The sequence below is a fragment of the Pogona vitticeps genome, chromosome 1 (genome assembly GCF_051106095.1).
Source record: "Pogona vitticeps strain Pit_001003342236 chromosome 1, PviZW2.1, whole genome shotgun sequence".
Taxonomy (NCBI): Eukaryota; Metazoa; Chordata; class Lepidosauria; order Squamata; family Agamidae; genus Pogona; species Pogona vitticeps.
This window is the reverse complement of record NC_135783.1, coordinates 311506086-311578174: the sequence shown is the minus strand read 5'-3', so window position 1 is coordinate 311578174 and position 72089 is coordinate 311506086. Positions and strand designations below refer to the sequence as shown.

At 42.2% G+C, this 72089-nt stretch overlaps 1 protein-coding gene and 3 long non-coding RNA genes across 4 annotated transcripts; 1 reads left to right on the top strand and 3 right to left on the bottom strand.

The window, feature by feature from the left end:
• Positions 1–26569: 26569 nt before the first annotated feature.
• On the bottom strand, positions 26570–32138 carry LOC140703207 (uncharacterized). Its single transcript, XR_012082588.2, has 2 exons — positions 32029–32138; positions 26570–26727 (listed from the first exon to the last, which is right to left on the bottom strand). It is a non-coding gene; the product is annotated as an uncharacterized LOC140703207 (long non-coding RNA).
• A 2920-nt stretch (positions 32139–35058) lies between these two features.
• Positions 35059–49133, bottom strand: LOC110076379 (uncharacterized). Its single transcript, XR_002300089.3, has 3 exons — positions 48926–49133; positions 48330–48554; positions 35059–35214 (listed from the first exon to the last, which is right to left on the bottom strand). It is a non-coding gene; the product is annotated as an uncharacterized LOC110076379 (long non-coding RNA).
• Positions 49134–53438: 4305 nt separating this feature from the next.
• FOXG1 (forkhead box G1) lies at positions 53439–56262 on the bottom strand. The gene has a single exon (XM_020788448.3). The coding sequence runs from the start codon at positions 56143–56145 to the stop codon at positions 54667–54669; it is 1479 nt and encodes a 492-aa protein (XP_020644107.3). The 5' UTR covers positions 56146–56262; the 3' UTR covers positions 53439–54666.
• Positions 56263–57509: 1247 nt separating this feature from the next.
• Positions 57510–65734, top strand: LOC110076373 (uncharacterized). Its single transcript, XR_002300088.3, has 3 exons — positions 57510–63466; positions 63804–63986; positions 65033–65734. It is a non-coding gene; the product is annotated as an uncharacterized LOC110076373 (long non-coding RNA).
• The last annotated feature ends 6355 nt before the right edge of the window (positions 65735–72089 follow it).

The window sequence follows — 72089 nt, the reverse complement described above, 5'->3', positions numbered from 1 at the left end:
AAAAGTATTCAAAAACCTAAAAAGCCATTAAAAAGAATAAAAACAGTTCCAGTCCAGGAAATCATTAGTAAACAAAATAATCCAAGTTGGTTATAACAAGGCTATAGTCCTCAGTGATACTATAGAATAAAAATCCCTAAACAAAAGTAAAAATCCATTATATGTCCCATAGTCCTTAGAAAAGAAAAATCCAGTAAATATACCATAGTCCTTACTAAATTACAAGAGCATAGTCCATATGGAGTATTCCAAGAAAAGAAGTCCATAAAGAATATTCCATAGGTAACAGTCCATAGAAAATAGTCCATGCACAGTCCTTAGGTAAAATCCCGTAAGTCTAAAAGTAATCCAGCAAATCATAGAAACCAGTCCATGTAGGTAGGCCACCAAACTCTCTCTAAAGACATCAGGGTAAGTCCCAAATGGCTGAAGTGTAGGTCACGAATCACTGAAAGGTCGGTCTTGGAAAGACAATGTCCATAGGTAAAAAGTTCCTTTTTCAAGAGTAACTGGCAAGGGCCTAATGCACCTTCCCACGATGTCATCCAATCAGAGTTCGTTACTAGGCAAACAGTCCTGTTACATCACATGAATTCTTTCTCATACACAGCAGATGTTATTTGGGTTTACGGTGGTTTCTCAAAGAGTCACAACAATTTCCATCTATCTAATCACACAGAGTCCTTCTCAGGCCTTCAGAATAACATTCTCTCTGCTCGCCTAGAAAACAACTTGTCAGCATAGCACAGATACTATATACAAAGAAACAAAATGGAACCTCTCTGGCTTATTTCTTAATTACAAAATCCATATGCCTTAAAAGATTTTAACTCAAAAACCCATCTCATCACAGCACTCATTTCCCACGCTAGCAAGGTTATGCTCAAAATCCTACAAGGTAGGCTTCAACAGTATGTGGACCGAGAACTCCCAGAAGTGCAAGCTGGAACTCGAGACCAAATTGCTAACATGCACTGGATTATGGAGAAAGCCAGAGAGTTCCAGAAAAATATCTACTTCTGCTTCATTGACTATGCAAAAGCCTTTGACTGTGTGGACCACAGCAAACTATGGCAAGTACTCAAAGAAATGGGAGTGCCTGACCAGCTTATCTATCTCCTGAGAAACCTATATGTGGGACAGGAAGCAACAGTTAGAACTGGATATGGAACAACTGATTGGTTCAAAATTGGGAAAGGAGTACGACAAGGCTGTATATTGTCCCCTGGCTTATTTAACTTATATGCAGAATACATCATGGCAGGACTGGAGGAATCCCAAACTGGAATTAAGATTGTAGGAAGAAATATCAACGACCTCCGATATGCAGATAATACCACTCTAATGGCAGAAAGTGAGGAGGAATTAAAGAACCTCGTAATGAGGGTGAAAGAGGAGAGAGCAAAAAACGGTCTGAAACTCAACATCAAAAAAACTAAGATCATGGCTACTGGTCCCATCACCTCCTGGGAAATTGAAGGGGAAGATATGGAGGCAGTGACAGATTTTACTTTCTTGGGCTCTATGATCACTGCAGATGGAGACAGCAGCTACGAAATAAAAAGACGCCTGCTTCTTGGGAGGAAAGCGATGGCAAACCTTGACAGCATCTTAAAAAGCAGAGACATCGCCTTGCCAACAAATGTCCGAATAGTCAAAGCTATGGTTTTTCCTGTCATGAGGTATGGAAGTGAGAACTGGACCATAAATAAAGCTGACCGCCAAAGAATCGATGCCTTTGAATTGTGGCACTGGAGGAGGCTCTGAGAGTCCCCTGGACTGCAAGGAGAACAAACCTATCAATTCTAAAGGAAATCAACCCTGAGTGCTCACTGGAAGGACAGATCCTGAAGCTGAGGCTCCAGTACTTTGGGCATCTCATGAGAAGAGAAGACTCCTTGGAAAAGACCTTGATGTTGGGAAAGTGTGAAGGCAAGAGGAGAAGGGGACGACAGAGAGTGAGATGGTTGGACGGTGTCATAAAAGCGACCAACATGAATTTGACACAACTCCAGGAGGCAGTGGAAGATAGGAGGGCCTGGCGTGCTCTGGTCCATGGGGTCACGAAGAGTCGGACACGCCTAAATGACTAAACGACGACAATGCCCAACTGAACAGAAGGGGGACTTTAAAAGGTCAAGAAACACAAAAGATCAGCTGCTTGATGTTAAAATGATACTAAAGAATGCATAAAGATAAAAGACAAATCTTAATGTCATCTGGATATACTATAAAAAGGCATTTGACTCATTGCCACTCAGCTGAATTAACACATGGCTAAAAAATTTGGGATTAGTAAAAATATGGAGAAGGTCCGAAAGAAAAATATGGGGAAATGAAAATTGTCTTAATGACCTATGAAACTGGAGACATTAATATTAAAAGAGGAATATTTCAAGGGGATTCTTTGTTACCACTGCTCTTTATCATCTCACTAATCCCCATATCAATAATTTTAAATAAAACTGGATTGGGCTATCATATTTCAGAACGAGAAGTAAAAATCAATCATATATGGATGACCTAAAATTATATGCAAAAAGTAGTAATAGAAGAAATGTCTAGATCATTGGCATTGCAATTCCAGGGGATGCCAGAGTTGAAAATAAAAAATTAGAAAAACTAACAAAATGCAGAGACCTGGCAATCAAAACATCTTGCTTGTGGATGAAACACACTTTGGGGGTCCCCAAAGTCAGTAGGGCTTTGGGAACAATATCAAGAAATTTCACACAATATTATAAGCAGTTGCAGATCTCATAAATAACACCATCAGAGCTACAGATATATAAGAGATACTTAGGTTTGTGATCAAGACTTGTATCTGTTATATAATACCAGTCAATATTTTTATAATTTTGATTGACTGTGCTTGGTATTTTTGAATAATACTGAGAGACAGATAAAGACATTTTGATGTTATTCCTCAACCAGACATTAAAAGTACATCAAGTTGCAATAGTTAATACAGCAATATAAGCCAGTGTACACACTTTAGGCCATTTTCTAGGAACATGTCCAAATTTTTTGTACTGTAGATTATATCAGAGATATTATACTTTGAACATCCTGTGTGTTTAATCAATATTTAAAATTATTTACTTCCCATTTGAAAAAGATAGCCTTTGAGAGAGGGATAAACATGGACCATCCAGTGGCTTTATAATAATGGAAAATGGTGACACTGTGCCCAGCAAAGCTACTGACTATATGTTTCTGGGAGTTGCAATCCACAGGTGAACTTTCCTCATTTCTGCACTGTTACTATTTGTGTCATGGTAATCCCACCCATTTAAGGAGCAGTAAAGCAACTGCAATTCTCCAGTATCACTCTAACCCACTCCTCTTGTTAGGCTCACTACTATCACAGCTACTCAAATGATTAAAATTAAAAGATAATTTTTAAAAGAATATTAGTGTCAACAATCAGTTCCCCTAAGGGATGCTTGATTGGTCGGACAGAGAGTAATTAGAAGTCTGTGCTCCCTCATTAGGCTAAGTCGAGTCCTGGTAACTTCAGCCAAGGGCCACCCCAGCACTTCTGCTTCCAAGTCTGCCCTAAAAAGATACTTCAGCAACCTTAGAAAATTCCAAAAAAGAAAGACACATGAGCTTTATAGTCAGTAGACATATCTAGCTCAGTCTGGGTAGGACTCAGTAGCAAAATGTGGCCTTATAATTCCCCCTCAAGGTAATCTAAGACAGTTCTACTGTTCAAGAGACCAATTGATTTTTAGAATTATTATTTTATTAAGAAAAACATAGAAATTCACAAAATAAAGTCAGTTTGATGCATAAGCAAGCATGTTATCATTTTCAAGTAATGATACAAAATGATACAAAAATGCCTAGAGTGGCCTTTTAGGCCAGATGGGCGGCGTATAAATCAAATAAAGTAATAAAGTAATATAAATGAAGCGATAATTCCTTTTAAATACAAAAACACTAAAAATCCTAGAAAAATCTATAAAAAGCTCTATTAGGGTGGGCAAAAGGCTTAAAGCCCCCCTTTCTACCTAGTCCCCTACATCTCCATCAGTCTGTTACCTGCACTGCACAGCAGACAACAAGACCTAGCAAACTGTAGTCCAAAATAGTCCAAAAGAGAGAGAGAGAGAGAGAAATCAGGAAAAAGGCTTTTTGTCCATAGTAAGAGTTCCTTTTTCAAGCTTAGCTGGAAACTCCCTTCTTCTCCGTCTCTCATGCTGTCATCCAATCATGGCATGAAGTTAGCTAAACAGTCCCTCCTTATCTTCTCTCTTCTCTTCTCATGGGAAACAGGTGTTGTTTTCCCCACCACTACCACCACTACCACCACTATCACCATATTGTATTCTCACAACAACTCTATCAAGGCAGGTTAAACTAAGAGAACAACTGCTGCAAGACTGGGTCTTGACAGAGTAAAGAGTTGGCCCATTTTCTCCCAAGATCAACATTTAGGCATTACATCCCCTGCTCCATATACTGGCAATAATTTTAATGCAAATCAGTGTAAACAGCAGAATCCACTGGCACTATGAATGCAACCATTTAGCCATCTCCTTAGTTGTTATTGTTATTATTATTTATATTTCACTAGAAAATGGCTGAAAGCTGAAGTCTATGTGGACAATTTCAAACTCAACCCCAAGGCTGTGTTTTAAAGGAGGAAAAACACACTGCTTAATCTCCAGAGTATAAAAATCACCCTTATAGGCTTATACATATCACATCTCTGAACAATGAGGAAAAAAATGAGAACAAAATCCATTCCTCAGAGGAACTGCACAAGTTACAGATGTCGTAATCATTATTTTCTGCTTTACCTCTCTTTATGGCAGAGGAAATGTAATTTACTTGTCAGATTGAAATGTTTGATATAAATCTTTATCTTTCCTTTCAAACAAGTTTTTCTGAAACACTATATTATAAACAACTGGCATGTTTAATTAAACAACTATTTTATTCCCAGCGGAACAAAAGGGTATGATTATATTAATTTAGTACCAGGACCTGTGACCAAATCTGAAAGAAAACATGTTGAGCTTCACAAGGTATGATTAGGGTAATCCTGAAGTGGCAGCATGTGTTCAGAATTTCAACCACATATTGCTAACCTATCCCACATCTTGGAGACTGTCGCTGTTCATATGAATTTGGACTGGGGGGCAATATTAAGGCTGTCTAACTAGAATGTTCTGTTGTAATTATTACTTCTAACCTTTCATTGGCTTAGAAATTAAAACAATCGCTGATTGGAATGAAGGAAACTTTCTAAAGAAAACTGGGATAGTTTTAATAATGAACTCTGTTCAATAGGCATGAGCTCCTTGAAATTAATTTTCCTCATGTCTCACTTTTTCTGTACCCCATTTTGAAAGCACAGTGTGGTAAAGTTATGATGAATCCTACAATTATCTCTGTGTAATCAATAAGATCTCACAGTTTATAACTTTAACTATAATGTGTGCCACCTTTTCTCTTTGCTGTATATCTTTCCAGAAGTGAGTTTACTAGCTACTCCCTGTTTAACCCCAGGGCCAGCCGTATCATTAGCAGGAATAAGCTGACTGCCACAGGTAACAGATTTTGGTGGGCAAGAGTGTCAGCTTCCTCCTGATATCTCTGTTGTGGGACCTAGCTGTGTATGCCATAAAACTTGCATTAGGCCCATAGCCTCCTCTGCTGTGTTCTGTGTGGCGGAGAATTCTATGGCATTGCCAGTGCTTAGGTAACATGTAGCTGCCATTCCAGTTGACAGCTGCATGTACACTCAGGAGGAGACGCCATATTGACCTTCATGTGTAGCAGTAAGAAGACTTGTTTGTGCCAATAGTGGGCTCAGGGTGCATTACTCTTGCATGAAAATCAAACCATCAGCACAGAACCATACCAGTTTATAATCAATAGCTGAAGGCTGATGTTGGGTTTTTAAAACATCATTCAATGAAGTCTTTCAAAGGCCATCTGAATTTATTCCCCAACAAACTGTCACCAGCTAATCCTATGCATGTTTACTCAGAACTGTCTGAGTTCATAGGTTCATAGTCAGATTAGTCACAGTGACTTCCAATCTTGCACCAAAGGAACAAGAGCAAAAAGTTCACTGATAGGTCTGTGAAGAGATTGGTCGGTAAGGGCAGGAGCAGCACAAGATGGCCACAGCCTACTTGGATAGTCTTGTGATCCAGACTGAGACTGATAGAAAGAACACCAGGAAAAGCAGCAAAAGATGCACAGGATGCTGATATGGGCATGTCCCATGGGTCATAATTTATGTACGCGAAATACGGCTTGTTCACTAACTATCTCATACAGGCATATTTAGCTGCACATCTTTCAAAGTCAGGCACAACTAGGAAAAGTTACTTGTTGATTTATTGCCCTCAGTCCCTGTCAGCGAGCATGACCACAGTGTTCTAGCAGTAATAACTATTGAACAGTCACTTTGATTTGTACTGGAAGGATTTATTTTTGTCTTTGACTTGTACTGGGTGGATTTTTGCACATCCTTCTTCTCAGACTGTGATTTTAAAGGGTGCTGCAATTTTGAAGAAAATGTTTTTGTTTTTGTTGCAGGTCCCAGATGTTTCCATCTCATATTATACCTCCGGAGAACTGCCTATACTACTAGCTCCTTTGGCCAGCCTCACTCATTTTTAAACAATTAAATGTGCCTCTCTACTAGGTCTGGATTCCACAGGAAGAAACCATTTTGTCCACTGAAGAAGAAAACCTGATGGGTCAGTATTTCTTTAAGCACAACTTGTCTTCTGAGGAGCCTGTTTCAGTGCTTTGATTCTCCATATTTTTGTAAATACACATTTATGTGCTTATATACATGTAACCTATCTGATAAACCTTTGTTTCTTTTAGTAAATAGAAGAAAGAGGAGAGGTAAGGAGATATTGGGGGTTGGTCCATTAGAGCCAAAGGGTGCTGCCCATCTTCAATGTAGTCTAGTCATAGCCAGCTCACTGTTGCTTGCCCTCGACTCAACAATGGAGAGTCCAGCCCCACCTGAGTTCCACTCTGGCTAAATCCTCAGCCTCAAAATCTATGTGAAGTGTGTGAGGGGAAGGGGGGAAAAGGGAGCAGTAGAAGGTAACAAAAGATTGTCTTCTTCATTCCACCCCCATCAGCTCCTGTGCATTATTCCTCAACAGTTACAGCTGTCATTGGACTGAGAGACGCCTAGGGTGCTACCTGAAGACTGGTAACATTTCCCAGCCTTTCAGAGAAAGTCTGGCAGTATATACAGAGCTATGGTGAAGAGGGAAATTCATACACACACAATTGCGCTAAAATGTATATTTGAGATAAAATCTCTCTCTTTCTCTCTCTCTTTTCCTGCAATTTCACTGGAATCGCTGTTAATTTTTGTTGATCCATTGTTTTCTCCTATACAGTACAGTGGTGCCCCGCATAGCGAGGTTAATCCGTTCCGGATTAACCTTCGCTATGGGGAAACATCGCTAAACGGAACGGGGAAACCCATAGGAACGCATTAAACATTGTTTAATGTGTTCCAAATGGGCCCTAAACTCACTGTTCAGCGAAGTTCCTCAATAGCGTCAGCCATTTTCGCGCCCCCGGTAAGCGAGGGCAGGGTGCGAAAAAGCTGCACGTGGCCATTTTGGGGTGTCCGGCAGCCATTTTGGAACTGCCAAACAGCTGATCGTCCGACGTCGCAACGCGAAGATCGGTAAGCGAGTTTTGCCCATTGCGGCCGTCGGTATGCCTTCGCATTAGCGATCCCAAAAAAGGGATCACTATGCGAATTCATCGTTATACGGTGCGCTCGTTATGCGAGGCACTATTTGTTTTACCTTTGCATCTGGCTTTGAAAAACTGATTAAAATATGCATGTGTGCATTTGTGTGTGTATATTTAAAAGGAAACAAACCCATATATATACACACACATCTTTTTGTCTTTTCTTCATAATTGTACAGTTATTGTGAGCTGTACTACAAAACTGGCAATAAGTTATGTATGATTGCTGTAAGGTATACTACAAAACAGCAATTAATTATGCTTAATGTTTCTCCTTCGGTGTTCTACCCTGAATGTAACAAAGAATGAGATTTTTCATTAAGCTAAATCTCCACACACTTCCTTGTCCTGCTCTTTCCCCTTATAATTGGCTGTGTTGCTGGAAGTAGCACAGGAACTCTGATATTCACATAGAATTCCTTCATCCACCATGGCTGTCCAATAGGCAGCCATCCCTATGTGCCATTTCTCATACTCATGGAACTTTGCTCTCTGTTGAAAAGATGGAAACGATGCTCCTATTGGAGAACTGGTTCTTGCTTAACTGTACACTATCTAATCAAACATCTTCTCTGTTTTTTGTGTCACATTAAGCACATCAAACATTACAAATTTTGTTCCTGTCCTAATCCAATAATTAATGAGGAGCAAGAAGCTGTTAAAAGAAACATGCACTGAGGTTTAATTCTAATTAATCATATTTTGTTTACTTAGGTAAACAGATAAAATATTTTTGATCCAAATGTGACAAATTTAGAACTTTGCAGTGATATGAGATTATTGTTGTTGCTCTTGATGCATTCTCTTGAGCATTCTCTCGTGTTTTTGTTATAAAGCACAAGTTGAGAAAACATGTCAGATACTACGCACTAAATCCCCATTGAGAAACATTGTAAAGCATATTTTACAAGGGAAAGGTCTTTATGTCAAATTCCTCAAAATCTTAAATGATCTCCTTCTAGAAAGATATTTAACTTTAAATAGTCGCTATGACAAAATCAGGTGAATATAAATGCCTTGATTTAGTGAGAAAACAAATAAAGGAAACAAACCAATTTCTGATATATCTTTGCCTATAACATAGAGTCCCTGGTATTGATACTCCAGTCCTAAATGAGTTTACTTAGAAGTGAGTCCTAGTGATTTCTATGAAGCCAGCCTTTGTGTAAAGAAAGAACTACATGTGAAAAAGGATACCTAATGGCCCCACAGAGATTTGTCTTTTCAGACCAGGAATGGGTGGGAACCCTTGCAAAGGAAGCACTGAAAAAGCGCAAACAGGAAGGGATGCTGTTGGCTTCCCACTTCCTTTCTCTTGTCTTTATGTCAAATAACTTCTCATCTTGGAGGCTTAGATCAGTTTGTCCCATTTTGTTCCTCAGTTCATACTCCTTTGTCACACAAATGAATTCTTTTTTTAAAAAAATATTTTATTAAATGAACATCAAACATAGACAACATAAAACTAACAGCACAATAAAATACAATTACAGAATACACCAGTGCCACCTTCACCCTCAGGGCTAATATTAATAATATTTTCAAATTCCATTCAATCCATTTTCTCTCCAAAAATTCATTGTTTCTTCCCTCGGCGTACACCCCTTCCCTCTCCGAAATACATATTCCATAAATGCATCCCATGTTTTCTTAAAGTCATTAATTTTTGATAGACCTCTTCTTATTTTCAAATCATATGCTGTTTCGTTTCATTTAGCCGTGTCCAACTCTTCGTGACCCCATGGACCAGAGCACACCAGGCCCTCCTATCTTCCACTGCCTCCCGGAGTTGGGTCAGATTCATGTTGGTTGCTTCGGTGACACTGTCCAACCATCTCATCCTCTGTCGTCCCCTTCTCCTCTTGCCTTCACACTTTCCCAACATTAAGGTCTTTTCCAGGGAGTCCTCTCTTCTCATGAGATGGCCAAAGTATTGGAGCCTCAGCTTCAGGATCTGTCCTTCCAGTGAGCACTCAGGGTTAATTTCCTTTGGAATTGATAGGTTTGTTCTCCTTGCAGTCCAGGGGACTCTCAAGAGCCTCCTCCAGCACCACAATTCAAAGACATCAATTCGTCGGCAGTCAGCTTTCTTTATGGTCCAGCTCTCACTTCCATACATCACTACAGGAAAAACCATAGCTTTGACTATTTGGACATTTGTTGGCAAGGTGATATCTCTGCTTTTTAAGATGCTGTCAAGGTTTGTCATCATTTTCCTCCCAAGAAGCAGGCATATTTTAATTTCGTGGCTGCTGTCTCCATCTGCAGTGATTATGGAGCCCAAGAAGGTAAAATCTGTCACTGCCTCCATATCTTCCCCTTCTATTTGCCAGGACATGATGGGGCCAGTGGCCATGATCTTAGTTTTTTTGATGTTGAGTTTCAGACCGTTTTTTGCACTCTCCTCTTTCACCCTCATTACAAGGTTCTTTAGTTCCTCCTCACTTTCTGCCATCAGAGTGGTTTCATCTGCATATCGGAGGTTGTTGATATTTCTTCCAGCAATCTTAATTCCAGTTTGGGATTCCTCCAGTCCAGCCTTCCGCATGATGTATTCTGCATATAAATTAAATAAGACGGGGGACAATATACAGCCTTGTCGTACTCCTTTCCCAATTTTGAACCAATCAGTTGTTCCATATCCAGTTCTAACTGTTGCTTCCTGTCCCACATATAGGTGGGACAGTTTATCGTTAATTGCCATATCCCATAATTCCCTATACCATTCCTCTAAATTAATTTGGTTATAATTTTTTAATTTCTTGCAAATATTTACCTTGCTGCCATAACCATTATTACAATTAAATCCTTATTTTCTTTCAGCAATTGATCCTCCTTGACCATATTCAATAAGGCCATTAATGGGAACATTTGAATATTTAATCCAATTATTTCCCTTATTTCTTTAAAGATTTGCTGCCGTTCATTTTTACTTACTTCACATAACCAACACATATGTAAATACATCCCCTTCTCTTTTTTACACATCCAACATAACAATGATAAATTTTTATTTATTTTATTCATTTTTACTAGCATTAAATACCACCTCCATATTACCTTATAGCAATTTTCCTTTATTCTTACAGAAATATTTTTCATAAATCTTTTATCCCACATTTTATCCCACTCTTCTCCTATTGCTTTTTATCCAAATCATTTTGCCACTGTGCTTTTAATCCTTGTGTATCCTGTTCAGCCTGAATTAATAAGTTATGTATTTGACTTACAGTTCCCTTTCTTTCTGTCTTTTTCTCTAATTTCAGTCTTTTTTCAATAATCAAATTTTCTCATTTTTCTACTATTGCCTTCCTTACTTTTCCATTCCCTTTTCCACATTTCTATCTGGAGCATGTTAAGCCAAGAAATCTCCTCTCCTCCCAAAAATCTCTTTTATATTTCCTTTATCTTTCAAATTCTCCATCCAGTCTTTTATCCTATTTATACCTTTATCTTTTAATATGATCTTAAGTGGGTTTTTTTTTTGATTTTTCTGGAAAGTTTTTTAAATCCACAATCTGGGGTAAGGGAGAAATCAGTGGACTCAATACATCCCTAAACTTCTTCCAGCTTTCTAACATGTTTGTAAGGAAAGGGTCAGTGATCTTTTTAATCTCTTCTCCAATCTTTTCTTTAAACAATATACTTTCAATTTTTTCTTCTTTACCATGCATTTCTATTTCTGTCCAAATTAATTTTTTATTACTTTTAATAATATCTGGGATATGTCTGAGTTGATTTGCTATGTAATATAATTTTATATTGGGTAATCCATGACCTCCCTTTTTTTTTGTTACATGCCATAATTTTTTATTGATCCTCACTCATTTATATCCATTACAATAACACTTTATCATTGTCTGCCATTCTTTCAATTGCTTTTCTGTCATCTTTATAGGAAGCATTCAATATATATAGCTTAATTTAGGAATAATTTTCATTTTACATAATGCTACTCTAACAAAACAGGAAATCTTTAATTTCTGATAATCTTTTATACATCCAGTTATCTCTTTTTTCCGAATATCCAAATTTATTTTTATTATAAGTTCCAGGTAATTTTAATCCCTAAATATTTAATAACATTTCCCATTTTTCCTTCAAATATTGTTTTCATTCTTCTTTTCTCCTCATCTGACTGGTTTAACAATAAACAGTCTGACTTCCTCCAATTTACTTTTAATCCCGTTACATCCTCAAATTCCTCCAAATGTGATTGAAGCCTGTCTGTTGTTTCTATTGGATTTTTAAATAATAATAATGTATCATCAGCAACCAAATTTATCCTAATGTTTTCTTTATGTTCTATCCCTATAATCTGTTTGTCATCTCTAATTATTTGTACCAGTAATTTTATTAATAGTGTAAATAATACTGAAGATAAGGGACAACCTTGTCTCGTACCACGGCCTAGGTGTATCATCTCAGATCAGAATCATGTGTGTCAGTATCATGAAGATGTGTTTTCCAAGAATTCTGTATGTACAACCCACCTTTTGTGCGAAGACCCTGAGGAATTTTCTTAGAACAACAAATTTTAGCATTTTATCCCCACACTAAAATGTGTAGTAAGTTAAAGTCACTCAATGAACTTTGTGATCAAATAGAGATTTAAACTCAGTTTTCCATCCTATATTGTTCCAATGCTCTGACGGATACACCCAGCTTTCCATCTATGTCAAGTTGTGTCTGACCCTTTTTCTAAAATGTCTACTATATCATATCTCTGGTTTGAAATGTTTTATTTGTCTCAAAAGTATCCCACACTAAATATTTTGTACACTGTTCCCCCAAGAATAAGACCGAACCTGAAAATAAGCCCTAGTATGATTTTTCAGGATGCTCGTAATATAAGCCCTATCCAAAAAAAATAAGCCCTAGTTAAGTAAAAGCCTGCCTTCCACCATTGTGCAGCAACCAGAAGATGTGACTGTATTTGAATAAATGTAGATTGTTGTACATGAAAAAAATAAAACATTCCCTGAAAATAAACCTTACTGCGTTTTCTAGAGCAAAAATTAATATAAGACCCTGTCTTATTTTCGGGGAAACATGGTATTTATCCCAGATATTAGAAAACATGCATTTTATAGCACACAATCTCTTGATCATCTCATTTGCCTTTTTTTTACTTCTACTATATTCTTTTTGAGGAACAGTGGTTATGACTGCACTTAGTGTTCTACATATGGTTTGCACCACAAATTTTGTACTCAAACTGTGGCAGCTCTGCATGTTTATATAAAGTCATCATGGTACTGCAATTTTTATTCTCAGTTCTTTGCCTAAAATTCTCAACACAGAGTTTGGCTTTTTCACAGAAGCTATACATTGACTCAAAATGTTTGTGAAGCTATTCACATCCCCAAGAACGCTTTAATGGATAGTTCCTACCAATTCAGATCCCATCAATGTATATCTTAAATGAGGATTTAAAATAAAATATTTATATTTTTATCTATGATAGTGATAATGATTGCTAATATGTATTACTTCATTCTTCAGATTTGAGAGAATAACACCCAGTACATAGAAAGCTGAATGTGGTATGTCCTAATTATTAGAAAAATCTCAAATGGAACATGTTTAGATCTCTAGATGAAAACTCATGTCATGAAGAACAATTTATAACAGCAGCTTTTATATAAGTAGAGAAGAAAGCCAAACAGAAATCCATTAGATTGGATAAGTGAGATGTATTTGAATAAAGTTTTAAATTGAGTCCTGACGCTAACTAGGGGTACAAACAACAGATATAACAGATATAACAAACAACACATATAACAAAATATTCACTTTCTGAACATTTTTTCTTGCTCAGGATGGAATCTGGATGATTCCAGTGGCAGCATGCAACAGATCTACATGTGCAAAATGTAAATTGCAGAAAGACTTAAAAACTTTATTATTCCAGGCAAATCAGAACTACATTTTATGATAGTGAAAATGTGCTTTTCTGAATTATTCAATGATAGCAGTGCTTGGGAATGTTACTTTTTCAGGGCACCACTTCCAGAATCCTTAGTCATTTTAGTGGCCATACTGGCTGGAGGATTCTGGGATCTATAGTTAAAAATATAACTTCTCGAACTTCTGCAACAGACCTCATATCTTCAGGGTGTTCAAAGCTGCCATAGTGTTCTTGAGTGACTTAGAAGTAGTATGTTAACTAACAGTAGGGTTAATCATCAAAAGAATGACTGTCATGTTAATATGACAGTACATGCAGCGTAATATGTCTAAAGCATTTGCATGCTTTATGAAAAGGACCAAAATTTCAAAGTCAATGCTGTGTTTGCTTAGTGCTTAACTACTCACCTGACTGACCAGCCAGAGGCACAGCTGAATTCTTTGGTTCTTCATAGGTAGCCAAATCTGCAGCCCAGTTCAGCTGAAGTTCTTGGATTTAAGCCAGTGTAGTCCAGTTTAAACTACTAATTCAGTGTAGTCCAGTGCCTTAAACCCAGATACTTCTTAAATGAAATGGACTCTGGGCTGCTGTATTTCATTTGCTTTCCACAGGGACTTGATCCTTTGATGATTTCAGCAAAAAGCAGTGAGTGGAACAACTCCCAGATGTATTATACTCCTACATATATCTAGTCTTTCTTCTTTTCAAAAAGCGATATAATGTACAAAATAATCAAATAATACCAAGTAATTAACTGCTCAAAGTATAAGTATATCACCGTGTACCAAAATATTAAATGATAGAATACATTGAACTTAAATAAGGGCACTTTGGTGATCAAAATAACCTATAATTATCTGGCTTTCTAAAATGCTTGAGAAACTTGAAAAATGTGGTTGAATTTTTTTGCTTTTGATTGTATTGAGTGAATAGGCTAGGAATATGTATATCTCTAAGTGTGAAGGTATGAAGTTGTAGGGTTTTCTCTTTTCAATGTATATATTCATGATTATTGCAATTATTGCAATAATCAATATTAATATGAATAATAAAAATAATTAACATTATGTGCAGACTTAATTATTTCAGCTAAACATACAATACAATACAAATATTTCCTTGCACATGGACTTTATTTATTTGAAATATTTTAGTTACACTTAACTTATTGTACACACTTGACTTATTTAAGCACTTTTGTAATGGTATTTTTCTTGATTGACCAAACATTAAATAACTAATTCAATAGAGCTGCTCTAGCTGGAACTAGCAAGTGGATTGTGAACATAAAAATTAGATCAGAGTGAATTAAGAATGAGATGGACATCAAATATATATTTAGCATTCCAAAAAGGAACATATTGCATCTAATGGCTGGAATTCTATTGAGGTTCACATAAGAACACAAGGTTGCTGCATAATTGATTGCCGTTAATTGCAGCTGTATAATAAGAGGTCAAGATACACCTACGTTTTAAAATTGGGTGCTTGATTAGGCAGCTGATCAAAGTGGATCTCGGCATCTTGTCAGTTAACTACAATTAGTTATTGTATATTACACCAACACCCATAGGATTCTGGCCATCATTTCATAAATTTTGCTCAAATATGCAATTTTGTTTTACTGAAAATAATGCATCAGTTTCATTGATAGCTTTATTGTCAGCTATCAATAAATTGATAAGAATTTCCACATGATTACTAGGGATACGCATTTCCTTCTGAGAAATATGTCCAATTGGAGCAGGACAGAGATATATGAAAGTTTCCAGATCAGCTCCAGGCAGTATTTGCCCGTACAGTATTTGCCTTTAGTCTGCTCACTCATCCATGCAAATCATGAAAGTCAAAGTAACAATAGGGATTTTCTCTCTCTCTCTCTCTTATACCACTTATTTTAATTTATCAATGCCTGTGATTTGCTGGTGCAGGATGAATGTATGTGAAGAGCAGGATCTACTAAGGAGTAGAGTGCACAGCTTCCAGGGAAGGTGGCAGCAGAAGAAAGGAAGCTGGTAGGAGCTTTACCTACAATACCTGATAGTCTCAGGCTATCACATTCAGAAAGCTAATGGTGCTGGTGGAGTTGCAGAAAGGAAAAATTTCCTTCCAGCTCTTAAAAGATGCATCCATTCCACAAACTAACTGCCAGTCTACATTCCAATTAAACTGAGTAGTTAGAATGGCAAGTGGTGTGAAAAATCTGACTAAGATTATTGAACTAAAAAGATGGCACTCTGTATTGTTGTCTTGGGACCCAACACAAAGCAACTCTCACATGCATGGGATCAACAGTCAGCATTAGCATGTCAACCCCATTTCACATTGGTGGGTAGTACAAAACAGAGGTAGGGAACTGCTCAGATAGGATAGGACTGATGGCCCATGCCCTGATTTGCTATACTAAAAGCCTTAAGCTTCATAATAGTGGACAATTTCCATGGGTTAAGTCTAAAGGAAGTGTGATTACTCTCCCCAAATCCACTACAAATGAGGCACTACACATATAGTTGCCAAACAAAGCAGCGAAGACATAAACTAGAAGTGAGTAGAAGCTATTTTGGCACACACACACAAACATACAAAGCCTGCCTTTTTGGCAAAGCATAGGGCACATGGAGAACATATATCTCAGTTCATATGAGAGTCACAGTTCTTGGGGTGTAGTACTCCTGGTTTTACAGTTAAACAGACAGCTACAGCTACATTTGGATGGTGGAAATGAGAGCCGTAAGTACAGGTCTCCGTATCTCGTGCAATAATTGATATCTGGTTTCCATATTTGATTTCCAAATAGATTTACACATTTTGTAAGGGAATGCAACAAAGCAGCACTGGACAACAGGTATGTGTGTATATGAGCCAAACTCAGCTATCAACTTGATAAGGAAGTACCCTGTGAGCCTCAGTACAATTAAAATTAAATGGGAAGGAATCCCACCCTGTACTGTCCCAGAAGGTTCTGTGCCCACTTACAAGGAGGGCCTCATTTGATTCCATTTGGGCTTTGAACTTGTCTGTAACAGAACATTTTGGGGGTTCCTTTCCAGAATAAATAGCAGTGCGAAGAACTTTCCAAAGTCCTAAGCTGCCTTTCAACAGCATGTCAAGCATTCACAAACTAGGCCTGTGCGAGATAATTGTGCAAGAAGTGAAGAGAAACATCAACGTGTGATGTATGTAATTAGTCAGCATGGTGCATCGCTGCAAGGACTGCTGATGAGCTTTGTGAATAAAATTTGAGGGGTGCGTGTATAGATATATCACATCACATATATGAAAAAAGAGGGGAGAGAGATCAGTCCTAACATCCCCAAAACAGAGTGTCTGTGGCTGTGTGGATGTGGGTGTGTTCACGCTTATTATAATATTATTTATATTCTTTTTGCAAAAGCAAGTATACTGTTTTGATAATCAATACATAGGGAAATTTTGCAAGCTGCTGCTATCATCTCAAGGAAAGAATGAAGGGGAAATACATCAGATCAATTATTCATTGTGAATTATTCATTCAGCTCGGGTTAATATCATATTGGAGACATTTCCTGTGAGCTTCTCAGTCCTGTAAGGCACTTAGCATAGGAATTAAAGAGGGCCATTTGCTAGCCAGTTCTCTATATTTTTTTCCCCTTCACTTGCACACATGCGGAGAGCCAATGGATTACCCATGCTGTTTACTAGATGTCACATGTATTGCCAATCAAACATCTGCGAAGCACAATATCTGCTAAATGTTAGTCAAGGATCATTTACCTTCAAAGAGCTTGTTGATCCACTATTGAAGCCGCTTATAAAATCAACTTCTTCATAGGAGAAAGAACGCTACATAGTTTTCTTGTATTATCACTGGCAGCATCTTGCTTAATAGATTTAAAAATAAATAAAGAGGGAAAGAGAATACTTCAGACAGACAAATAATAATGTCTTCTTTTCTTTTTATGCATAAAATTATATTATTGGTACTCTTTGTAATTCTGGAAACAAGGATGATGGTGTCTAAGGCTAGCTTTTAAAACTGTTAATGAGCACTGGCAATGTGAAAAAAAGATGGATTAGGTAGATGTAATGAGATATGATTAAAGGGTGTAAGCACTGAAGGGTGTTAGAAAATTCTTTTCAGGAAGAATATAATTAGTGTCTTGTAAAAGTACTTAGTAGATAAGTTTTTTTTAAAAAGAAAGAAAGAAAGGTTAAAATAAACACATACCATATGACAAACCCACGTAATTATTTCTCCCCTCTGGTGCTTTTATGTACTTAATAATCTGCAGAATTTTTCTTAAGTAAATAATGTTTGTTGAATATTTGTTGAAACTTCAACATACAATTCAAGTGATTTTAATTGCAAAACACAAAAAGGCCAAGTGCAGATATGTCCTATTCCATTGCCAATATAGACTTATTTGTTGATTTATGTAATGCAGCTAATAATAAGGAATGTACCCAGGATTTAAACAAACCAGTGAGCTTCTTTAAAGCAAACTTTCCTTAAGTTGCTTGGTAACTTTTAATATACTTCTTAAGAAAATAGAGAGGAACTACTTTTTAGAGGCAATAATTTTAAAATGAACACTACCCAACCATATAAAAAATAAACACTACCCAACCATATAAAAAGTCTGAGGCTAGGGAATAGCTTCAAACAGAGAATTGTTTTTAAACAGTTATTTCAAGACTTTATATTTGTTTCAGCATAATTGTTTAAAAATAAATCTTAATTTAAATTTTTTGTTGAGAATGGCAGGAGGAATTTCACCAAAGTTTAATGTTTTTTTTTATTCTGAAGGTTCTACTTTTCAAATTTCTAACACCATGTTTCAGCATAAACTTTGGCTTCCAGAGATTGGGATTCATTCAAAGTAACCATGAATAGCGAACTTTCCCTCCCATCCTGTTTACATAATTATCATTACTGCTTGACATTTGCCCTTGTCCACATTTATGCATCGAATTCCCATATGTGTCCATCCAAATGCCTTAAGATTATTTAAGCTAAATCTAATCATTAACCTTAGCTAGAGTAGGGAGGGAGCAGGGAATAAGCAGGGAGTAGGGAATAAGCAGGGAGACAATATATAGCCTTGTCATACTCCTTTCCCAATTTTCAACCATGGAACAACTGATTGGTTCAAAATTGGGAAAGGAGTACAATAAGGCTGTTTATTGTTTCCCTGCTTGTTTAACTTATATGCAGAATCCATCATGCGAAAGGCAGGGCTGGAGGAACCCCAAGCTGGAATTAAGTTTGCCGGAAGAAATATCAACAACCTCAGATATGCAGATGATACCACTCTTGAAGGCAGAAAGTGAGGACGAATTAAAGAACCTCTTAATGAGTGTGAAAGGAGAGGGCAAAAATGGTTTGAAGCTCAACATCAAAAAAACTAAGATCACGGCCACTGGTCCCATCACCTCCTGGCAAATAGAAGGAGAAGATATGGAGGCAGTGACAGATTTTACTTTCTTGGGCTCCATGATCACTGCAGATGGTGACAGGAGCCACGAAATCAAAAGATGCCTGCTTCATGGGAGGAAAGTGATGACAAACTTAGACAGCATCTTAAAAAACAGAGACATCACCTTGCCAACAAAGACCTGCATAGTCAAAGCTATGGTTTTTTCTAGTAGCAATGTATGGAAGTGAGAGCTGGACCATAAAGAAGGCTGACCGCCAAAGAATTGACGCTTTTGAATTGTGGTGCTAGAGGAGACTGTTGAAAGTCCCCTGGACTGCAAAGAGAACAAACCTATCCATTTTGAAGCAAATCAACCCCGAGTGCTCACTGGAAGGACAGATGCTGAAGCTGAGGCTACAATACTTTGGCCATCTGATGAGAAGAGAAGACTCCCTGGAAAAGCCCCTGATGCTGGGAAAGTGTGAAGGCAAGAGGAGAAGGGGACGACAGAGGACAGGATGGCTGGACAGTGTCATTGAAACTACCAACATGAATCTGACCCAACTCCGGGAGGCAGCGGTAGACAGGAGGTCCTGTCTATTGCTTCCTCCCTGGCGTACTGTGGTTCATGTGGTCACAAAGAGTCAGACACGACTTAACAACTAAACAATAACAACAGAGTAGGTCCATTAAATCAATTGAGGCTTGCATAAGGGCTGACTTAAACCCCATTAATTCAGTGGGTTTTCTCTATTTGGAACAATTCATTCGTTTTAGCTCTTTTCTTTTCTTTGGTTTGGTTTGGTTTGGTTTTTATTTGCTGCAACAGAGTAATGCAGATGCTCCTCTAGAAGCATATTCCATAACTTAAAATTCAGGTAGCTGCAATTATTCAAACTAGGTTAAGATCATGCTTATAATATGGCTAAAAAATAGCATTCAGCACTATTCATTGTTTTCCTGTATTTTAATCCTTAGAAATATTTCTACCCCTGTTTTCATCTACATGTTCAATATGATTATGATGAATAAGAATAATTAAGGTTACAGTCCTTATACACATTTATTTGGGATTAAGAACCATTGAACTTTATGGTTTAATTCTTAATACCTATGTAAAGTTTTCTCCTGCCTTACTCATGTAAACCACGCAGCAATGAGTGCCCAGAAAAATACTGGGGCACTAACAAGATTTTTCCATACTGATGGGGGTAAACATGTACCATCGGCAATACAAGGCCAGGATTATTTTACAAATGCTTTATGGCTCTCAACTATTCGCTTACACTAATCTATGACCTCTGGAGATTGTTCAGACCAAATTTGGGAGAGCCATTCTTGGAGTTCCACCTTGAACTTCCAATGTGGCTCTTCACTTAGAGGTTGGGTTAATATCCATTAAAGCACAGGCTAAAGTCCTTATGATGAAATACTGGCTTAAACTGTTTTTTTCATTAGAAGGCTTGGCCCCACTGATCCTACTAGATTCCTTTCAGTCAGAGAGGAAACAGCATATAACTGAAGCAATACCAAAAATTGGCTTTTCCCCCAATACATTTATAGCAATGTGTCTCACAATGCCATCAAAGCGGTGAAGTTAAGGTATGGGACATTGAACTACAGGACCATGTTGGCCAGTTAGGGCAGTGGTCCCCAACCTTGGGCCTCCAGATGTTCTTGGACTTCAACTCCCAGAAATCCTGACCAGCAGAGGTGGTGGTGAAGGCTTCTGGGAGTTGTAGGCCAATAACATCTGGAGGCCCAAGGTTGGGGACCAATGAGTTAGGGAAATATAACTTTCTTAAGAAATCTGCTTTTATCACATCCTCGTATTTAGCCAGCATTATGTCATCTAAAGCCATAAAAGCTTTTATGCTAGCTAGGCTCAATGTATTTCTTTCTAAGCATCTGGAGGGAAAATTTTGAGGTTTGCCTACATCAGATTGTCCCTGCCCTTGTAATAGTGATAAAGTTGAATCAGTTGGTCATGTTCTCCTTTTCTGTACTTGCTATCAAGATCTTTTTATGGAGTTTTTATTACCTATTACCTGTAAATCTCCCGGGAGATCAGAGGAGGATTATGTCCAGTTGCTACTCTCTGACTTATATTATGAGAGAAGTGCCCAAATTCTGTGCTGCAGCAATGGTTATTGGTAATCAGATGTTTGGGTAGGAGATTTTAGATGGATAATATAATGCTTTTAATATAACACTGGCTGAAGTTTTACTTATATTAAGGATATATGATGTTATTAACTGGAAAGAAGGGGTTGTTTTATCATGTTTTAATGGAATTTATTACCCTGACTGACTTTACGAAACTATAATTATGTGTATCTATTTTATATTGATTTGGTTTTACTGGGCTTTGACCATAATAAAGTATTCATTCATTCATTAAAGTTCAAACTCTAATAATACAATCATATTGACATCTACTTAGAGGCCTTATTCACAGCAAGTAAACACACAGTCACAAACTAAGAAGTCTAAAACAGTGGGTTCGACTTAGTAGAAACTGGTTGCACTTTGATCCCATTGAAATCAATGGGATAGCCATGATGAACTGATTGGTTTTATTGAAAACATTTTGCAAGTATTTTATTTTATTTTATTTTATTTTATTTTATTTTATTAGATTTATACCCCACCCATCTAGACCAAAGGTCTACTCTGATCCAGCCCAACATAGTTAAGATAATGGAAAGAATACACAGAGAATCACTAGAGGTGAAGCTCAGTAGTTGTATGAAAGCCCAGAATAAGACATAAGAGGTGTAGATTTCAGTTGGACTTTGGGAAGGAAAGCTGTCATGGGTTCAGCCGAAGAAGATCTGGAATCTGAGGGGTTGATTACAGCTGAGGAAAATGGTGGGCAATTAGAAGCACAGACAGCTAAATCACCACCAGATTCTCCTCCCCCAGTAGCCATGGTGAGGGCTAAGCTTCAGCAAAGACACATGACATGAAGGGCAGAGGATCACATGAATGCTTCCCATAGGAACATCAGGTTGACCAGCCCTGAGTTTTAGCAGGACGAAGTGTTTAGATGACTGCTGCTGCTATAAAATCTGCACCCAGAGGCTTGGAAGTTTGTGGAAGCAACAAGTCAACACTGGCTTGCATCCATGTTCCTGCTTATCTTGGGCCTTGTTCTCTGGACCCTTGGCTTTGGATTGACTTCTGACTATGGTTTGTGTTTTGGCTTTGACATTTTGGTATCTGCTTTGCATCTTCTGGACTTCTGATATTGGACTAGCTTATTGGACTTTTGCCTGTTGAAACCCCCTGGGAATGTGACAAAAGCATTCAGAGAAGAGGTGATGTTAATGGCAAGGGTCTGTCTTTAGTTGTGATGGTGGGGATATCTGGAGCAGAGCCTCCAATGATGATGTTAAAAATGAGCAAATTTATATAGGAACAAGGAAGTATTTCAGGTTCCTATAACAGTGAGATTCCTGCTGTGGTATAGTGCAGGGGTCTCCAAACTACGGCCCATGGGCCACATCCAGCCCAACTTGCCTTTTTACCTGGCCCAGCCATAGGAAGAGGGGGGAAGGGGGACCCAAGCTATTCCCCCCCCTGCTGTCTTTGCAAAGATCACTTGGGTCTGCCTTTCCTCCTTCAGTCCTAGAAAATGTGTAAAATATATGATGTGGCCCTCATACTGAAAAGTTTGGAGACCCCTGGTATAGTGGAGAAAGTGATGGATTAGGACTCTGGAGAAGAGGGTTTGAATCCCCACTTGGCCACAGAAACTCACTCGGGGAATGGAACTGGTAAAACTACTCCTTAAATATCTCACTTACTTTGAAAGTCCTATTAGTGTCTCTATAAGTCATTTCAGACTTAAAAGCAGAGAACACACACACACCATAACATTTCCAGCTGTTGTTAAAGGTGAGATAAAGGAAATAAAGCAGAGATATAATGCAAGAACCTTCTAAAGACTTCCACCATCCTGTGAGAGAAGGAAGTTATTATCATCTTATTGTCTTCCAAGTAAGATGGTACTTTCTCTTTTGCATAGCTGATCAGCTCTCATTTGTAAAAATATTCATGTTGAAATAGAATGGATTCTTCCCAAATCACGTTGTCCACTGTCTGTTTGTTTTGCTGAATGCACATTCTCCAACCTTCTACACAAATACTGCATTTTTTTGTTTTGTTTTTAACTTATTCTACATTTTGTTTGACACAGTGCCTTCAACATTTTTAATGGGAAGTAACAGTTAAATTCATGATTCCACTATCTGTTAGAGAGGTTTTAACTTCAACAAAAGAATGTCAGGATAGGTACAATGCAGTGCCAAAAAGAAATCAAATGTCCAGCACTTCTGAAGTAGGAAAACTAGCCAGCCTAAGGTGGCATGACTGATTCTCCTGTTCTCTGGGCTGGTGTATCTCCTCATGCACAAAAATAGAATTCACTTTGGAGTTTTGTGTGCTTCAGATGATGCCATCCTCTATTTGTAATCCTCCATTATTTTTCTACCACTTCATCTTTTTTCTTACCATTGAAAATCCATTGCAGGGGGAGATGGAATAGCTGGACTTTGCCTCCAGACTGCTAGCATGAGATTCCAACATATCTGTAAAATGTATTTTCATGCTGCCCATTGAACATGACATAATAATGACTCCCAGAACTACTTACAGTAAGAAAGGCATATGATTTCTTTAAAGATTTATTTAAATCCTTCCATATTTTGTGGTTATGTAGCCAAAACCACACCATTCACCTACAGGGGGATTACAAAAATTGGGGTTACCTTAACTTTCGCAGATAGTAAGTTTTAGTAAATATGCCCCCACAAGGAAAAAGAACTCAACAGAAATACCCAGTGGCACAAAAGAGATTAAGATGCAGAAAATTGACAGGCAAGTGGAGGAATGGCAAGGCTAGAAAGCAGGAGGGGAAGAGACACAATAGGAAAACACACAGGTTTACAGAAGTAGAAAAAAATCACAATTGCCTGGTTGCATCACTTCTGAGCTAACATTGAGAGGCTGTTTTTAAGTGTCCCTGGAAAAGACCTTGATGTTGGGAAAGTGTGAAGGCAAGAGGAGACGGGGACGACAGAGGACGAGATGGTTGCACAGTGTCATCGAAGCAACCAACATGAATTTGACACAACTCCGGGAGGCAGTGGAAGATAGGAGGGTCTGGCGTGCTCCGGTCCATGGGATCAAGAAGAGTCAGACAAAACCTACCGACTAAATGATGATGACAGGAATAGAACATGGGACTTCCTGAAGATATATGGATTAATAAAAATTTTTAACATATCTGTGCCCTTGGCACAAGTGAGACCAAATCTTAAGAAGAAGGCATGGAGAGAAGTGATATAAAATTGAGCGCAAGAACTTATGGCTATGAGTGCTCAGATGCTGAGCTACTTACAGTGCAATGTTACATTTGCATGCAGGCCTACCCCTAACTCTTTACGACAGATATTGACTCCAGTGATGCATGGTATGCCTCTGTAATTCTATTAGGGTTTGGTTTTGTAAGACCACATCAGGATATGTAGAAGAGAACAGTAAGAGTACACCAGATACTTACGTCCATAACCTCCTTGTTTATAAGGATGACAATTCCCTTTGGACATAATAGAATCTCTTTCCTCCTCCTTGGGTGTCATTTGATCCAGTAATTTGTGCAAAGCATACCATCATGCTCCAGGGCAGAACTTCCAATGGGAAGACATGTATGGTATATGCATCACCAGTAGCCATTCTTCTAGCCTGCATGTGCAGGCTATCTGGAATTTGCTCTCAGCCATTTAGATGAAGGCTGAAACAAACATTTGTTTGGAAGCAAAAATGATATCACACATATGGTTCTTTCTTCCATTAGAGTGTGTTTGTTCTTGTTTTTTCTTTGTATGCTAAATACTTTATTTTTACCTGCTTCTCTTTTTAAAAATCTGTTTTATAGAAATTCAAGATTTGACAGCCAAGGTGATACAAGATTTAGACGACGGAGAACTGCGAACTGTGTCTGAATTTCTTCAAAAGTACAAAGCATCTCATTTTGTTTATTTGTTATGTTTATACATCACCTTTCTGTCAACGCATCCGAGCCTATTCACTATTTTAAATCATGGCATATCACTTAATAGACACTGCACAAAAGAAAGATGGAGCAGAAACACAAAAGGAAATTCAGGCAGTGTGGCTATAGCACGAGCTGTATGGGTGGAGGAGTTAAATACCAATTAAGAAAGGAAACCTCCTGACATCACTCCACACTTTTGAGCTATCTAGCTCTCTTTTGCAGCATCGACAGACAAAAGCTGACCAACATTTCATAAAGAAGTGTTTTTACCAGTTAAGTTTAGAGGCTGAACCTAGGATCCGGCTTTCTTCTGTTAGGATTGGTTCCTGCTGAATCTATGTGGAGATCCCCCTGCCTCCCACCAGTTCTTCTTAGACTGCCAGGTAAAAGAGCTGTAGATGGAGACGGTTTTTGGAGGGGGTTAAAAATCAAAGGACAAAAACATTTCTTTTTCACTTTCCAAAAATAAAGAAAAGACCCCCTCTGCAGAAACGTCAGTAAGTACACGCTCATTTAAATACACAAATAAAGGGACATACCTACACACAACTCGGAATGCGTGACACTGAAGGGACATATACATATGCCCACTAAAGGTGAGAAATATCTGAGGATGACAGCTAGCTTGGATAAATACAAGATAAATACAAGCTGTTTTTACAGCAAGTCCTAGCAGGTGTCTGTCTTTTCGGGTTAAAGTTTTCGAAGCCAATCCCACGCATGCAGTCGTCATCATTTCTAGTGGACAGACTGAAAATGAGCTGTCCCAAACCCCTTTATTTCTTCCAAACAACTTCGCAGGTTTTTCCTTTTTTTTCTTAAAACCTTCTGGGAATCTCCTGCTCCCTCCTTTTCGCTTCCACCTCCTCTATCAAGACAAAGCAAAACTGCGTGGGAGCATAAAAGTTTTGGCTGGGAACTGGGAACAGACAGCAAATAAATCTTCATTTTCTGTTTATAAGGCAACTCCTCCCCGCACCTCTTCCAAATCCACCCTTTTGACGTGGGAAACTTCAAGCCCCGTGTTTTTTTTTTATTTTTGTTTGTTTGGTTTTTTCCCCTTTCAGAAAAGCAACTTTAAACAAAACAAAGCCCCGGCCTTTTCGAGCTGCGAGGGTCGGTTTGGGTTGGCGTGGCTCCGGCTGTTCGTTTGGTTAGAACTGATGGGAGGTGATGAGCTGGGAAAGTCTTTGGAAAAACACAACTCTGGAACGGTTCGGGTTATTTTGGGTGCAATATTTCTCCCAATCAAACCAAATAAGCGGATTTAAGAGAGATGCCAACTTTCATAAACTTTTATGGCCAGAGTCGGCGGAAGTCAGTAGGCTGACTTCCGGCTAAATAAGCACAGAAGTGGCTGCGCCCAGGCTACCGATTCTCCAGGAGCTGAGGCACCGTTTGTTTAAAGCGGAGTTCTTCCATTAAATGCACTTGGTACAGTAGTTGCATGTTCTTTGCATTTTAATGAAACTTCCAGTCCAAAAACTCTGAGTTAAAGAAGCTCTGAGTTAAAGAACACCAGGGCGTCGCTGTCCTTTGACTTCGGTAAACTTGCTTCGGTTCTCTGCTGGTTTTTCGAAGATGACAAGGAGTCGGTCTATCTTAGATGACAAAAAGAAAGGAAGAGTCTTGTGGTAGGTTAACGGTAACATTTAATAAACAGATAAATATCTTTACCAATTTGTTCACCTGTTCATCAAATTTCAACAAATTCACCAAATTTGTTCTTTTTTAGTAGACCAAAATGTTTTAACTCAAGTCTAGCCAATTTGCCATAAACCAGAATGGACTTGCTGGCACACAATTACTACTACTATTATTATTATAGTTAACTACTTCATTTATTAAAAATGTTGCAAATAATTAGAAGGAATAGAATTCCCACATTTTAAACCTGGGCTTTGAAAGACCCCCTAGTGTTTTTAAAAGGAGTTGTTTTTTTAAACAAGCAATACACAAGCATGTCAAAAAGGCCAGCAAAGTAAAAGGAGACAATACCTCCACATCTCAGCTGGAGCAATAGAGGTAGAACGCCTCAGGTAGACTTTTCTGATCCTGACATAGCATTAATAACTCAGAGATGTTCCAGGTAGTTGCCACCCATGAGAGGTATCAGACATATGGATGAAGAAGGGGTGGAACAAGGACAAAGCCCAAGTTATGCTAAATCTAAACATTCAGAACAGTGACACACAAAGTATATGCCTACACGATGTTAGGCCTGCTCCGAGTGGTCCTGAATAATTTTCAGCAGTCTTAACCTAGTAGAGTCAGGCTTCAGTACACCTTCGACTGACCCAGTGTCAGTTCACCTGATCCTCATCCATCTCGGTTAGCTGAGTTTGTGCACTAAAGCAGTGGTTCTTAACCTTTGTTACTCAGATGCTTTTGAACTGCAATTCCCAGAAACCCCAGTCAGGACAGCTGGTGGTGAAGGCTTCTGAGAGTTGCAGTCCAAAACTCCTGAGTAACCCAAGGTTAAGAACCAGTGCACTAAAGAACTAGAAATGTTGGCCTTTACTGATTTGTGAATAGGGCTGCCTCACATTCTGAAAGTGAATGATGGGAGGGCTTCATTCCCATTGTAAACAAATGAATCTTGCTCAAATACTGCTGCTTGTAGTAAATTTTCAGTTTGTAACTTCAGTCCAAGAAGCAGTTAAGCTTATTTCTTCTAACTGTGCACATTTCATAGGAAGTGGATTGCACTGTAATCAATGGAATGCACCTAAACTTTTTTTGAAAAAAAATATGAGAGCAAACAAACAGCAAAAACAGTTCAACTATATAGCTCCTGGGGAAATGGCTAAGCATGCCCCCCACTGTAATCAGACTTCGCACTGTATGCATTAGTTTGGGCTGGAGTGCGTTGTGAACAGCAAAGATGAAAGCACAATTGCCTGTTCTGGCATCCACAGATTTCCACTGAGATCTGAAACAGCATGTCGGTGAGACCCAACTAGATATGGACATGAACTAACACAAGGAAAGCTGCTATCCTGGATTACACTTGCTCCGAAGCAAGCCCTTTTGAACTAAATGAGATGCACTTCCTTACAAACCTGATTCTTCTGGGCTGCACCAGCGTATGGCACTAGGTGAGAATCTGTTCTCCTTCCTAAGCACGCGGAGTACAATTTAGCAACAGTAACAGTGCCGTTTTAACGCTCTGCTCAGAGGCCATTCATTCTGCTGCCATTCAGACTTCCTCATGTCTGAATGGCCTCAGGATGATGTGAGCACAGAAGGGCAACCTTAAACTGCCGGAAGGAAAGTCACGCATATGTCAGTTGTTTCTCAATGAACTGGATAGGATGTAAAGTTTCTCCTCCCGATTGTCTCCGCTTTCTTGGGAAGAATTACGACTCCAAGGAGTTGGGCTATGTGTTAAGGTCTTTTTTGTGTTACAGAAAGGGAATTTTTGAGTAAATCCCACCCATAGCAGAGCTCAGGACGGAGAGAAGCCACGTCAAGAGCACTCTCTTTTCCCACGTTCCTCGAGTGAACGTGTCCAGCCAGGCAGTTCTTTAGAGGCTACCGTGGCCATCTTCACCTACTGAAAAGAAAAGAGGCAAAGCCGCCCCGCGGGAAGTCCACGCACACAGCAGCGGGTGGGGGCAGGAGAAGCTGACAGAGCCTCTCCCGACCAAACCAGAAAATCTATTTCGTGTTGCTGTTTGCAGTTCGCGTCGTTTGCCAGGTCGGAGTCACAGTCGGTATTGATGGCAAACGGGCAGGTGTGCGCCTCTTCTGTTGGGCTTCATTTGACTTTTCGTTTACACTGGCTTACTCGACTAATTCCGGATTGCCGGCAAACAGTGCAGCCTCTCCTGGGCTCACGTCTCGGTTTCCCGTCTATTAACAGGCTGATTCTTGTTTATTTAGACTTGAGCCTGCAAAGCTTGTGACTGCGAGCAAAACACCTCACTGCGATCCGGCTGTTTGGTTCGCCCCCACCCTCGCCGGCAACATCACGGAAAGTCAAGGGAAAGTCATTCCTCTTGAGCTCAAATTAGAGGAATTTGAATCACGTTTTCTGCCTCTCCTTCACTGCCTCCCGCATCATGATCCCTCGACCAAAATAAACGACCAGCCGGTATGCCAAAGAAATGGACTGCTCGTTTTGCGCTTGGAGTAGAAAAAACACCAAAAGTTTGCCCTCCCTCCCTCCCTCCCTCCTTCCTTCCTTCCTTCCTTCCTTCCTTCCTTCCTTCCTTCCTTCCGGGAAACCTGTTAGAACACAATAATCCTAGATTTACTTGCAATGGTCGAAAGTCGGATCTGGAAATAGGTGCCTTTGAAATCATTAAAGCTTACATTCAAATTAGTTCAGAATGGAGGAGCAAAGTTTTACCTAAAACAGGAATGGATAGCCTTTGGTCCTCCAGCTGTTTTAGACTGCAGTTCTCACAGTCCCATGTTATTGTTCATGCCAGTTGACACATCTTGGCATTGGCCTAAAACATCTGGATGCTGAAGATTCAACACAGTAGAATCATAGAGTTCATGGAGACTATCTAATCTGACCTCAGCTCCACGTAGAAAACACACACCTAAAATCGAGCCCCTGTTTCTTCTGAGGAAATAGATTTGATTTACCTGAGCTCACATAGAAATATAACAGTTGATCTTTCAGGTGTCACAATATTTTTTGCCTCTTGGTTGTTTTGCTTTTGGCTTTTTGCTGGATATGCTTGCACTAGACTAACAGCTACTTCTTTTGAAAGCTGCAACTATTAAATCTTGTTTACATTTCACTCTAGATGGGCTTTGTCTGCAAACTATAAATCAAGAAGTCTCCCTATATAAGTCTGGGTGGGGCCAAAATGGGCTACACTTACTTGTGAGTAATCTCCACTGAACACCTTGGGACTGCGTTGAAAGTAAATGTGCAAAGAACTGTGCTGCATAATCACAGATCACTTAGTGATCTGTGAACAGATCATTAAAGAACACAGTAAAAGACAGTTGAAGTCATGTTTGTGTGAAGTATTTTTTTAAAATGCTTTTACAAATTCTGTGTAATATCTCAATATGACATATTGCAAATATATATTCTTTTGCTTACAAGGTTACATAATATAGAATCCAGCTCCTGGCTTTAATACTTGCATATATGTAAAGAATAACTGGGATAGACATCTTAAATCCAGAGCTTGGAAAAAATTACTTTTTAATAGTGCAATTTCCAATCTGTTTGTACACTGGATTCGGGGGGGGGGTTCAGTCCAACATATTTTTCCCATTTTTTTTCTGAGAGTTGCAGGCCAATAATGTACCTTTGCTTCAGCCATTCGTTTGTCCCTACTGTGTGAACACAAGGTGCACTATTATAAATCCTTTCTTGGGTGTATAGTGCCTCTACATGAACTTGCAATTTGGATCTTTCGGTTAAAATGGTTATTTGTTAATAAATATATTTCCTATGGCTTATTTAGTTTTGCAGCTCAAAAATAACAATCCTTATGACATGACGCAAACAATCCAATGAAGGAAAATAGAGGCAGTAAGATTTGTAAGATCACAAGCGAATAGGGGATTCTATCTGAGTTACTCCAAGCGATAACTGTTGGAAATCAGGGATAGGTTTACAGCCCTTAAATATATTTGCAAATAAAGCATTCTGGATTCCGTGTTGAGTGATGGCCATTTGTTTCCTGGTGGTTTCAGAAAAATGACATTTCTATGCAGCATTCTTCTCACCACGATGATTCAGAGCAATAGTAAATATCTCACTACTTGACTGGAACTTACCCCACAGAAATTTGATCATAAGGCCTAACATCGTGTGTCTGTTGCTCTTAATGAGTTGTCAAGACCAACATGGAACGGGGCAGCTCCGCTATTCTAGATACCCTCTAAAAATCGTACCTGGAAGGCGTTAAACCAGTCAGTCGGTTTAGAAAGAAATTGCACATCCTTTCCTCAAGGAAGACTGGCGTATCAACGTCTGTTAGCCATTGATATGTAAGAGCCTTTGTTTAGAGCAGAGCTTGAAAAAGGGTTGTTGGGTTTTCTTCCAAGTGTAGGTCTTGAATCCCCGAGAGCCATGCCGAGCAGTTTTCCCATTCTCTGATCCCAAAGGGTTTGGGGGATTCTGAGACTTGCGGTCCCCCAAGTCATTTTTCTTACCCCTCTCTGGTACAAAAGCAACATATCTCAACATATCACTGCAGAGAGCAAGTTAAAGAGAAAGTGAGGGTGATTGCTTTTATAGCTTGCTGCCCGGCGTCCCAGAGAAAACAACTCTTTTGACACTGTTAAAAATAAGTTAGTGGGCTAGATATACCTTTAAGTCTTTAAGCAGGGCTAGTTCTTTATTCTAGATACACCTCTTGGAAATAAATCCCACCAACATATTTGTGATTTACTTCCGAGTGAACTAGGGAGGCAAATCAGTTCGATTTCGTTTGTGTGAACTCTTTGAATCCGAGAGGGACTTTTCAGTGGTGGTCGCTACCTGACCCCAATTCTGTGAGCTTCTTAGCTGAAAATAGTAATGATCTTCCTATTCTCTCAGGCTTCTTAAGAAAGCATCTCCTCTATCTTTTTTTTTAACTGCGCTCTTGTCCTCTTTTTTAACAGTGCTGTTTTGCTGTTTAGTAGGTTCTACTTGTTCTTCTGTGTTGTGTTCGAACCCTTGTCCCTAATATCCAATAAAATGTATGACACTGCATTAAACAAGTACAGAAACAATCCTGAATTAAAGAAACAGCCTTGATTGAAGCACTGGCATCACTGAGATTTGCTTAGGACATTGAGACATCAGGTTTCTTTCGAACTGACGAATTAGGCTCTGCGCCCCATCGAAATATAAAGTGCCATAAAATGAATCGGAACCGACTTGTAAGAACCCTAATAGGGCCTTCAAGGTAACTGAGATATATAAGGAGTGATTTTACCTGTTCCACTCCCCCAGGCAATTTTCATGGCTGAGCAGGGATTCGAACCCTATTCTCCAGAGGGATAGTCCGTCACTCTATCCACTACACCAAACCCGGGACTTCTTTTTCTAGATAGTACAAAATAAATTCCTTTTTTTTAAAAAACGGGGAGGTTTATTCCTATACAAAGAACTCCAAATTTAGCGTCGGAAATTGAGGTGTATTGCTCAAATCACGCTGAAACCACAACTCCTAGGGCGTAAAAGTTGGCATAGATGAGAGCGTGGGTGTTGACTCAGGTAGTTTACTTGAAATTTCACAGACCTGACGGGAAGAAAGCAGATGAGACAAGTGGTGTCCGTAGAAAAATTGGAAGTAGGTGGGGCCTCGGGATCAACTACTGAGGGGCTTGATTTTCCGTCGCTTTTCAAAAAGGCAAGGAAGCCCGTCGACATCCTTTTCCAGGGCAATTCCAGACCTGGGATCCAGAGCCAGAAGCACTGTTTGGGGTTTATTCGATGGGGATGAGACAGATGGGCAGGGATGATAGGTTCTTGGCCGATACGTACAAATTAAAACCAAATGTGGTGGCTTCTTTTTCACATTTGCTAAAGGCCAGGCTTGTGGTTGTTCCCGGTCGTCTAATCTGTCCTGAAATTTGGCGGTATGCCTATTCCAAGGGACTGTGACGGGACCGCCGTAGGGTGGGGATGGGGGGGGCTCTCCCCAAAATTTTGGACTGGAGCTCCACCAGGAACAGACCCACGCTGTACGCATACCTGCACACCCAGACCTTTCTCCGAAAGTGTAAACACTTGTCCGAATACGATGCAAAACACTGTCCAGTCACCTCGTCCTTAAAGAAGTCTTGAATGGGTTGTCGAGAAAGGAGCTTTCAATGCGGAGGTGCAGCAACGATTGTTTATTTTTATTCTTTTTTTTTAAGTTAGGGCTTTATATATTTATTTAAGTATTTTACTTTAATCTTGTTTATTAGTTGTACAGTATCTGGTTTTTAATCCTGTGGTAAGTCATCTTGGATTGCCTTGGGGGAGAAAAACGAGGCATCCGTGAAAGAAAGAAAGATACAAGCGAGGTACTGTACTAAATAAAGTGGTCGCCCTCCTATCCTAAGGGGGGGCCGATGTCTACAGTCGGTCTGCCCTTCCCGAAGGCAAGGCCAGGGGCTTCTCGGAGCTTGTGGGGACTCCATATTGGCCCCTTGAGATGGAGAAGAGTCACAGGCTGAGGAACCAAAGGAAAGCCGAGCCTTTGCCGCTGAGGGGTCGGAGCAAGCCTAGGGGAAGGCGATCGAGCCCTATTTTCAGCAGCTCGCGTCCCTAAACCGCACGCCCGCCTCACGCCCACTAGCTTTAGCAAAGGAATCCGATTTCCCCCAGTTTCTTTCCCTGGGCTACAGTTCGAGCCTCCATTTCTTGTCGGCGGACATAAAATAACATTAGAGCTTTTGCGCGTGGTAGAAGGCTGTGGTGATATAGGGGGAGTCCTCAGAGTAGGCGATTCCACTGTAATTTGAAAAAAAAAAGTATTTCGTACTTTTCGATGTGAAGTACAAAAGACAATAATCAAAATTCCTCGCAATTCAAATCTTCACCAAAAAGCTTTTAGCTGCCTTCTAGTTTTCAATGAAGAGGCATTAAAACGGGGTCTTCTCCCCGCCCCCGCAGTCCGAAGTGGAACAGTCCATTCCACCCGTTTGGGACTCCACCTCCTGCTTTCCCGCCTTTTTGCCATTTATCGGCGTCAAAGGCCATTACTGAATATCCAGGGAACCTTTCTAGGGATAGGCGCAATATGGATCTGAGGCCCCCTTCACAAGGTTTCTCTAGAACAGTGGTTCCCGGACTTGGGTGTCCAGACGCTCATCGACCACAGCTCACAGAAATCCTGGCCAGCACAGCTAGCGGTGAAGGCTTCTGGGAGTTTTAGTCCAAGAACATCTGGGGACCCGAGGCTGGGAACCACTTCTCTAGAACAAACCCCGTGCAAAAAGCCTGTGTTTGGGGTAGGAACCTAACCTACACCCACGGGGTGTGTAGCATGGGCAGCAGTGGCACCAGCCACTCATTTTACATGTAATACTCGGGAGACAGAAGCGTGGCAAACCAGCCCTGTTGAGGGATTTCTGGGTTTCTGCGTTTTTTTTTTTCTTCCCCAGATATAAAGATACTCCTGAGGTGTGCCTCCAAGCTCCTGAAGTAATAAGGGCGAGTTGTGGTACTTTTCGGGTAGAGGTGCCAGATCTCGGCAGAGCAGATCCCTTTTTTAAATTCCAGGGTAACCATGAGCCATCCAATCACTGTTTTTTTTTTTTAAAAAAAAATTCTCCCAGCGTATTCCCAAAATAGTTTCAAGGATGAAATGGGAATTTTTTGTGGAAACATTTTAGGCAATCCTGCCCTGAAAAGCAATGTGGGACTAAGAAAATAATGCATCATTGACCCTTTTAGTTTGATTAATTGTTTTTGCTCTCCTTTCCTTTTTCTGGTTGGTCTGAGAGGGGAGACTCCCAACACAAATTAAAAATGAGTTTACTGTCCCCCTTGAAAGTTTCACTGGAATGCTTAACAATGCTAATCAAAATTGGAGGGAAAGGTAGGGAACATGTCAGAATGGGGGAAAGCAAATATATTTCATGTTAGTTCCGTTCATGTTCAGCTCTTTCTGCCTTGGATCAAAAACACAAATTTCTGTCCCTTGTATTTGTTGCACCGATTCCCCACTCTCCTGTGGAAATTTTCCACCCTCTCTTCTAAAGACCTGTCTTTCCTCCTGTTTCCTTCTCATGGACAATTCCTGCACCTTTGTTGACAATCTTTTCTCACCATCATCAGCACCATCGAATTATCTAAAAAGAGTTTTTTTTAATAAAAAAAAATCCGAATAATAGGTATCTCATAACATTTCCCTCACATTCCATTGCAAGGGGTAGAGTTGTCCTGCTTCCTCATTTCACCAGTTTTTAGATTTGTGTTTAACAACAATAATCCTTCTCAAAAAAAAAAAAAATCACAAGGAAAAGAGACATTTTTGTTGCACCTCTATTATTTGCCATAAGCTTTGTTGCAGTCCTCAACAGTGCACTTAAATTGTTTTATTTGTTATATGGATAGCCTGTTTTTCCATCGAGGAACTCAAGGCAGCCCTCATGACTCTTCTTCCCACTTGATCTTCACAACAACCCTGTGAAGTAGAGCAGACAGAGATTGTGTGAGTGACCCCAGATCACCTAGTTAGTTTACCTAGTTAGTTTCAAGCCCAGTGAAGACTTCTGGATCTGGTTTTCTGGATCTTAGTCCAGTACTGGAACCAGTACATCACAATATCTGTACCTCACCAGAGACAATGAAACATGTAAGAACTCTTTCAAGGAAAACCAACAACAAATACTGTAAATCTCCCTTCTCTGTCCTTATTGCATTTTGCTGTTTCCAAGCACAGGCCAAAAAGTAATGCCATCCTACTAGACTGGTGGCGCAAGAAGATCCATGGAAGCCAAAGTCAGCATGAGGTGGGGCTAACTAATTCTGATTTTGTTGCCTTCCCAAGCCTTTGCACCGACACTCTAGTACAGGTCCTTAACCTTTAATTGAGCTGAAGTATGGAACACTCTCATACTTGATCTTTCTAGCAGGCAGGGAAGATGGTAGCTCACATACTCTAATGAGTGGTGGTGGTGGTAACAACAACAATTAGGTGTGTAGCAATGCATATATACAGCCTTGTGTTTGAAAGCCATCAAAAGGCATTCCTCAAGTGGAGCTCAGAACATGCTTTAGTCACTTGTGAGTATTTAAGGCTGAGATGCAAGTGAAAGAGAATTCTGAGTTTAAAATGCTGCTGGACTGTTTTTGCCTGCAAGTGCTTTCCAGCGATGTGCATGTCTTGCTGGTTTTTCCAAAGCCACCGATTTTTCCTGGAGCTTCCATGCACCTCCCTGACCAAAACAAACACACAAAAATCTTTCTGGACTTCTTCCACTTTTTACTCCCTTGTGTGAGTAGCGGTAATGTAAGGAAAGAAAGAACAGAGCCAGTTTGCAATCTGTTCCTAGACAAGCAATTTTACATTTGCATTACAGTCCAATTTAAGGAAATATCTATGTAATGTCTGTTGTGTTACAGGCTGAGGGCTGAATCCCACGCCCACTTACCTGGAAATAAAGCATGCTAAACACAGTGTAATTTACTTTTATTAGATGCATTTGAAGGACTGTGAAGGATGCTTCTGACTTTATCATTTCCTGGGCTGGGCAATACTTTACTTGGATCACTAAAGAGTTAAGTGATATAAAAGGTGCTTCATTGCATTTCAGAATGCGTCATTAAGCAAAGGTGATATAAAATTTAGGATTAAGGCAAATAGTCCAAAAATTGGCCCAGACATAATATCTGTCTGAGCCTCACTGAAAAGCTCTACTTACTGGTAACTTTTCAGTTGTCCAATAAAGGTATTTATTACTCAAACCAAAACTTTGTTTCTATATGACTTCGTCTATTTTGTGCACTTGAGAATGGCTCGAAGTGATGTTGGAGGGCACTGAGCAAATTTCTTTTGCTGGTGTGAAATACAGTTAGTGAAACTTGCTTGCCAGTGGCTCATGTTTTAGATGAACTTTCGGTTCAGACTTTTTGGAGCATATGACTGGAAGCTGTTCTCAGTCTACACTAAATACAGAATAAAAGCAGAGTTTAAAAAAAACATGATGGCTTGTTTCCTTAATTTTTTTTAATTGACTGTGTTTATTATCCACCTTAGGATTTACATTTTCTTAAAAGTAAGACCCAGTGTGTTCAATGGCATAGCCTCTCAAAACATCACCCTAAACACTGAGGCCCTAAACCACTCATTCAAAGCACCAAGACTAGGATTTAGTGAGTTTCAGATGGTAGGCAGTTTCATAAATTCGAGTGTCCCCCTCCCACTCTACTTTTTTTAAAAATTACATCACAGAAAGGTAATTTGGCTACAATGTGCATTCAGCTGCAAAAGACACATATATATTCTCTTTTGCTCTGTCTTGAATTACAATATTTGCTATGTCAGAACTTTCTCACCATCACTTCTGAGCTTCACTTGTGAAAGCTCCCTAAGTAGCTTCAGGCTCAGTATTCCTTTCCAGACACCTAAGAGGACATAAAACCGATCTGGAGCTATTGTGTGCTTAACTGTTCCAAAGAAAGGCCTCTGAGTGTAGAGGACCTTATCCCACACACACACCCCGCTTGCAAGTGTGCCGATAGGGTGGCAGCTTTAAGATTCCATTGTTCAAAATGCCTTGCGCTCTTGTGAAGCGGTTTCTCTCGACGGATGCGTTGCTTGATTCTCCGCCACACATCGACTTGCCCATAATGAACAAGCTTTTTTAAAACCCTCTTTACCACATTTTCGACATTAGTGCGAGAGGTTTCAACTCGAGAGAAAGCACAGTTGCCTTCAGCGGGACCCAAACAGCTCTGAGCATCGAGTGTAGCTGAGTTTTTGAATCATGCTGCCCGTCCCACTTACTTCAAGAGGGGGAAAATGCCGAAGAGAGAGCTCAGAAGGAGCTTTTTGCGGGAGAAAAGAGGTAGGGAAGGAGCGAGGGAACGGAGTGTGAGTGGGGTGAGAGACCTTGCTGCTTTAGCTGTCAAGGGGCGAAGAGCTTATGTTCTTAACCTCTAAGGTTTTACACTCTTCTGCCAACTTGGACATTCCTTTAAGCACCGCCGTGCCTCAGACGCGTCTCAAGGCCCCTCCGGTTAATCTCCCACCTCAACAAGAGCTCCATTGCCCGAGGTCTTCTCAGTCACACCTATCATTTTCCCTTTCCAGAAAGAGATGTCCTTTTGGGCAAAGAGTAAAGAAATCCTGGCGGAATATCTGCAGAAGATACCAGTGATCATCATCACTGCCCCGCTAGTGATGGTGATCTGTTGAGCCATGGTTTCTACCGAGAAGCAGATACAGTACAACGGGCGTATAAACCTCCTGGCCGGATTGTCTTCAGACAAGAAGAAGGCAGCGGGATACATCCGGCGGATGTTCCGGGCAGGGGTGGGGTGGGGGTTGCTGCCTGTAGGAAACCTTTTCTTTCAAACACATGATTTCTATGCTGACCTACCGCCAACCCGGGTCCCACAGAAATCGGGCAAAAGAAATGGAAGATGGATGGATGGATGGATGGATGGATGGATGGATGGATGGATGGATGGATGGATGGATGGATGGATTTATTTATTTATTTATTTATTTATTTATTTATTTATTTATTTGATCTATATGCCGCCCATCTGGCAGCCAAGGCCACTCTTATGGAGGACTGTTTGTATCCCAGTTTCTGAATGAAAGAAGTGAGTGTATGTGTCTGTGCGCCTGTGTGTAGGGAGAGGGTTAGGACTTCTAATGGGTAGGCAGTGTGAAAAGATCGCCAAGGGTCGGGCGCCAGCGGCCAGCCTCTCTGATGCAAGACGGACCGAGTCACGCAAGGGAAAAACGAGGAGCTTGTTGTCCCGCCGCGCCCTCCCTTTCTTTTAAGTGTGTGTGTGTGTGTGTGTGTGTGTGTGTGTGTGTGTGTGTGTGTGTGTGTGTATGGATTCAGATGCAATCGGAAGTATTTACACTGATGATTTATTAGGAGTAGAGCTCTCACCCCTTAGCACCCCTGTTGGGGTGAGTTCTCTTGAAAGCCATAGGAGCTCGGAGGAAAAGACACGCAATTCTCGCCAGAGCGAGAGGGAAGAGGAAACACAGCAGAAACCGGGGAGGGGGGGGGCTTGTTTTGGTTTGTCTCTTTATGGGAACTGCAGTCTAGAATCGCCCCTTCTATATGTGTAAGCGAACAGTTGGACTATTTGGTACGTTTAAGGCTGCTTTAAGGTTACTTGCTTGCCTAGGAGGCAAGAGTCCCGGGAAGTTCAGAGGGGCCTCCTTCTGATGAAGAGCGAACGGCCTGACAACGCGCTCTCCGCGTTCTCTGCCGAGGCAGCTCTCCATGTTTTCGCCTGTCTCTCGGTCGGCGGCGGCTGCTGCTGCTGTTATTGTTGCTGCAGCTGGTGGTGTTGAAGTGGTTAAGCTCTAGAACTGTAGGGTCCCCTGGGGTGGCTTTAGGGATCCACGCGTAATGCAATCGCCGCTTTCTTCACCCCCTCGCACCACCGTGCACAATTTTCACGTCTGAGGGGTGGGGGTGGGGTGGGGTGGGGAAGTCCCGAAAATCAGCTTTTCAGTTTCGGCTTGAGGAAAACTTTCTTCCTTCCGCACTCTGCATAGGTTGACACTTTTGAAAGTTATTGGCGTTGTGAAATGGGGGAGGAGCGGGGGGGGGAATTAGTTGGGTGGGATTCGGTCTCTCCTGAACCCTAAGGCAACTGAAAGCTTTCTCCCCAACCCTAAATACAGGGGCTCAGTTCCGCGGACAAATCCTTATCTGAACCGGATGAGACGGAAGGTGGTCCTCGGGCTTTTATTTAGCCCGGGGTCTTTAAACTTGCCTGTAGCTAATGGTCCCACAAAGTCATTCTCCCCACTCCATCCGAACCCCAAAGGCTGGGAATTTTCGGCACCCTTTTTGCGAAGACCTGGGAATGTACTCCGTCGCCAAGGACACAGAGTTCTATGAGCCATAAATTCAAACAAAGTGCACCTGAATGACAGATTTGGAACAAGTTATTGTTACGACGTTACCGTAACTTTCTAAGAACTGTATGGAACCTCCCTCCGCCCCTTTTCGGACTGTGAGCGGCCCATAGAGTTCCAACTTTCACTTTAGAAAATCGACCTGTTTTGATGCGGCGCGGATGTGGGGGGAGGCGAAAAACTATTTCCTTTACCAACTGCAAAAGCTCACGTGGTTCATTACAGGCGGACTTTTTCCCAGCGAGTAAGAGGGAACAGCCGTCGGCATTTGAAAGCACAGGACGAGATCTTTGGACTCGAAAAATATGTACCCAGAGATCTCCCTCTCCGTCTCCATCTCCCTCTGCCACGGTTTTCCTCTTTTTTTTTTTTTTTTTTTGCTACATTTTGGAGGCAACCCTAAATCAAAGAAACCAGGGTTCCTAAATATAATTTCCCAGGGTGCTAGTCCATAAAACTTTGGATTCAGTACAAAAAGACAACATGATTATTGAGATTCACAGAATCTTAAATATTATTTTGGCCAATCTTTCTTTCTTTTCTCTCTTTTTTTAAAGATTTAAAGAGTGGTCCCCCGGTGGTCCAGATAGGTGGGGTATAAATAAATAAATAAATAAATAAATAAATAAATAAATAAATAAATAAATAAATAAATAAATAAATATTCATTCATTCATTCATTCATTCATTCATTCATTCATTCATTTTGCTCTTTCCTCTGCAAACTCTTAAGTGTTCAACCGCAAGAAGAGTCCTGAAGGCTGCTTCAAAACGCATCTTCTATATGTTTTTGTGAAAAGGTGCTATCCAGGATTCTTTCTGAGTTTTATAGATGATTTCTAGATATTGCAAGTTTGCATGTTGAGTACATAAGCAAAATGGGAACAAGGGGTGCCAGCATGTTACCTTAAAACTGTAGGGTAGCAGTAAATCCAGTCGATTTCAGAATATCTACCTGCATCGATATTTATTGTCACACACACCCCAAATGCTTGTCATTGTTCTGGAATAAGTGTTTATCCGTGAGTAAGCAGCCTTCAACACCTAATTCGTTCCTGAGACTGCTTAAAATTATTGCTTGACATGTGTGACAAAAATAAATCAACATATTTGCGGATCATAATCTCAATAAGTTTAGTGATACTGCTTTCACAGAAGTATTTCTTTGTTAAATGTACCTGAGATGAGGTTCGAATTCCGAACAAATTTTGTGGGTTTGACAGTGAAATCTAAATGATATCTATTCGAGGGTGAGTAGTGTTCAGATGAGCTTCCAACTTATAAGCACAGAAGTTCGGCCTTAGTTGGAAATGGTGCCTGAAAAATGAATAGGACTTTCTCCGAAGAAAATGTCCTTAAAATCCAGATATTAGTTCAGCCCTTCCCCCGCTTCCGGAAAAAAGACAACTATAAATAATATTGAAGATACTTGTTTTGCTTGCAGTTGGTACTTTTGTGTGTGTGTTCGCTAACATTAGAGAAGATCACACTTACTCTCGGAAAATATTGTTATTTTTCTTTAATGGACAAAATTGGTCTCCCGCGAGTTAGATCTGTGGTTTTTAGGGCTGGGATGAAAATTGGACTGACACCACTTTGCACTTTAACAATCGGATTTCGTCAGGGTACAAGTTGTTTGTTTAACCCGACAGCTCCGTGCACCCCGTCGCACGCTTTACACACTCATTAAAACGATTATTCACGACCTGTCGAATGTTTTCTGGTTCATTCACAGGAAAGATTTAGCGCTATTGGATCCAAGGGGAGATAACCCTTAGTTCTGAGTCTGACGAGCTGGTACCTCCCTTCTACAACTTCCAAAATAAATCAACAACAATACAGCCTAAATGAAATGATCTAGAAATATATTCCCTTGATTCCAGGTTAATTTATTTCTAAGAAACAGGCAGTGGTGATTACAAGCTTATTTTGAGGGGGGGAGGAATGAATGATTTCAAAGTCTTCAATTGAATTCAAAGCTAGGAGATATCTTTCTTTGGGTTTTGTCCTAGGATAGCAGCCTACACCCTTCTCCAAATAGGTTTACAGGCCAGGCCACAACAGGTTCACTTAGAAAGGAGGTCCGTGCAATGGAAGGCGATTTCGTTGCAAATACCTGTGTGGAGGATTTCTTGCCCCAATGACTCCAATAGAGCTGACCCGGGAACCACGATGCTTTTTAGAGATAGCTTTTGACAGCTCCGCAGGACGCTAAACAAACGCCCCGGAGTGACTCCACTTTCCAACTTTTTCCGACAAGCTGTGAGGCTTGGGTTGGAGTTGAAGCATAAAAACGAGGGGCATGGCAGAAAGATCCCAATATTAAATAAATCAATCCATCTGTCCCCTAGCATCGCTTTTTGCACAGCATCGGTCAGCGCCTTAGCTCTGGACCCACCGTGCGGTAAATACACCGTGGCTGGTGGCCCTTCTTCACACCACCAAAAGTAGAGATCAATGAGAATTTATGGAAGAAGTAAGTAGTCCAGATCAGCTAGCGTCATTTTCATCCCGCAAATATTCTAGATGAAGAGGAACCCAGTTAATAAATATACTTGAAAGTTTAGCAACCCTCTTGGGTTGGAGGGCATACTCTAACAGAAAGCGAGGACGTGGACAAGCTTGATTTTTGTCCCTCCGAGTCACACCTGCTTAGGATCCGGCCACGAAACCTTTGTTTTCCCCACGGGTCTGAAAAAAGTAGATCGTGATCCAGCTAATCTCACACCGAATTAAAAGTGTTTTATCTGAAACACATTTATTTGCCACAATATTTAGGGGTCGTTGCTATTTCCATAAAGAACTTGAAACGGAGAGGCTTCCAAATATGTGTTAAAAGAATAGGAGAGGTTATATAATTGTGGCAAAAAGGGGGGGAGGATATGAAAACTATCCCCTGAAAGTGAGATAAAATGGTTGGGTCAATAGAGGGAAGTAAATCGTAAACCTGGGGTACTTAAATAGGGAGATCAGTCCAGTTAAAATGAAATGATTCCCCTGCGCTTAACTAGTCGAAAATTTTCACGTATTTCCGAAATGTTCTGTGAAATGCTTCTCCTAGAGACAACTCCTACCTCTCTGAGAGCGAAAAGGAAACTTACACACCAGAATTCGGAAGCCAGAGTAGATTCGATTTGGGAAACCGATTTCACCTCACCGTTGTCAAAGAAACCGGCAAAGAAATTCAATCCTTCCCATTTAGGGAAATACGGAATGAGCCAACTAAATTTAAAAATAAAATGTTAGATAACTTCCCGAGTCTTCAATGTCTGCGCACTCGCAGACCCGCGGTGAGCGCGCTTGAGGTTCGTGCAAGAGTGTTCTTGCAGTTAAAAGAAGATGAGGCCTGAGATCTTTCTTCCTAAACCGTCTCTTAATTGAACTATAAAGGCGACCCTACATGTGAGTTTGACTTCCAAGAACAATCCACAATCCGTTGCGGATCTAAGAGCGGATCCGTCTGGTCTGTTTCTCCGTTTATGCCCCTTCTTCCGCAGCACCCAGCCGCCACGACACTCGAGAGGCAAAAGCCACCGAAATCTGTGCAGGGGTCCTTAAAAGTGAGCGCAAATAAACACACCAGTCAATAGGAAGGGCCGCAGCTCGTGCTCTATTGACGGCAACACGATCGATTTTCCCAGAGCAACCTACCCTCCTGACGATCTATCGGTCATGATTAGCAATGGAAAGCCTCCCTTTTTAATCATCAAAAAGAGAGAGAGAAAGAGAGCATTAAAATATCCTTGTTTCGCCTAAATGGAAATCTGGTCTACCAAACAAAACACACGCACACCTAAGAGGTTGGCGAGAGGGGCTGTAGACCTTCCACGGGGCACATGCATACACAGGGACACACAAAACTCTAGCGTATCTACACGAAGTAGGGCGGATAAATTCAAAGGATTATTGGAACACGGCTATAATGAAATATAATCTGGAAGGAGACCACAGACCTGATTCTTTCTTTCTTTCTTTCTTTCTTTCTTTCTTTCTTTCTTTCTTTCTTTCTTTCTTTCTTTCTTTCTTTCTTTCTTTCTTTCTTCTCTCTCTCTCTCTCTCTCTCTCTCTCTCTCTCTCTCTCTCCAGCCTATGAGGGGAAACGTTTTCAAAATAATTATTAATCTTATAGTTTCTGTAAATACAAAGTTAAATATAAAGTGGAGAACAACTTATTTATTTTCTCATCTGTTGACCTTGTAGTTTCTCCCACCCACCCAGCCCCGAAGAACATCTAGGAGATAGCTGTGTTTTTTTTTTCCCCCTTTGAGAAAATCTACTATATCTCTTGGGGAATACAAAACTACCTTTATCTACAGTGCCATTTTGAAGACAGGCAATACATACACACAAAGTTAATTTTTCCAATTATTTTTCTTTTAAATGACAGTTTAATATAGCCCGAAGACCTTGCCACTTCCCCCCACTTCTCCTCCTTCTCCTCTTCAGGTGTTTATCTCTCCTATCTCAGTATCAATCAAACAATTTGAATTGCTTTCTGCTTCCAGGCCCCCGGAGGGGAAATCATTTTTAAAGAAAGGCAGTAATATACCTTGATTTCCCTCCTGCCTTCCTCTCAACATTCTGAATTTTCCAAAGCCTTGGTCAAAATTTTTTGAAGCTTGGAGAGAATTTAGGATTTCTTCCCCAATTCCTGGGCCACTTCTAAAATCTCAAAACACTGACAAGGCAAGATAATTTCTCCACCCACCAACACTCAGATTCCTAGTTTGTACCTGCCAAGGTCAATCTGCATTCAAGTAGCAATTTTCAGTTTACTAAGAAATGCCATATACATTAGCAAATAATAAATAATATAATGTAATAAAATACTATATCATTCATATATACGGTTTAGTATGTAATCTCATTTTGTGTAGCCAGGAAAAATATAAAAATGCCAAACCCCACCGGCAAAGCAGTAGAGAAATTTAAATCTGCAGAAGACTTCTTATAAACACTTTGTGGAAGTCAAGCCCGTAGATCTCAGTTAGACTCATGCCCAAATGATCAGTAGGATCAAAGTTAAACACCTTTTTGATTTGATCATATGTATGCCTACTCTGAGATAAGTGTTACTCAATTCAACTGGACTTACTCTCAAGTAAATATAAATGGTGGATTGCAGCCCTGGGGGGTTCATGGGCTTCCATGACAGAGATTTAATTGATTGGCTTTGTATGGATGGCTCCCATTGCCTGGTAAAGCTAATTATTTTCAGTGACACTTACTTTCAAAAAAAAAAAAAATGAAGAGCCAAATTCTACTTAGAAAAGGAGGAAGACAGATAAGATAGATATGCATACATATACACGGGACAATTTTTTTCCCCTCATAATCTTTACTATTGCATTTTATAGCAGCAAAAGCATTAAAAATGGGGGTGAATGCCTGTTCTCTTTGGGACCCAATCTTAAAGAACAGTGCAGTTATACGTTTATTTAGTTAGTTCTCGCTCCTTTTTCTTCCAGGATGTTGCTTCCTCCTTCCTGTTTATTTTATATTATTGTTACCATTCAGGCCTGTGCAGGATCCGGAAAGTGGTGCTGGCTGGGTTTGTGTAACCTGTTCTCAAGCTGTTGTCATGGAAACATAACACAAACCTCCCACAAAGCTTTAGGTCGCCTTTGTTGTGCCAGGGGACTCAGAGGCCCAAACCATCTTACAGGGTGAGGAAGTGGTGGCAACCACCAAAACCACCACTGGGAGGAAAAAAAATCCCTTTATTTAGAAGCCTTAAAGTCTATAATAATAATAATAATAATAATAATAATAATAATAATAATAATAATAATAATAATAATAATAATAATAATAATAATAATAATAATAATAATAATAATAATAATAATAATAATAATAATAATAATAATAATAATAATAAAGTATATTAGCTAGAGGAACTCAATCTGAACTTAGGACAGTATAGTTGAATCCCAGAAGAACTAACTGCAATATATTGCAGCCTGTGGAACTCCTTTGGCCAAGTTAAATGAAAACTGCAATATCCACACACACCATAATTTAAAGGAATGGCAATGCAACTGTCTGTTCTTGACTCAGGCTGGCAGTAATCTAGTTTATGTCCCAATAAGGGGCTGAGTCCCAGTTTAGTCGCAGTTCCAGTAGACCCCTTCGTATTAGTGGGAAATGTCTAACTTGTATCATTAATTTCAGTGGCACTTTTCTATCGGTGACTAAATCTAGATCCACCTTATTGCATTTTGGAGCATATTGCCCTAATTAGGTGGTCCCCATCCCTTGCATAACAGAGGGAGAGACTGACAGAATATCTATAAATGTATCTTTCACTACTGACAGGAAAGCACTGAGAAGTCTGAACCATACGGTATATATACTAAGGATATATAGATATGGATATGGATATAGATAAACACATATCAAAGATATATCTGTTTCTATATGTTAGTCTAATTTCTGGCACCTAAATCAAGTATGTGTGCATGTGTATGACAGAGAGGAGGGAAAGAGAGTTTTTCATTTCTTGAGTTTGACAAGAGCGCCCTCATCTTGCAGTTTCAAAAATAGCAGCGATGGGAATTTTAACTGGAAAAAACACATTGAATTAACCTTAAGTTTCACAGCCACAGTGTTCTACAAGCTATAACGACCTTCCTACACATAAAGATTATTTCTTTCATCCAGCTGCAACAAACTGCAGAAAATGGACAGAGAGGTGGCCAATGCAATATTAATGGAGAAAAATTAAATGAGGCAAATAGAATTTCTCTTCTTTTTCTAGATTCTCCTCTGTTAGGTCTGCCTCTTTCAAATCTCAATAAACTCATTTGTCCTACAGGCAGTTTTCTTACAAACCAGGCACTAAGAGGTTCCCCTCTCCCTCCACCACTAATTTAATTATATATAACCTGCAGAATTTGAGACAGAGGCAGCAATAAAGAGAAATGAAGTTCACCCTTTTTTTCCATTTCCTGCAAGGGGAGAGAAACCTCTCAGTACATCATTATCGTGGGCTCTGATTGCATTCAGCAGGTGTTTTATCTTCTCTGCTTTGGGTAACTCAAATTGGTGTATTAACAATTAATTGTTTTCTTGAGATTACAAATTACAGGAACAGGGGAATTAGATTTTTTTTTTTTACAGAGTGGAGCATAATGTATTGTTCGCCTGTGATGGCTCAACTTTAATCACTGAATATATATAGGCATTTCCATCTATTACATTCCAGTTCTATACATCTTAGTTCTTCACAGCTCAGTAGGGCTTTCTTCTAGGAAGAGTCTGGCACCTTTTACAAATAATTATGCTAAAAAAACCCGAAATCCTTTATTGGTTATAGGCCCCTTCTAGCAGGTATCTAACAATAGCAACACAATCCTGTCCATTCAGATGAAAGCCACACAGTGTTTAAATTGAAGCAATATTCCTATAAATAGACATACTAAAAATTGCAAAGAGCAGGAAAACACACACTTTCTGAAGCCACAAGGTTCCAAAGAAAACTTGGGTTATCAGCCAGGCAAAATACTATGCAACAGACATACAGATCCAATCAGCACTACATACCACTGAGTTTAGGGAGAAGTCCTCCCATGTAAACATGTAAACAAGATTACAGTCCAAGTACCCAGTTATTCTTCTCGTAAAGTTTTGGAGGTAGACACTAAGGCTCTCTCCCACAGAAAGGAAATTAGTTTTAAAGTCCTTCAGGCCTTTTGGATCACATTTATAGTCAAAATCGGCTGGTTGCTAGCCATACTCCCCACCCTCACTCTCAGCAGGCTCCCCAAACAGGAACACCTCTTAAAAATTGCAGCCGGAAACCTAAAACCAGAGTCATTGTCTCTCAGAGCCATTTTCTGGATTAATATGTACCTAGTTCCCCAAAGCACAATAAGTATCTAGAAGCAAGGATCCTTCCACTTTTCCTTCCCACCTCTTACGGTACAGAGTCTGCAGGTGGAAAAGGAGGCAATGTAAAACATTTTATAGTGTCAGAGGTCTATTCCACAAGCCTCATAAAAATAACAGTGGAAGAAGGAAGGATAGATAGGAATTCAAGAGCATAGCAGACTTGCTACTCTATATGTGTGCCTGTGTGGTCATGCACACATACAATCACACACATGCACATGCACTACCACACACACCTGTGTGTACCCATGTGTCTATGCCTCTGGAGGCCTACAAATCTGTGTCTTTGGACTACAAGTCCTAGAATTCTCAAGGCATAATGGCCTGCTTCAGGAATTCTGGGTGTTGTAGTCCAAAAATACAAGTCCATGAATCTCTCTCACTCTGTCTCTCCACAAACACGTTTCTTTGTGTGTATAACCAGTGAGCACGAACCCTTTATGCATCTCAGTACAGAGAAATACAGTATTTTCCATGAGGTCCAATATTTTCCACCTGGAGAGAACTACAAAGTGTTTGACTTTGGCAGGATAGTGTCCACATATATATTTGGAAGCTCTCATTTACAGAGGCACTTGAGTACAGTGTCATTAAAGAGAGACATTGATCCCATCTTTTCAACTATGGATTTTGTGCATATTTTCTTAGATGGTATTGAAACAAAACTCAAAGAAAGCCTATATAAAGCAAGGCTATTTGAAATTGGGAGACTATAACAGTATATATCCCACTTCACAAAGAAAAAAATGATAAAGTAATGTATACACATTTATAAACCTTACACTCACCAACTCGGAACAGGACGAAGGAGCCGGACGACCAAGCAAGTTCCATTCTTTGGCCTCTCTCTTCTCTTCACTACAGGTAATTCCTCCCGCCCGCCTGCCCGCTTCAAAAGGCAAACAAAAGATTGCATTGGTGTAAAGATTATCTTGGCTTTTCGACACCTTGACTCTCCTCTCCTCCTTTGACACTCAGCACAGTCTTTAGTCTTCTTGCAAGTTGTGAAATGTCTGCGTCAACGGGAGAAAACAGTGAAATTTTATCCATATCTTTTAAAAGAGAGGGAGAAGAAAAGAAAGAAAAAGAAGGAAGAGCAAGAGGGGAAAAATAACAAAACAGCAATAACAAGAAGGCAGAAACGGCATTTTAAATAGCTGACCCAAGATGCTTTAATCTTTAGCTCTCGGGTGCCAGGAGCGAGAATTAAGATTTGCTCCCAAATGTGTGTGTGTGTGTGTGTGTGTGTGTGTGTGTGTGTGTGTGTGTGTGTGTGTGTGTGTGTGTGTGTGTGTGTGTGTGTGTGTGTGTGTGTGTGTGTGTGTGTGTGTGAAGCCCTGCAGAGAAACTCGCGGTGTGGGTAGAAGGTCTGAAATTCACCTACCCTGCTTCTAGGATGGCTTCCTGAAATCTTCTGGCAGGGCTTCTTTCTTTCTTTCTTTCTTTCTTTCTTTCTTTCTTTCTTTCTTTCTTTCTTTCTTTCTTTCTTTCTTTCTTTCTTTTTCTCATCCGTCTGTTGTGAAGTCCAGGACAATTTGTCCGGGTGGAGGACAGCAGGAACTCCGCTTTCGAGGCCCACTCACCCAAAAGCCAGCCAAAATTGCCACAGAGCGTAACAAACCTCGGCGTGATCTTCACCTTCATCTCTCCTTAACCCGAAGCCTCCACCGCGTTTGAACTCCCCGCCCTGCCACCCCCCGCTTTCCTAGGGAGCCGCCCCGCAGGAGAACTGCTTGTCGGATCTTGAGCTGCTCCTTCCACCTGACCTTCAAGTCCACTTCGCCACAGGCCAGCCAGGCTCTCCAGATAGAGAAGGAGAGTCAAGGCACGAGAACAGCCGAACAGCCAGTGCAGAATTATGCAGCGGTGGAAGCATTCATTCATTCATATGCAAATAGATCCACGAAGATGAGAAGTTCATCATTTTAAAAAAGGTAAAGGGTAGAGAGAGAGGGAGAGAAAGGGAGAGAGGGAGAAAGAAAGAAAGATCCTCCACATTTTCATTCCAGCGTATGCTTGCGATGAAATAATATGATCAACTAGAATTTACTGAGCAAAACTTCTTCATGTTGATATCTCCAGGTGGAACCCAGGTGAGTTCGACGGAGGAAGAATTGGATTAAAGCTAAACTCGGGAATAAAAAAATGGGGGAGGGGGAGAGTGCACCGGAAGGTCAGGGTGCAATAGTACAAACCCATAAGGAGTACACAAGAGCATCGAATTATCATTTTAAAACAAAGTGGGTTCTTATAGGTATTTTAAAAGTTCCTTTAAGAAACAGAACACGTTGATCGCTTGCAACTCCGTTATGTCGCTAAGCAAATAACTAACACAATGCAGTCCGAATAACTCCGGGAGAAGTGTGATGTTGAATTAGATAGGCCACCCTATGGCTTTATTCTTTCTCTGGGCCACATAAAACACCTTTCTTACAGTCCGCTCCTCTTCGACTCCTGACCATTTATTTAGTTATTGATTGACTGATTTACGGGGAGAGGGATATTCTCACCATTTTCACCACTGCCCCTTCCACAAGCAAGGGTGCAACCCTGGGCACATTTGTAGGGGAGTGTGCATAGAGTTTGTGCGGTTGCTAATATTCTAATACTTTAGAATATTATTGAATTCCATTACAGTTTATTACTTCTTTTTATAAAGAAGGGTGTGTAGGTTTTCCCCTCTAACAATTTTCCCCAGTGTAAATCGTCCTTCATTTAAACCAAACAAATACTGTAACTGCGAATATCTCAAACATAATTGCCAGAGTGTACAAGGATCATGGCCACCTACTGCCGCTGCAGTCTGCCATGTGACTTCAACGAACAATAAATTTTACACAATGGTATCTACTGTACAGCACAAATATTTCCCTATTGTTGTTGTTAACAACCACAGCAGATATTAGTAGATGTTAGGTGATAACACAACCTATCCTTCAGAACTTCACATGCGAAAACTTTACAAAAACTGAATCACACCTCGATTCGGGAGATCAAGCTTTGGGTCTTTGACCATGCGCTGTGAAGGGTGCAGCGGATGTGAACCGGTTCCTAAGGAAAACACAGGGTGGCATCTGTGTGATAAGAGAGAGGGGTAAATACAGAAAGAAAGTGGGGGCCTTGGACTATTTCTTCTTCACGGGTGGGAGGGGAGGACCTCAAAAATTGTTTTGAAAATTAAAACGAAGGAAAGCTCCTCCTCCAGATAAAAAAATTAAGGCTGTCTAATAACTATTTTCTTGTTCTTTGTTTCACTCCAATTGATACAGCGCACTATCTTGCCAGGTTGAAGGCACCGGAATAAGCGACATACAACCGTAATCAAACCAAAAACAATCCTCATAAACCGACGGGTCACACAGAACGCTTTGTCCACTGCCCTCTCGCTTCCTCTCCTTTCCTTTAGTGCAGGTAGTAGAGTGAGAAACCTCTGGGAGGATTAGACGGCACTCTTCCCGGCAGAAAACCGCAGCGTTGGGACGCAAACCCTCGCCTACACCTTCTAGGTGAAAGGCAGCCAGAGGAACACTGAAGCGCCCCACCTCTTTTTCTACAACGATTACCCACAAAGTTTACCTAATTAATGCTTATTAGCCAACCGGAGGAAAATCCTCCCATGTCCTTGATTAGGCTTGCAAATATGGAACCCATCTGGCTTCTAGACACGATGTTCCCCTTCGCATCTTTCCATCCTTACTTTTACAGAGGAGATCGGGGGGGGGGGGGGGGAGAGAGAAAGCAGGATCCTGACCCTCCTTTTCGCGTTATTTTGCCAGGGCCGCTGGGATAGCAGGCTTAGTCTAGGTTGTTGGATTCTCCACAATACGCAACCCATGGCAAGTGTTAAATAATACATCAGCCTCTTTGTCAGCTGCACCCCAGACGCCTCTCCTCATTTGTTCGGCTTTGGCAAATGAAACAGAAAGGGGACTCCATGTTGGAAACGAGCACAGATTTCATTTCAGTTCGTTCTTGGATTACCCGAAGTCTGCAGGTTAACCTGTCCGCATAACTTTACGTTTTCCTTTATTTTCTCAGGACTCTAGGTTTTGTTTTTAATTATCCCTCTTTTTCAAAATATAGTTTTAGAAGTCCCACCCATCCACCCACCCATCCTTTCTCCCTGGCTTTGCAAACAACAGGAAGAAGGAAAGGTGAGCTGCGGCCTTTAGGATTACGATCGTAGCTCAGGCACTTTCTTGAAAGAGTTAAGAAAACTTTGGAGGACTGAACGATCCTGTCCTTCCCTCTGCTCGCTCGGCAGGTCTCCCTCACCTCCATTCCCTCTCTTCCTTCATTCTCTTTTTTCTTTATTACCTTTCCTCCCTTTGTTTTATTTTAAGAATATCAACTGTTCTACAACCTCCCACCACCTCCGGAGGTTCAAATGAGATCAACCAGATCGCCTCTCTGTCTGTTCCTTCCTTTTCTCTCCATCCACCCCCAACACATATTCTTGTTCTACTTCACACACACACATTTAAAAACTACTCCTTTAGGAACGAGATTATTTTTCATTCCTCCCCCCACCCCCCGTGACAAGCGGACCGGCCTGATTCTGCTACCGCAGAACCCTTTGAAAGAGTCCGCACTGGGAAGAAATGAACAACTTGTTCTTGGCGGACTCTCTTGTCCTCGGGATCCAATTAGCCCGAAGGAAACCCTCGGCGTAAGTTTCCCCAGCGATTCGCCAGAAATGCTGCGCTCCTTTCCAAAATGTTTCCTTAAAACCGGGCGCTTACTTGCTTTGGCACGTTGCTTGCTTGCTTGCTTGCTTGTTGCTTCTTCGTTGCTTTGAGGAGGTCGCTGTGCTTCTTCCAAAGCGACCTCTTCAATGCAAAGGCATCGAGTCGCGCCTGATGTCAATTTACGACAGCCTGGCAGGCTTCAGATCAGGAGCTCCGAAGAACAGGCTATACATGTACTGTATCTGCATCATTAAAGAAGATCCATTGCAGAGGAAAGCATTTCATTAACAGTTAAATTCTACACTGAACCCATGACATCATTGCATCATTCTCTACCCTCATAGCAAATTATTATTATTATTATTATTATTATTATTATTATTATTATTATTATTATTATTATTATTAGGTGATAGCTATCCGAAGAAAATGAAAAGAAGGAGGAGAAGGATACCTTTATGAAGACTTTTTAAATAGTTTGCAGCATTAAAAGAATACATAGTTGAAGAATTGATGTCTATCTGTACCATTCTGTGTACACAACGGTCCTAACATGCACAGATGCGGGTTAAATCTGCCTGTCTGTCACCCAAAGGCTGGAAGTCAAAGCACGACCCCAAACTGCTTTATGCGGAGGTAGGCCCCGCTGAGTTCAACAGGACTTACTTCCGGTCAAGAATAGGATGACAATATTCCATTGAAATCAGGAGGGTTTACTTCCGAGTAAGCTCGACTGGGATCCGCATGCTAAAACACTTTGAAGAGAGCAACAAGGCTTGAAATACAACAGGCTTGTGTTCCAGCAACTATCAACAACAAAACATATCCTGGCCACCATCACTCAAGTAAACCTTTCCACATAAGCCAAGTTAAGTTAAACACACTGCAACAAATCACAGAAACTATGCAAAATCTTTCCTGATCGCTGGATACGTACGGCATTTTTAAGGTAACCTGTGCAAAATATTTAATTAAAATCCTAGTAATATTATTTTAGACTGGCTCTGGTTCTAAAAATGGAAGGAGATCGGGAGTTTTATAAGTTCTTTAAATATTTAAAATACAGATTAGTTATCCTGTTTTAAGTCAAAACAACAGGTAAATAAAATGAGAGCCTAAAATTATGCATCAGCTTGGGTTTTCTGTAGCTTTAAAAACCCTTTGGTAAAACAGCCTGATAAAAGAGACAAAATAACTATAGAGTATATATGAATTTAGCCTATTTTTTATTTCTGTGTGTTCATAGTAAACATTTTTTGTAAGTGACAAACACGGGCATATGACCACAGTATCACAATCAAGTTTTTTTAAGACAACATTAACAATCACTCAAATTTATGCGGCATTTGCGCAACACAGGTTACATATTTGCAAGGTTTACCTATAAGTACAATAGGTATTAACATTTCACTACATTTAAAAATAAAAATAAAGGTGACCTGTTAGTGACCACATACATCAAAATATACACAACACAAACTGAAGGCAATTCATGTTTTTTTTTTAATCCCCTTGGATTCATTTGAATGGGCAGTGCCGAAAAACTGGATTTTATATAATTCTGCTTTTACTGTACTTTCCGTAGAGGGGGAAAAACCTTTTGGGACACGGGATGCATTTTCTAAAACCCAATCTTTGGTCTAAAAGTAAACAAAAGGCAAACAAAAACAAAAAGGAAAAAAAAGAAAAGAAAATTGGCTCTTTAAAAAAGTGGAGGACAAAAGAACTCATGGCCAAAATGCAATTCCTGGACTTTTCTGCTTATTTACTTTTTTTTTCCTCCCCCCCCCAAAAAAAATGCTATTAAAATGCTTCCGTACAAATGACAATCTGCATCATGGCATTTCATCAAATTCGTATTTTTATTTTTAATTTCATAGTCTGCACCCACCAACAGATCCATGATAACTTATAATACTGCAAACATGGAAAATCTGGCGGCTTGGCGAGTCATTTTGGAGCCAAAATGGCAAAAAAGCAGTCACTATTTCAGATGCACGTTCCACTAGATTCCACCCCCCCCCCCCACTGCATCGCCTCTATAATGTGTTCTTTCCATCTTTGTACCTTGTTGACTCGCCTCGCTTTGCTGGAATAATAAACAAGCCTAAAGACTGAACAAACGTACAGAAAATGGGGGGAAAGAGGGGAGGGAAACTTAATAAAAAATACCTGGACTTTTTTTTTTCCTGGGTGAGTTATTTTTTTCCTCTTTTCTTTCTGTTTTGTTCTTTTATATAGTCTGGCTCACGCTCTCTCGCTCTCGCTCTCGCTCTCTCGCTCTCTCTTTCTCTCGCACGCTCTCGTTCTTCATTAGCAATTTTTTAAATTTTAATTTTTTTCTTTTTTTTCTTTTTTTGTGTTTTTTTCCTTTTTTTTTTTTTTACAACGTAAAGGTGTGTAAAATGTTCACTTACAGTCTCGGCTTCCCAGGAGGTTAATGTATTAACGGATTGGAGGAAGAACCCTGATTTTGATGCGTGAAATAATCGGACAGGCCCCCCGACAGTCCGGTGGTAAAACTCGGCAAGGAGGGTCTTAAGGATTCGCACGGGAGCGTGGAGGGCGCCTGAGGCGAAGTGGAGGAGGCGGCGGCCCGCCCCGTCATCGAAGTGCTGCTCTGGGAAGTCATGGACGGGTGAGGGACGTGGGGGAAAAAGTAACTGGTCTGTCCAGCCGCCAGGAGGTTGACGGAGCAAGGGTTGAGGGAATAGGTGCCCGAGCAGGGCACGGACAAGCCGCAGGGCACCGAGGCGGCCAGCGCGGCGGCCGTGAGGTGGTGGGTGGCGTAAGGGATCTCGCCGTTGACGAGTCTGTCCACGCTCAGGCCGTTGGAGGTGGAGAAGGAGTGGTTGTTCCCTAAGGAGTTCTGCGTCAAGACGGAGCTGTAGGGCATGGGGTGGCTGGGGTAAGCCGACGTGGTCCCGTTGTAGCTCAAAGTGCTGCTGGCCCGCGGGTGGTGGAGGGAGAGGAAGGGCGACATGGGCCAGTACAGGGAGCCCGCCCGGTCCATGAAGGTCAAGCCGGTGGAGGTGAGGCGGGCGCCCCGCTTGAAGGCCAGCTTGGCCCGCGAGGTGGTCGAGCGCCGCCGGAGCTTGCCGGTGGTGCCGCCGATGAAGACGTCGTCGCTGGAAGGGTCCAACATCCAGTAGTTGCCTTTGCCCGGGTCGTCGTAGTGCCGGGGCACCTTGACGAAGCACTTATTGAGCGACAGGTTGTGGCGGATGGAGTTCTGCCAGCCCTGCTTGTTCTCCCGGTAGTAAGGGAAGTTCTTCATGATGAACTCGTAGATGCCGTTGAGGGTCAGGCGCTTCTCCGGGCTTTGCCGGATGGCCATCATGATCAGGGCGTTGTAGCTGAACGGCGGCTTCTCGTACTTGCCGTTCTTCTTCTCGCCTTCCTTGCCCCCGCCGTCCCCGCCGCCGCCGCCGCCGCCGCCGCCGTCCTTGGCCCCTTCGGACGCCCCCTTCTTGTCCTCCGACGGCCCTTTCTCCTTGTCCTCGTGCTCGGCGCCGGGCTCCCCTTTGCCGCCCAGGAGATCCCCTTTGGCCACCTCCATGGGGCCAGAAGTGGCCGGCGCCCCGGCGGCGGCGGCGGCGGCGGCGGCGGCCACGCCGACCCCCACCCCGGGGGGCTGCAGCAAGAGCTGGCTCTTCTCCTCGTCGTCCTCCTCGGCCGAGGTGGCTCGCGGGGGCTGCGGCTGCTGCTGTTGCTGCTGCTGGGTTTGTTGCTGCTGGTGGTGATGGTGGTGATGGTGGTGGTGGTGGTGGTGATGCGGGTGGTGGTTGTTGTGGTGGTGGTGGTGGTGGCTGTGGTTGTTGTTGTCGCTCTGGACGGCTTCAGGCACCAGGCTGTTGATGCTAAACGAGGACTTGGGCAGCATTTTCACTTCTTTCCTCTCTCCCATGTCCAACATCACACTCTAGGCAGCGGGGGAAAGTTGCCCAGCCGGGAGGAAGAGGAAGAGGCGGTGGCGGCGGTGGGGGGCGCTGCCGGATCCGTCCCGGAGAGCCCCGCGATGGGCAGCAGCGGCGGCGGCGGCGGCGGCGAGGCGGCGGGAGCAGCAGCAGCAGCAGCAGCAGCCGAGCGCTTGGACCACCAGCTCCGGAGCTTTGCGAGGCATGTAGCAAGAGAACAGGAGCTCGCCAGGGAAGGGACGGAAAAAGACGAGGAGGACCGGCCGAGGCAAGGAAAACCCAGCGCAACGTGAGGGAAAGGAGGACACGCGCGCGCACAGATATGGCCCCCCCTCAAAAAAAATGGGGAAAGGGGGAAGCAAAGAGAGAGAGAGAGAGAAAGGGGAAGGGGGGTTTCCAGTGGAGAGGAAAGGATGACTGTCCCCCTTCAAAAAAAATCTTTTTTTAAAAAAAAAAGGAGCCCCCGAGTCCCTCTGTCCAACTACTTCATGGTGCCTGGAACCCCCCTATTCCACCCGAGCAAGGGAGGGGGGTGGTGGGGGAAATCAGCAGCCGGGGCTGTGCATCGGAGCAGCCGCGACAGCTTTAGCTACAATTAATTTCAGAGCTACAGACACACACTAGGGCTGTAAAAAAAAAAAAATTTTTTTTTTGGTTTAACCTTTCCCATCGGCGATCCAATCAGAACGCTCGGCGTCCGGGGATGGCTCCCCGCCCGGCGGCCAATCAGCGAAGCGCTTTCTCCTCCTCTTCCCCTCACGCTTTCTCCGGCCTCCTTCCTCCTTTCACCCTTTACCGGGCCCTTCCAGGAGGAGCGCGCAGGGATACCTCAGTGCCAAGGCGCATCGCCGCGGCAGGTTACCCTTTTCCCTCTCGCCCACCCCCCCCACCCCGCCACCCGCTTGCCAGGCTTCCCTTAAAACAAACTCTCTCTCTCTCTCTCTCTCTCTTTCCCCCTCCCCTCCTTAGAGAGTCAGGGCTGCTGCACGAGACGCCTGGGTCTAGCTAGAGCGAACGACCTACACGGGGAGGGCAACTTCCCTCGTGCATTCCTTGACTTGCCTTTTCTGTCGGGAGCGGGGAGAGAAATAAAGAGAGGAGGCGGCACAGGAGGAGGAGGAGGAGGAGGAGGGGAGAGGAAATGGTGGCAAGGCGGGAGGACGCGCGCGGGGATTTGAGGGGGGGGGGAGAAAGAGGCACTATTTTGCAGAAGCCGCCGAGTGTGTTGGGTGAAGGTGGCTTTTGCAGGCCATCCTCAACCCCCTGGCTCCTTCTTGTCAAAGACAAGCCGCTTTCCTGGAGGAGGACCTGCGTGTCTGTGGACGGTTTGGTGGTGGTGGTTGTGGGGAAGGGGCGGGCATAAATGAACGCCCCCGGCCGTGCCCTCGGGTTCGTAGCCTGGCCTATTTGCCTCGGAAGCTCCGGAAGAGGGAGGGGTGTTCGTGGCAGGGCTTGGAGGCGGAGGGGGTGGGCGTGGGCGTGGGCGTGGGGGGGGGCACGGGAAGGAGCCGTGGCTGGAGGGCGCGGGCGGCCCTCTGGCGCTCCCGGCGTCTCCTTGACTTGGAAGCGGAACTGTGGATGAGCGGCCAGGAAAAAAGGAGCGACCTCCAGAGACTTCCAGGCGGTTCTTTTCGACTGCGGTTCTGCATTTCGGGTTTTTGTTTTTTTGTTTTGCCTTGGCTCGCCTCTTTTGGCCGGGTGTTAATATCCGCAGTCAGGGGGTTAAACTGCGTTCAATAAAATAAATAAATAAACGCAAGGTAATCGATTTTTCTTTCGCTTCCTCCTGCTTCCCGTCCTTTCTTCCTGCTTGCCCCTTCCATTTGTGAACATCGTCTCTCCCTTATTGTGTTTTCTCTCTCTCCTTATACAGCATCTATAGATATATACACATATCTCCTGCCTACTGTATCTCCTTCCTTCCCGCCATCTCGATCCTGTGCGTGCTTTACTGGGGGGTAAGTCCCGCGATCCGCATGGGACTCCCTCCTTCTGTAGATGTGCCGAGGCTTGCGGCCTCCTTCTTATCCCTCTCAAGTGGCTAGTGGCCATTTTCGAATTTTCACTGGCCCGGAAAATAAAAACTATTTAACCAAGCCTTTTCTCTCCCCCACTTTCCGGGAAATATTTGTTCGAACGAACAAATATTCGAAACACCCCCCTTGTACGGTATGACTTGCTTAAAAGGGAGCATTTAGAGTCTCCCCCCCCCAGCTGAAAATGTTGATTTTTAATATGTAATAGAAATGTCGATACCCATCCCTCTTCTGCCAGATTTTCAACTGGAAAATTCGTCTAGCCATCCGCCTATTATGCAGCATAGGAGAAATTCAAATACAATATTTCAAGTATAACTATAGTTCACATGTTTTGCATTTTTTTTGTCCAATTGTGCCGACAGTTATTTTATTACAGGTTTCTTTCGACTTCGTATTTTTGTTTTTCTTCTTGGTGCGAGGGAGGAGCTCTTGGGGAAGAGCAGGCCAAGGGGGATAAACGATCTCCTTTTGTGGCACTTTGACTGTCCCACATACTGTTGTTTAAGCTAATAGGAGTGGAAAGAGGAGAGCTTACGGGGAGGATTTCCTTGAGAAGGGAATTCAGTGTTAATCATCCGGATCAAATCCTCTCCTTTCCACCTGCACGAGACGGGCAGCCCTTTGCTGGAGAAAGGAAGCTGAGGAATCAGAAAGCAAGATGTCACTGGGGGCGGGCGTGTAGGGTGGCGGCGGGGAAAATATTCCGATCAAAGTGAAAACCATAATTGTCACCACTTTATCCACATCCTATCGTCAAGGCTTTGGACGCTTCACACGTGTAAGCCTGCGTTGCGTTTAAAGGATGGCTCTCGAAGCTGTAGAAACGAGAAAGAAAAAGGAATACAGTAGGAATAAAGAGTAAAAGCATCCAGAAACTTCTATAGAGGAAAATAAAATAAATTGGCCTGAATTTTAAGGGGGTGGGATAGAACACTTGCACACGGGAAAAGTCGTGAACTCGGTGGATGGGACTAACCTCGTGTGACCTTGTCTGAGTGGCATTTGTATGTCTTCTCTCTCAAAAGGCCGTTGTTGGGGGGTGGGGACCAATGGGAAACATGAAATGGTTTATAAACAGCTATCCCACCACACATACCCCAGAAGTACGCAGTAAGGGATTCCATTTTTCATTTTTTCCCCAAAAGTTTTTAATTTTAATTGATAAACTAGTGTGACAGCGGTCATTCTTAAATTCCGAAAAGTAGAGATTTTCATTGTACGGATATGTTGGTGATTGTGCTAAGGGTGGGAGTTGTAAAAGAGAAAGTAGATGATATCATCATCATCCGCCTAGTTGTTGGCCTACTAGGTTCTCTTATAGGGTTTTTCTCCAATCGTTTTTTCCTCCCCGAATTAGGGATCTGGAAAAGGGAGAGCTTAGGTAAACATTTACTGATGTAGAGCAACGATACTATATGATATGCAGGAAGGGAAGTGTTGATTAACACAGAAGAGGGAAAAAAAGAGAAATTAGCTGATTGCATGCTCATAAGTGCAAGCTGTCATTGAACTGCTTTTAAAATAGACACAGCTGGGTGTTTGTGTTGCAAAAATTCTTGTGTTTTTGCTAATACTGAAATAAGCATGATTTTGTATACCAAACATTTTCGGATCATTAAAATTTGTAATCTGCTCTGGTTGTGAAACACAAAGAGAAGGAACGGATTCCTTTGGCTGTCGAATTTGCTGATATGATATTAACTCAATCAGGTCTTGACAATCGGGGCCAATTGTGTCTTGTCAAAGCTCTTTGATCCATTTAAAATACAAAGTGTCCAAGGTGGGCATTGTTTGTTAACAGGGGATGGTCTAGTTCCCCCCCCCCACCTGCCGCCAGTCCAACAGAAGGAAGGGAGGAAACGTTTGTTGAGACCCTGACGTCGCCTGTTGAAATTTTAATGCTCTCAGGTGTCCCTTAGGTCGAGAGCTCTGTCTACCAGGGCTTCGAATCTGGCATGAAAATTTTAAAAAGGGGGGAAGAAAGCAGGAAGAAACAAAAGAAAAAAAATCCAGAGTTCTCCTTCTGTGGCCTCCGCCCACACCAGCCAGTCTTTACTCAAACGTGGGAAAATTCCTCCAAAATTATCAATATTAAATATTGGAATCACCATCTGCAACCCCCCTCCAAATGCACTCTGTGGGGGAATAAATAGTAATCCCCCCATTAAACCCAAAAGACCGAAGCCGGTTGTCTTTTGAAACTCTTGGCTTAGCCATCACTCTGGATTGTTAACGGAATCCAGCATTAGTCTCTGGAAGCAGGTACTGTATAATGTAGGGAAGCAAATGATTCCGGTCTCCTTTTCAAAAAATAGAGAGAGAGAACGATTGTGTGAGAAGCTCGTGAAAGAGAAGAGAGGAGACACATCTCTTCCACGCAACGATCGAAACTGCGATTTGACGCGAGTTGTGCTTTTCAATGATAGCGCACTTGGTCCTAGATGAATGTCTCTTTCGCCCCAGTTCAGATAGATAGATAGATAGATAGATAGATAGATAGATAGATAGATAGATAGATAGATAGATAGATAGATAGATAGATAGATAGATAGATAGATAGATAGATAGATAGATAGATAGATAGATAGATAGATAGATAGATAGATAGATAAATAAATGCCTCACACCGACTAATGGGAGAGTCTTGCCTCGCAAGTTCAGTATAAATCGTCCGCACTAAGAGCGGTCAAAATTCGCATACCTGAACGGAAATCGTTCCGGCTCTTCTAAACCACCTAAAAGTGGAGTGAGATAGAGAGGTGAAAAAGTACAGGGAGAATTTAATTCGCATTAATTTTATGGGTGAAGGAGGAGTTTCGGGTATGATCCAATCAAAGGAAAGGGCTTTTTTCTCAACGCAGTCCTCTGCAGGCCTGTTTCGAAGACCCGTTGAGCTGGGCAGAACTTCGAGAATGCGGGGTGGGGTGGGCGTAGGATCTCATTTGCAGCCACATTGGTTTCGATGAGCGAACCGACCTGCAGCTTAATTCTTTACCATTGAAACCAGAGAGACCCAAAGCCCTAAAGTAGTGATTTTGGCGCCCGGGACAGGAGGCACAATCCCCCACCTACTCACTCCGCCCTGAGCAGGGGAGAGTGGGAGAATCCCTAAGAAAATAATAGGAGGAGAATGTGATTCCCTCTCCGCTACTTTCAAAAACAAAGTTTATGCTTACGAAAAGAAAAAAGAAAAGAAGAAGAAAAGAAAAACTGAATCGAGCTGAGAATCGTTGCCGTTTATTTTACTAGCAGATTCACCTCTATATTTCCCTGCTCTCTAATTTTGGGTGCCTTGGGGGGGGCACTCCCGTTGCTTTGCCCTCTTTTACGGCCCTGTGATGTTCCCTTACACACACACACACCGTTGAAAGGAAATTACTCCACCCCACCCCACCCCAAAGGAAGATCCCGCAAAACCCCTTGTGTCTATCTCGTCTAGAATAGAGGACTGTTTGTCCTACACAGCAATGGGAGTGAACCTGGAAGGCTGGAGGAACCGGCTTAAGAGATACCAAGGCATGGAAAGCCAATTTGTTCCGGAAAGGGCAATCAAACAGCTTTAGAGTGAATCGAACCAGTAGTTCGTCTCGTGTTTCCCCAGGGAAGACCTATTTCCCTCCATCCTGAGAAAACTCTGGCCGTAAGCAAGAGTTGGAGCTCAAAGCAGAAGAAAAGGCAGCCAGTGTTTCCTTCAACTGCTGGAGCCTCCTCCTTCTGGTTTTCTCGTTGGCTTTGGGGAAGAAATGCGCCAGATGGAGTCATTTCGTTCTCCTGTTTCATGATGGAAAAAGAAAACTCACTTTTCAATTCCTAAGGCAGATGGGAAGGAGAAATATTAGGTCATGCTCTCAAACGCCCACACAGGTTACCCCACCCCTCCTTCATTTTCTAGGGCATTTGCCAATTATTCTCGGTTCTTCCTACCAAAATGAAAGGAAATACGGAGGAACGCTCATTTCTCCACCCAAATTGCACGGATTCTGCTACGATGAGACCGTGTTCTCCTTGTGCTTCCGCTACAAACTTTATGAGAGGAGGAAGAAAGGCTGGTGGAGACAAACCTCTCTCCCCCACCCCCCATGTCTACATGAAACGTAGCAGGGGGATTTCGAGGCCTTCTGCGTGCCAAGTGAAAGGTGCCTTCTGCAGCGATGGCTAAGACACGGACTAGCCGGCCCTTCTGGATCACTCATGTGTTTCCACCCCGCCTTCGCCAGGAAGGAACCTCCGTGAGAAGGACAGGGAAAGATAATAGCAGCAATGGCAAAGAACACCATCCTGATTCTTCGCCATGAGACCGGGAAGACCCTGGCCTCTGCTCCCAGTCTTTGCTCTGATGTCGCCGGCTACCCGTGGGAGGGAGGGAGAAATGACATGGTCTGTGAAGAATGGCCATGGTAGGATGCCACGGAGAGAAAGGGATGCCAGCGAGGAGGAAAGAGAAGGAATGAAGAGACCCAGAGAGAATACCGACAGGGCGATAGGGTATTAGCTAAGTGTTAACACGAGCTAGTGGTAGAGATCTATAGGTGGGTTGAGATAATGCTGGTCAGACAGGTGGGTACGAGGATACAGAGGAAGCAAGTGGTCTGCCTCCAAACACGGCAGGTTCCCCCCCCCCCCATCATATCCATCCCCGCAGCCAAAAGGGTCTTCCGCCTCTCTAGCCAAGCCTGGTGCCATCCTTAGCAGCTGGGAACGGCGCTAACACGGAGCGATTAGAAACTTCTCTCTTTAGCGTCTTGGAGTCTTCTTCGGTGGGTTTTGGTTACAGGTTCTACCATTAGGCTTGCGAGAACAGTAGTGAACTAAACTTCCCAGTGAGAGGTCTTCACACCAGGGAAGTGTGACTTTCCTGCCGCAGCCCTGCCTCGTCACTCATTAGGACGCCGCAGGTTGTCAGCACCTTCTTCCTCTTCGGCGCGCACACGGGTGTGCACGTTCGCGCGCTCGCGCGCGCGCCCCGAGCCCCAACCCTGAAACTAAATTAAGAAGCACATGATTAAGAGACAAGCGTCTACGGGGCCTGTCATTTCAGCATCCTTCCATCATAACATTGTGGCACGGGGAAATTTGCTTGAAAACCTTTGGAAAAAAAAATCGATGGAGGAGCGTGCATAGAGAGCGAGCGAGCGAGCGAGCGATTGCGTTTAGAGTCGGAGAACTGCTTGCTCCGGATTGTCTTCTGAAGAGGAGAGAGAAGAGAGGTTGGCAAGATCCCAGGGGCTCCCAGAGACTTCTTGGAAACTCCTGTACAGATCTCTGGGTGATCTTCAAGCAGGTAGGTGGGCAACTTGGAAGCCAAGGGGAAGGACTTCCGAAGCCATTCCGAGTGGATCCGTTTGGGGAGGGAGAATAACGCACCCAACCGAATTTCTCCCCAGCAGGCAACGGGGGAAGTCCCCTTAATATTAGCGCAGTCTGGAACACGAAGTTCCCACCGGCTGAGTAATGCTTGTTTGCAGGGAGGAGGAGGAGGAGGAGGAGGAGGAGGCGAAGAGGGAGGAGGAGGGGGCGGCAGCGCCTGCCGTGGCCAAGATCTTGCCATCGATACACTTTCTGTGAAAATATTTGGGCGGGAACGGGGGGAGTCGATCCAAGACTCTCTTCTTTTTCAGGCCTTCCACTTCGTTTGTGGTCTGTGTTTCTCCGCATCCCCGCCAGTTCTTAAAGGGTTAACTGCTCCGGCGCAAAATCGGAGGGGCCTCTGGCTCTCTATTTTGGAAGAAGACTGTGGAAAAGAGGGGCAGGGGTCCACCCGCCTTCGAGACCTTTTACGATCCCAGCGGGTTGACTCGGAAGTAAGTCTTGCTCGGCTTACTCCCAAGGAAGTATGAGGGACGTATAGTATTACTAGCTTCCCAAGAGGAAGAACGGGGAAAGGAGGAGGGATGCTTTGGGCTGGTTTCGCTACTTAGATAGTTTTCCATACCCTAAAAAGTGTGCCAGCTTGTTAGTTACACAGAGCTCTCTTCTGGAAACTAAGGGAGGAGTAAAGAAAGGAAGCGGTGTCTCAGACAACGCGGCAGGTTGAATGGACGCTGGCCACTGATCCCGTCGGTTTTCAGTGGGTTGAGTTAGACTTGTATGAAGTCCTCTCTTAAGGAGGAAAACGACATCCAGGCAGCGAAGAGAATGAGAGACGCACCTTTCTCGCTGCGATTAGAGTGACAGCAACTGACGTGCGTCTGTGCGTTGGGGGGAGTGAAGTTAGGGAGGAAGAGGAGGCAAATACATTGTCATCAAACTTTCCCACGGTGGGCGTATTCCAGAGCTGAGGAGGCCATCCCATAAATTCCATGGACATTTTATCGGTGCCAAGAAGCAAAGCCAGGGAAACTCCGGCGCCGTAAAAGAATAAGGGCGACGGGCACCGTGCTAATGCCCCCGGCTTTGGGGCAGCGACACATTATCCCATCCATGGTTTAGAATGCAACTTAATGATTTATCTCTGATGTATCAGTGTTAAAGAGTTCAGGAGAATTTGGTCCCTTCCCCCAGCAAATATGTATAGACTAGGAAGAAGTTACAAGTAAGCCTAGTTCTTGTTGGAAAAGGACCTCCTAGAATTTAGACAAATCTACCTAGGAGAAAAGACTGAGTATTATATTTACCCAGTGCGCGCCCCTGTTCCTGCAGTCATTCCCTCTGATTTCAACCGATAAGCGAATCTGCATTTCTAATATGTGAGTCTTAAGCTGCTAATTGTGTCATTGTGTGAAATATATTGCAAAGCGGTTTCCTCTTCCCCCTCCCCCTCCGCACCAGACGTACAAGTTGTGTGCAGGCAATTATTGCGAAAGGTTTGGAAAATGTATACAAACATCTGCACGTATTCTATATGCAGCATATTTCTATTCACACCATGTGCGACAGAAGGTCTCCCTTATGTGCCTGGAGTGTTTTACGCCGGTAAATGGAAATCACAAAAGAGAAAGTTGAACACCCTCTATGGGAAGAAGCAGCTATCAGAAGGCAATAGAGCTAGGAAAAAGGAGAAATCTCCTGGTTTAAAAGAAATGAAAAGTAAAGAAGGCAAGAAGAAAGGAAGGAATGAAAATGAAAAAGAAAACGTTCAAACCTACAATTCTGTGTAAATACTTACAGTATTTGGCCCCTCTAAATAAAGCAGAACTTATTTCGAAGTAAATATGAGTGGAAAGTTCAAAACCGTCTCTAACCAAGCCAGAAAAGAAGTTTTGAAAGATTTCTATTAAATCTCGGGGTTTAAAACGTGGAGCTATTAGACTGTAATACTGTAGTAGTTGTTGCTGTTTGCGTGATGATGATGTAATCGCGCCCATAATTTTTTTTGCCTTGATTCTTAGTTTTTAGGCTTGACCCTTTCGTCCACCGCCCAAGCACCAGAAATACTGAGAAATAATAATAAGTATTACTTTATTTGACTAACCAAAAAGACATAAAAAGTTGTACAGATTTTTTGCCATGTTTGTTAGTCTAATAAAAGTATTGTTCCGGTATGTATTTTGGCGCGCATTTTGTGACCAACACGGCTACCTTTACTGTTATTAATAAAAATTGTCAGATACCCGACTATAAATTTATTTTTAAATAGTTTCGATAAAGATTTCTTTGGCAAAGCCCTTTAACAATATTGTTTGACGAGAGAGGAACACCAAGTTTTAAAATTCTCCATCTTTATGAGATAAAATAAAAAAAAACTCCACCTCCCATTTAAACAAGCAAATAAACGAACAATGACTCAAGCAAGAAAACACACTAACTCCAAGGAATATTGAGGTTGTTGATTTCCCAACCCATAATCCGGGGCAGATTTATTTTAATCCATGGGACTAGCCCTCAAGATTTTTCTTGCAGGTAAAATCGGCTGGGTACAAAAAGTTACTTGGGCTCAGGTTCACAATGCCAGTAAATTCATTTCATTTCCTTCCGGAGGAGCTGCGAACGGTGCAGACGATTCTAGTTATTTCCACTTCGCTCGTACGAAAAAGTAGAGAAAATGAATGGACGGAGAACTGAATCCCGGAGCCTCGCCCAACGTGGGTGTCCGGCTCTACCTTTAGATCAAGGAGGAAGAGTTACGGACAGCGGAGTGCGGTTCTCATCTTCCCGCTCGTAAAGCTCCCAGGTTAGACAGCCGGTTGCTGTTTTTTTGTTCTAAATGGGCCCCAGGAACTTACAGTCTTCTGAGGCCTGACCAGAAAGTCCCGGAAGCTACAGCGTTTGCCAAGGTTGCAAATAAACGAGAAAACTCAAACCGCGGGTCCAGCCCTTTCTCTTTCCTGCATGGCTCTTAGGGTGTGGTAGGTGCCTTGGAGGAGGCGAAGGGGGGGGGGGAAGGGAGGGGAGGAAGTGGGAAACTTCTTGTGCCATGTTGGGGATGGGCTGCTGAAAACTCGAGCCGTGTCTGGTTCTCTGGCCCTGGGGCTCAGGTACCCTGACTTCTTTCTCCTCGACCAGTATTGTTTGACTGGGCGCCCTTTGGTGGGGAGTAAACCGGGGGAGTTACGGACGCCAAGGAGTAAAAAGAAATGGTTAAGTGGCCCCTGGAATAAGAAGGGTGTTTGTTTTGTTTGTTTGTTTGCCTGCCCATGTACCTCCTTCCTGAGAAAATCCCCATTGGACTTCCACTCTAAACTTGAATTTGAGAATTTGTCTCCCAGTCCCTGGTGAGGTCACTGAGATTTATCTATCCTTGGAATTTGCAAGGCAAAAACCAGAAAGGAAAGAAGAAAATGGGGGGCGATCAACGTGCTGCCTCGACCCTTCATGGAGGAGAGCAGGTGTAGCACTCAAGTGTGCACACTCCTCTCCCGGAGTTTAGAAAAGTTCCTTTTGAGGGGAGTTACAAATTCCAATTTAGCATCGCCGTTATGTCGAATGCTTCCTACGGCAATTCCTTACTCCCCGGTGGATTTTGGCAGTTGTAGTCCGAAAAGAGATCCAAAGCTCTCCTGGGCCTTTTGTGTGTTTGGACCTTTTTAACAAGCCCTGGACAATAACATTCGGTAGTCGGCATAAACACAAACGCTGGGAAAAGATAAACAACCAGCACCACCTACCTGATTATTATGTTCGAAATGGTGGTGCCAACAACAACTTAACTATTAGATTATTTTGCAACCCAGGAAACTCAAGCAAACCGACCGGTCCTTTGGGACTATTTATGCATCTGGTCTGTGTGGTGTGTGTGTGTGTGTGTGTGTGTGTGTGTGTGTGTGTGTGTGTCTGAGAGAGAGAGAGAGAGAGAGAGAGAGAGAGAGAGAGAGAGAGAATCTTCAGTCTGATTTCTTCTTTTTGTCACTGCTGGCTCATAAACGTTTGTTGAGCCCCACTGGTTCCAGAGAAATTTAAAACTTGAGAAAGTTTGAGTCGTTTTCAGCCCGAACATTTCAAAAGTCCTGTTTTCTTTGGTGGGAGGGATGTACAGTGAAAACTTAGGTTCACTCGAAAGTAAGTGACAACAAGTGAGAGCATGACTGTAGTAGTTTCACATTTGGCTGAAATATATGAGCAGAGAAATGTGATTCCTCTAGCAGTGGAACCAGAGATAATTTCTGTGTGTAAAATTCAGATTATGATAGCTAGTATCCTATCATCTACCCATCTGCTCATAAACACACAGCCTTAAACTGGTTTACTTGAGCGCTTAGAATATCCTGTTGCGTAACGAGATTAACGCAGTCAGGATGCTTTGGTACCTTTATGAAGACTGCACTCCTTTTAAACGTACTTACTCACCAGTAATTCCCAGTAAAATCAAGGGGGCTTGCAAGTAAACATGCTCGGGATGACATTTTTTTAAAAAAAAATTATTTCCACTCAACAAGGCTGCGTCGTTTATAAGTAAAGCACACCCACACTGGAAAGTATTATTCCTGTCTACTAGAGTACAAACTTTAGAACGAACCATCTTTAGGGAGATCCTCAAACTTCTGTAAAACCCTATGGTACCTAAATCCATCTTCGTTCTACCTGTCTGTCGTTACTGAAACGTTAACTTGGTGCTGGTGGAGTTGAACTTGACTCTTGCTTGAGAAGTTGTTTGTTTTCCGGTGAGAGATGATCGATGTCTTTAAATCGCTCAACAAAACGAGCAGGCGGCCACTACGTGAGGGAAAAAAACACACACACACAAAAACCTCGACCTTCCGAAGTTCAGGTGGTGCGAAATTCAGTTTGAAATTCCAGAACGTCGCCTGGTTTATGTAAGCGAGATTCAGAGGGCAAAAATGTACTGTCCTTCTATCTATCTATAAGAGGGGCAGAAAAAGAAGCCTTTTTACAGTCCTTGGCATAGCAGGGTGGCAATAAACATGAGTTCACAACATTAATTTTCGTTAATGTTGCCTTCACTTCTGGCCTTCAGAGAAGGCTGGAAAACCTCGGGGTAAAATCCCCGGTCTTTGGAGATATAAACCAAATGTAGACATTTACACAGAGCAGCGGGCTTGGAGTCCTGAGCGCTAAATAGAACTTCCAAGAATAGAGGAAGTCTACACTTGGAACATCAGATATTAGGCACTACCTATTAGAAAGGCCATGGCGTGCTCGGCACATCCGGCTTCTTCCTTGTTTAGGATGGGGTGAAAGCGGTTGGCATTGCACACAAAAGGTCAGCAATGGCGCGGGGGGGGGCGCTTTGATCTGACCCAGGGAAGGCATGACTTATTTCTAAACTACCAGAAAAACTGAAGGGGCTTGGCTGGGCTTGGCTTTGTCTGATGTGCGGAGAAAACGGTGAAAAAGCGGGAGTCTTGCATCATACATCTAGAATGCCATCCCTTACTCTTCCAGGTACATATTAACTAAGTGGATCAAGCATCTGGCGTGACCGCCAGGGAGGATAAGGGGCAAACGCACAGCTGAAGTCCAGCAAATAATAATAATAATAATAATAATAATAATAATAATAATAATAATAATAATAATAATAATAATAATAATAATAATAATAATAATAATAATAATAATAATACATAAAAATCTAATAGTTCAGTTGTTAAGCACTTGGCGAGACGCGGTGGAAACTTGACTGTCTGCTTTTGGCCGATTCAAGGCCCCGGACATACACCGGGCAAAAATAAGGAGCTCTCTTGATCGCAGAGATACCGCCTGAACAATCTCTGGATCGCGTGTCCGCTCCCATATAGTGAAGCCTCCGGTAGCCCTACAGGTGTAATCGACTCTGAAAAGAACATAGGAACAGTATGTAGATAATTAGGCTAATTGCTGGGAGGAACATAATTGGCGCTATATTTTCCTGTAGCAGTGTGTGTGTATATCGTTTCTCCCTTGGTAAATACATATTTAAGAAGAAGCCCTCGACTGCCTGTCTCGACATGTTCTTATGTTTTGAAGAATAAGAGAGAAACAACAGGCCTATTACAATCGTTCTCCACTCCATCTGATTAGACATTTAATATTTCTTGTTCGCGTTTTTTTATCCTTGGAAATACATGTGTGTGTCCATGTATGTATATAGTCTCTCACACATCACACACACACACACACACACACACACACTATATATATGCGCGCACACATGTATGTATATGTAAATATATATATATATATATTTCATGCACTTTTTCTTTCGAATTTCGCAACTTAAGCTCTAAGAATGTGGATTTTTCTTTTAAACGCCCCCCCCCTCCTTTCCTCACCAGCCCCGCTGCCAAAAGGACTGCATTCTATTTATAAATGTTAGGGAAGTGTACATTACTTCCCACCCAACAAAACAGGAACGAAGCGGCAATTTCTCAGCGAATAGGATTCGAAAATATAGATTTTTTTAAAGCGGCAAAGTATAATTCAATCAAATTATAGAAAATTGCTTCAAAATCCAGAGCAGGAGCGATCCATTATGTCTGTTTTATTAGTGACAAGTACAATTACTCTAAACTAAAAGAACACTGGTGAATATATAATTGGCCGTAATCACGTTAGTGTTTGAATAAAAATGACGGGAACATTTAACACTTTGACAACAAAATGTTCGGGAGGAAGGAAGGGGGGGACTTATTTATTCAAACAGTTTTTATTTGTAACTAACCACGTGAGGAAGAACACACACTTTTGCTTTGGAGCGATCTATGACTTTCACCCACCCCTCCACTCTCTCTGATAAAAAGCAAATAACGGGTGTGCGTGTATCTCCGGCGCCCGCGCGCGCGCACGCGTTTATGCACGACTGTGCACGGGAAACGATTTTGAGTGCACCTCTGCAGCCATAGACACTGCCTGAAGGACGCCACCTACAGGAGAAGGTTCCTATCCTTCCCTCCCTCTCGCCCCCCCCCCCCGCGCAGCCAATCGCTGAGAAAGTCCTCACATCCATGTTAGTATTCCTCCTTAAATTGGGCTCCCAAACAACTACGATCACAATATTTGCTGTGGAGTTTCCTTAGTTTGTTAACACTTGACGTGATCCGCGGATCGGATTGTGAGAAGCCCCTCCCATGTCGGTGGCATGGATCGGCGAAGTTTAATAACAGCAGCGACAGCGACAAGGGTGAGGGGAAGGCACGGAAAGAGAATGAGAGAGAGAGAGAGAGATTCCGGAGTCGCTTAGAGACTTTAAATGAGCGCTCGCGCACCCCCACGCGCGCCCACAAATACTCACATCAGAGACAGTGCCCCAGAGCACAGGCATTTGCACTGATTTTGTTCCTTGCTCGTTCAAATAAAGGCAAAGCACTGTTCTACCGTGTCGATTATCTTGACGACAGGTAAAGAACCCTGCGCATTGCGGTTCAGTTTGTGAAGGTGCGCAACTTTCACCTACCCTTCCCAGAGCTCCTTGCTTGGGACCTTTCATGGCGAAACGGGCTCCGAGGAGAGATTTTGTCAGGTTCCTAAGGCTAGTCAAGCTGGCTAGATAGCTCGGTGGTTTAGGTAGAGGTTGGGAGTTCGATTCCCCACTGTGCATCCTGCGAGGAGTGACAGCCTGTGTGGCCTTGGGCAAGCTGCAGAGTTTCTGGGTGGCCCCAGAAAGAGAGGGGAATGGTAAACCACTTCTGGGGATTCTCCATCTAGAAAACACTGCAAAGGGTCGCCATAAGTCAGAATTGATGGGACAGCACCTTATTTATTTATTTATTTATTTATTTATTTATTTATTTATTTATTTATTTATTTATTTATTTATTTATTTATTTATTTATTTATTTATTAAGGAGGAGGGTGGCTAGTCACGAAACTATTGCTGGTGCTACTCTTGCTATCCCGCTGACGACCAGCAGTAAAAAAGCTAGCTTGACTATGCTTCTTCTACTATACTGTACATTTACAGTATTTGGATTTTCAGGCCAGTGGCCGACGGCGATCCTTCATTTCTGTTTTCGGTCAGGCCAGGCCGGGAACGTTCTCACGTCCGTAGTTTAATCGCACGTGCAAACTTTACCAGCAGTCGCAGAAAAAGGAAAAGGGAGTCTAGGGCGCTTGGATGGGAAACTAAACGCATGACAATGGTGTCCATGATGAAAGGACCATTACCATCATCTTATTAGCAGCTCCATCGAGAAGGGAGAAGCGAAGGTCGAGTGAGCCCTAAGACTGGCTTCACACGAACTTTCGGTCTAGGCTGGCACACAATACACCGTAAAATGTGCCACCCCCACTTCGATCTTTGATATCGAATTCAAACCGACGTGCAGCTTCACCCATAAATCGCACGTGGCCCTGGTGCGTTGGGTCGTTGCGGATTATCGGCCGGTCCTTTGGCACAGATTGCGACGGAGCTCCTTCGGACGTTTCCGTCGATTTTCGCGCCGCGGCAGGTCCGACTTTCGGGCGAGGACTGATGTTGAGAGCAACGGCCAGGGTGGAGGGGGCCCGATGGGGGTGTCGGAAGGGCTGCGTCTCTTGGGGAGAAGCCAGACGGAAAAAAATCGCGCTTTTGGCCCGAATTGTACGGGGTG

Excerpts from the sequence above, each read along its gene's own strand:
- FOXG1 (XM_020788448.3), bottom strand. The coding sequence starts at position 56,145 with ATGTTGGACATGGGAGAGAGGAAAGAAGTGAAAATGCTGCCCAAGTCC.